Source organism: Delphinus delphis, chromosome 17 (assembly GCF_949987515.2).
Source record: "Delphinus delphis chromosome 17, mDelDel1.2, whole genome shotgun sequence".
Taxonomy (NCBI): Eukaryota; Metazoa; Chordata; class Mammalia; order Artiodactyla; family Delphinidae; genus Delphinus; species Delphinus delphis.
In genome coordinates this window covers 78,201,810-78,272,115 of record NC_082699.1, presented here as the reverse complement: position 1 = coordinate 78,272,115, position 70,306 = coordinate 78,201,810, and the positions used below count along the sequence as shown (strand labels likewise).

General features: G+C 56.0%; 1 protein-coding gene and 1 pseudogene across 1 annotated transcript; one reads left to right on the top strand and one right to left on the bottom strand.

Annotated features, from left to right (window-relative positions):
- Nucleotides 1-15,123: 15,123 nt before the first annotated feature.
- Nucleotides 15,124-20,004, bottom strand: C17H8orf90 (chromosome 17 C8orf90 homolog). Its single transcript, XM_060035322.1, has 2 exons — nucleotides 19,803-20,004; nucleotides 15,124-15,605 (listed from the first exon to the last, which is right to left on the bottom strand). Exons 1-2 carry the CDS (start codon nucleotides 19,897-19,899, stop codon nucleotides 15,124-15,126), a joined length of 579 nt encoding a protein of 192 aa, XP_059891305.1. The 5' UTR covers nucleotides 19,900-20,004.
- Nucleotides 20,005-28,376: 8,372 nt separating this feature from the next.
- LOC132440354 (maestro heat-like repeat family member 5) lies at nucleotides 28,377-68,072 on the top strand (annotated as a pseudogene).
- The last annotated feature ends 2,234 nt before the right edge of the window (nucleotides 68,073-70,306 follow it).

Sequence of the window (70,306 nt, the reverse complement as noted above, 5' to 3'; positions counted from 1 at the left end):
GTGAGCTGGGTCCAGGGGGGCAGGAAGAGGAGCCCACCTTCCAATGAGTCTGGGGTTAGGTGGGCTCCCCAAGCCCCCTGGTTTGGCGAAAGGTGCCTGGGACTCAGGTGGCTCCTGAGGGGTTGGGAAGGACCGCCCACGGGACAGCATGTGGGATCCAAGACTTCCCCTAGGGGTGCGGGTGTGTTTCCCACCTGCTGCCCCACCGAGCCAGCTGCGGTGTCCACCCTGAGGCCCACCCCTCTTCTCCCAGCACGGCCCCCCATTCAACTGTCTGCCTGTCCACAGATCCTGACACCTTGGGTCCCTGTCCTGAATCCATCCTGCCTCTTGTGCGTCCATCCCAATGACCCCCACCTAGGCCCAGGCCACCATCAGGGTTACGGGGAGAGGGGTGAGGCCTCCGTGAAAAAAGATGCCTGGAGAGCCCCAGCTTGAGGCTAGAACTCCTTGCATGGCACTGCTCCATGCCTACCTCAAGAGCCCCCAACCGCTGCTATCTGTCCCTGCAACCCCCGTGCCCTTCCACGGAGGCCCGGCCGCCTCCCCCCCTCAGTGGAGTCCTGTCCAAGGCTTGAGCCACCTTGTCCCCACTCCTACCCTCACCCTGGTCTGTGACCCACAAGAAGCCAGACCCTCTAAGAATATCTATCCAAAGCCTCCATGGTCCCATCTCACTCACGGGAAAACGCAAATCCCCAGCCGTGGCCAAGACCCCTGAGGAATGTCCCCCAGGTCCTCAGCGTCTCAGCTCCAGCCCCAAGACCCCTTGCTCTCCCCTGAACATGTCAACTCATTCCCACCCCAGGACCTTTGCACAGGCTGCTCCCTGATGGAACACTGCCCCACACACTCCCTCCATCCCACAGCTTCCATCCCAATTCTCCCAGGCTCCCTGACCCGCGCAGGTCAGCCGCTTTACAACGTGGGCTCACGTTCCAGCCTCCTGCCCCCACTTGGCCTTGACTAGAACCCTGCCCAGGCCACAGGGTACTCGGGCAGCTGTCAACAAGTGGCCCTTCATTCCTCACCCTGCTTTCCTCCTCGTGTCCAGCTTACCTGATGCCATGCCAGGTGCAGGGGTTGGGGAGGGGACCGGTAATTGCCAGGAGCGTTGGGCATTCCTGGGCCCCTGGCTGAAATCAAAGAGCGCCCCGAGAACCCCTAAGCCCCATGCTGATTCCTCGTGCCTGCCAGTCCCCCGAGGCCAGCTCTGCAGCCCCTCATCGTGCTCCCCCACTCTAGCCTGGCACAGGAAAGACGCACAGCCACCTATGGGACGGAGGTGCTCAGCCAGCCAGGCCCACCCGGAAGCCATCACCCCATCGGCCCCTCGCCCCTGCTCATTCAGTGCCAGCCTTTCCTCTGTCCACCTGACCTGGCCTCGCAGTCAGCAGCACGTGGTAATGAGAGGGCAGTTCCCACGACAATGGCCGCGGAGCCAGCCCTGGATGGGAGAGCCACCCTAAGAAATGGGTCTGCAAGGCCTGAGCTACAAACCAGGCTGGGGTACCAGCCTGGGAGGACCCCATGGGGTCTGAGAGAGCAGGCAGGGAAGGGGCACCGTGTGGCCCCAAGGAGGGGGGTGGCGAGCCTGGGCAGCGACCCCCGCCCGCTCGCTCTGGAACCCCAGACAGGTCAGCTCCCCGCTCTGAGCCTCGGTTCCCTCCTTTTGAAAACAGACTATTGGGGCCCATTTCATAAGGTTTGTGAGAAGGTTCTTATTCCCAGCGATGACTGGGCCACTTTTAGAAACTCTACAAATGCCAGCACTTTACAAACAGTCTGGACTTCAGAGAAGACCTCAAGGAGGGTGTAACTACCCCGTGTTCCCAATGAGAGCACAGGTCCCAGGAGGTGACGACCCCCCCAGGGACACTGGGCTGTGTGGGCGGCTCTCTCTCATTCTCCGCTGGCCTGTCCTCTGTGGCCCCCAGGACCCAGGCCCAGGAGGGCCCTTGCAGGGTTGCAGAGCCAGCGCTGACATCCTGGTACTGAGGCCGCACTTGGGGACGAGCACCAGGACCGCATTCTCCCAGGAAAATGTGGCTAGTTGAGCTTGTAACTCAGAACAGAGGCCCCGGGGCTCTTCTCCAACACAGTGGTGGTGGACACAGCAGAGGTGCTCGGCAGGCACCTCCCACCCCTCAGAACGTTTGCACAGACAGGTACTTACAACTGTGAAAGGATTGCCTTGCAGTCTTTTTTTTTTTTTTTTTGCGGTACGCGGGCCTCTCACTGTTGCGGCCTCTCCCATTGCAGAGCACAGGCTCCGGACGCGCAGGCTCAGCGGCCATGGCTCACGGGCCAGCTGTTCCGCGGCATGTGGGATCTTCCCGGACCGGGGCACGAACCCGTGTCCCCTGCATCGGCAGGCAGACTCTCAACCACTGCGCCACCAGGGAAGCCCGCCCTGCAGAGTCTTAAGTGAAGCTGACTTCAGCTGAGTTTGTGGGGCCCGTTTTGCACGTGTGCGGCCTTGAAGACTCCCGTGACTGGGAACAGGGCCGGGTGCCTCCACTCTGATCTGTGCCCAAGCATCAGCCACTTCACCTGTCACTGCTTTTGCGCCATCTGTGCAAATGCCAACACAAAAGAGACAAACATCTGAGTGTTATTGTGAAAGTGGCTGTGACCTTGTGGGTCCCCTGAGAGCATCGTGGGACCCCCCCTTTGAGAACCGATGAACTAAGGTGTAAGCTCCAGGAGGGCAGGATCCTCGTTTGCTGGGTCTCCTCCTGGAACGGTGCCCGGCACGCAGATGGGGTTTGCTGAGTGAATAATCATCCCACCATACGCATGTGGAAACGAAACCTGGAGACCAATGTGCTGGGCCTAACACTACACACTGGCCTGGACGCAGGCCTTCTGGCTCCCTTGGGCACTCACCCTGCTTGTCCCTGTGCCCAAATGCCACGTCCCCAGCACCTCTCTTCCCCATTCAGGCTCAGCTGTAATGTCACATCACTGGGTCTTCAAAGAGTGTGAGCTGCCCCACCGACCCTAACAGCCTCCATCCCACCTCCCAACCACCACTTCTCACTATCCAGGACCGCCTGCCCATGTGTCTCCCCACACTGGGACCCAGGCTCCCGGAGGGCAGGGACGGCATCTTATCCACGGCATGTCGCCGGGATCTAGAACGGGCCGGCTCACAGCAGGTGCTCCGTGAACGCCCACAGAAGGCCTGAGTCCACCACCGTGCACTAGAGTAGACTCTGGCACGCCTGGACGCGAACCTCAGCTTGACCCTGGGCCAGCCTCCCCAGTGCTCTCAGGCACAGTTCTTCACGGGCCTGGCTGACCTGGACGTGGACCCAGCCATGCTCCTTTGCAGCCCCTTGAGATCCCAGGCCAGCTCGCTCGTGCATTCAGCAAACCTGTGATAAAAGTCTCCTGCCTCCCAGGCTCAGTGCCAGCGTCAGGGATACAACTAGACGTAAGCTGCTGCCCCTCCTTCAGGGGCTCGGGGACCCGTGAGGACAGAAGGCAGCACGTAGCCGGGGCCTGGATTCCCACCCCGGCCAGAGGGGTGGCCCAGGAGGAGAGAGGTTTGGGGCAGGCGTAGGTGAGGAGATGATGGGCTCAGGTTGGGATTCATGGACCCCAGGAGGCGAGATCTTTGAAAAGGGAACGAGAACCCCCGTTTCGCAGCACTGACGACACAGTGGGGGAGGGAGAAGGAGAATGAGGGGACTTCCTGAAGCCTTAAGGGACTTCCTGTTTCCACCAGCAAAGGGAGTGAGGTCGTTGGTACATGTCTAAGGGCTCAGTCTGTGGACAGGCTCAGTGTTCCGTCCATGGCTGGATCGAGGCTCAATTAGTGCCCAGGATCAGGGCTCAGGTCATGGTCAGAGTTCAATGTCTGACTGCGATCAGGGCTCAGCCTGTGGTCAGGGATCAGGGCTCGGTATACGGCCAGGATTCAGCTTCAGTGTTTAGCCAGGGATCAGCATTCACTCTCTGACCAGGATCAGGGCTCAGCCTGAGCCTGAGAAGTGAAGGTCAGCAAGGGCAGAGCCGTCCCGGAACTCCTGGCAGACTCCGGTGTCCGTACCGTCAGTGCCATGTCTGCAAAGCGGAGAGCCAGGGAGCCTGGCTGTCGCTTCTGACGGCAAACCATGCTTGTTTTGCCTGATTTGTTTCTCCCTTCCCCTTCACTCAGCCCACCCAGGCAGCAGGGGACGGTGTAATTAAAAATCAGGTTTGTTAACATGAACACAACGTACATAATATTTAAAACATCCAAGCGCCTTTAACTCGCTACTGACATGCATTTGCTCATTAAGCAGGAATTTTTTTATGGCGACAACACTGCAAATAGCTCTTATTAAAATGCTCAAAACACCATCTGGTCCTTCACTGAGACTCTGAAGTGCTAAGAAGGTGGCCCCGCATGCCTGGAGACCTGGAGACTCCCAGCAGGGCGGCAGGATCTGTTTTCCCACCCAGCTCCCCGACTGCTCTGGGGTCCCAGTCTGCAATCTCACACTCCTCGCCTCGCTTGGTCCCAGAGCACCCCCATCTTACAGGGACTCAGAGGCCGGGAGACCGTCACCCAGATGGCACAGCTAATAAGGGACACGCCTGAGTGTGAGCCTGAGTCTTTCTGACTCGGAGGCCCAGGCTGTCTCCAGGAGGCAGGCGGTGAGGAAGGAGCTGGGCCGCCTCACCAGCCCATGGACAAGGGGGTGTGGGGAGGACGGAGGTGGGAGAAGCTGGGCTGTCGTTGTCGGGCTGCTGGGCATTCAGAAAGGGGCACCGTTGTCTGGGGCCTGAGTCCACTCCCTCATGGGCTGTCCCACACCAGGAGCCCCAGGATGGGGAGAGGCTGTCGGGCCTCCCGAATGGCCCTCAGGGTCTGGGCTCTGGGGTCTGGGCCGAGCCTGGCGGGGCTCTGCTGCGCGCGTGGGACAGGAGGTTTTGTGCCGCCACCCTATCGGCTGACTCTCTGGCTCCAGAATGCCTGGGGCTGGGGCACCGTTGCCAGGAAAGCTGAGAGTGCAGGGCCCACGCAGTGCTGCCCCTGCCCCAGTGCCTCAGCGTGAGGAGCGGGGACCCAGGCTAAACCCAGCCCCGGGCGGGATCGCGTGCGCTTCTCCCGCCCTCCTCACCCTTGGGGCTCTGCCTCAGCTGGTCCTCCTCTGTCCTCTCCCACCCCACTCCTCTGGCCTCCTTCAGCCACTGGGCAAGATCCCTGTGCCAGGACAGACTTACAGACACAAGAGAGCCCAAACCCTGGCCTCAGGACCCTGCCCTCAGGTGGTTTGCAGTAGGAGGGAAGGTCAAGAGCTGGCTGGCCTCGGCAGGATGCAGGCGGCCACCTCCCCGCCCACACCCGCGGCAGACATCACCAATCAATCAGGGCGCATGTCTGGCTGGGCTGAGAACTCGCTTCAGGATCTTCTCAACACCGAATCAGAGGAAGCCCGGACCCACGGTGCGGCATCAGCCACAGCGCAGGACCTGCCTGCCATCCCCCCAGTGACACGCGGCAGGAATCAGCATTGAGGGCTGGAGGTGGGGCTCTAGTCCACGGGTCACCGCACCAACGTAGGAGACCACAGAGCCTTTGCTTTGGCCCCATGCACGCAGACACGCGAGACTCAGCCCTGCCAGGAGAAGATGGCACACAGCAGAGAGGACCACTCAGAGTGACAACTGTCCCGGGGGAGAAGCCCGGGGGATCCCAACCCGGGGTGTGGAAGCATCCACGAAGGCTTCCTGGAGGAGGTGTGCAAAGTAGGTGGGCGCGACCAGGAGACTACCTGTGCCAGAGAGGTGGACAGCGGAGAGCGGGGAGGTACCCGGGGGCCCGGTGGTGGCATGGGGGTGAGGGAAGAGTCACTGACTCCCTGGGGCCACGGGCACACGGGGCCCAGGGGACAGCACCTGCACCTCACCTTTGAGCTTTTGTGGGCTTAGAGGTGCTCGCCCGGGAGCACAGACCCGGAGGTGGGAAGACCGACGCGGTGCTGGCACAGGGGGCGGAGGTGCGGGAGTGGTGCAGTAGCCACGAGGCGGCTTAAAGGGAGGACAAGGCCGGGCCCCACTGGGCAGGGTGGGGCTGGTGAGAGGGCAGAGACCAGCCAGGAGGGAAGGGAGAGGCGGAAGGAGGCAGGAGGGGCTGCAGAACGCTGTCCTGCCCCCCCACCCTCCAGCCCCTCCGAGCAGCGACTTCTGCGCCTTTGAGGGGGCCTTGTGGACACATGTCCCAGCTGGGCTGGTTCTCAGCTTGGGGGCCTCAGGAGAGTCCCTAAGCCCTCTCAGACTCAGTGCCCTCATCAGTAAAATGGGCCTAAAATCACAGAGCTCAGAGAGTTGGGGGGACGGAGCGGGGCGAGGGGGGCGGGGCTTCAGGAACTGTGAAGGCCTCTGTGTTATTTGTGAGCACAGACACACACACACATGCACACGCCTGCACACATACACAGATGCATGTGCACACGCATACACACGAGCACGCACACGGGCTCACATCTGCACACCCACCCACGTGCACAGACCCTCATGCACACTCGCGCTCGGGGCTCTGCACACCTGTTCTCACGCCCCAGTCTTCACAGGTGTGGCCTCAGGCAGGATGAACACATCAGACATATTCCAGTTAATAAACTGATTTCAGACCCGATAAAAAGGAAAACACAGAAACAACGTTCAACACTTGAAACGTGCAGAAAGCCCTCTGAGCGGCCTCTGGGTCCTGGGAGGTGAGCCCACCCCTTCCCTCCGACATCCCGCCCAGCTTGACCTCCCAGCAGCGAACCTGGGACAGACCCGTCCTGGTGTGCAAGGTTGGGGCTGGCCTGGGGGCTCGGCGAGCGGGGGCCCCCCTTGCTCCCTTCCCAAGCAAGAAGCGGCAGTTTTTAGAAAGTGTCAACTTATTCCCAGCTGTTGTTGCCAAAAAAGGAAGAAGAGAAAAAACTCTCCTCGGTTTCAAGGAAACCCACAACAACTTCAGAGAACCGCGTGAGCATGATGGAGGTGTTCATTTCCCTGAATATTCAGCAGAGGCCAGAGGCCCCACGTTTGTCACACGCAGTTTGGAGCCGTGGGGAGTGGGCCGGGCAGGCCAGGCCGGGGACCCTTTCAGGGTCTGGCATGGTTCCTCCCCTGGCAACAGGCAACGCCAGGCTTCCTGAAAGGCAGCCTCTTTTCTCTTTACTCCCAGGAATAATGGCTCTTGACATAAACGACTCCCGCTAGCAATTAGCTGTGATTAATGTAGAACCGGGCTGCAGAAGGGCAAGAAGTTTGCCTGGAGGGGGTGGGCGAAGATGGCATATTCACGCATTTGGAACAAACACGAATTGAACAAGAGGGAGGGAGCTCCTGGGGAATTTTTCCAGCACTCTCGGTCTGGGAACCGGCTGAGGCCAGTGTGGCCAGTGACTGATGGCAAGGTGGGGGTCAGAGGACTAAGGCCCACCCCAGGGACACTCGCCCGTCACAGACACAGGTGCCTGAGGCTCCAGGCCCAAGACCTCGATGGCTAGGGGAGATGCCGGCAGTCCTGCAGCTGGGGCCAGGCTGAGCGCGGACACCTCCCTCCTCTCCTCCAATTAGCACGACAGTTAACCCCGCAACGTGCACCCCTCGCTCTGTCCGGCAGATGAGGAGGTCAGGGATCGGAGAGGTCAGGGAGCTTGGCCAGGGCTCAGGGCCATCACAGGAAGCATGGACTTTGGAACCAGAAACCTGCCGGTCACCCTGCCCGGCCATGGTTGCATACCTTAATCTCCCCCACTGGGAAAGTGGGGAACGATGGGACCAGCCTGGTCTGGGGCTGGGATGCTCTGGGGCCCACAGGAGCCCAGCAGATCCTTGAATGTCAGGATACCCTGTAAACCTCCAGCCCGCACCCTCCTGGGTGAAACCTGCCGTACCACACCCCCTCTCTGCCCCCCAGACCCCCCCCACCCCCGTCCCCAGGATTCCCATTAACCCTGTGGTGGTGGGAGAGAAGGGATGCCGGGCGTCAGCTCCTCTTCCTAATTTAATTTCAGGGCTCGTTAGCATTCAGTAATTAAAGGCCATGGGAACACTCATCGCCCCGGCAACAGCCCAGAACTGGGGCCTCAAATGGGCCTCAGCAGCTCCTGCTGGTGACAGTCCCCACCCCACAGAAAACAACCAGCCTCGGGGGCGAGTGTCAGCGCTCCCATTTCACAGATGAGAAGCCTGAGGGCCTGCCAAGCCGAGGGGCTCCAAGCGCACCGCTCCCAGGCTGTTCGCGCGTCTCTGCCAGCGCCGGACAGGTCCTCCTTCCGTGCTGAGCCTGTGTCCCACGCGCCTATCTGCCTGCAGGCCTCCACCGTGCTGAGCCTGCCGCCTCCTCGGGGTCCCCCAGGCTCCCCAGATGGCCTCCTCCGCAGCCTCCCCATCCCAGGGGACGGAAACTCCATCCTTCCTCCTGCTCCAGCCCAAACCTTGGGCCTACCTGACTTCTCTCCCTCTCTCTGTGCACATTAACCTTCAGGAAACCCCACTGGCGCTACCCCCATTCCGCTCGGGAGATGCCTGGCTCCGCTGGAGTATTGCAACAGACCCTAGCTCTCCCCTCCTCCAGGGAGCCTGCCCCCGAACCTATTTCAACCCATGGCAGCAAAGCGATCCTTCTAGACTGGTGTTTCTCAGCCTTCCTTTTGTTATCTCCCCCTAACACCTAAGGAGTCTTTTTAGACGTTTCCCTGATTTGCCCCCCATGAAATTTTCAGGCCACAGATGAACTGTGCACCTCTGCATGTACCGTATGCGTATGCGTGCTCCAAGCATAGAGTAAAATTTCTTCACTCCCCGCTCCACCACGTCAAGAACCAGGTTTTCCCCTTGGGGGCAAAATCACCAACCCCCCTTATGAGCGCATGTTTTAAAGTATTAATGAGATGGTGTCATTTCTCTGCTCCAAACCCACCATGGGACAAGCCAAAGTCCCGTTCATCAGCTCCTGACCCCACAGGAGAAGCCAGCACCCTCCACTTCCGCCCACCTGGGCTCCCCTCCCCCAGTCTGCCTCCCCCCTCGCCTTCCCTGGGGGCTCTGATCAAATCTCCCTTCTCTGATGGCCTGCCCGTCGATGCCCCTCGAGCCTCTCAGCACCCCTGGACGGCAGCATTCCCGTGGGCCTGCGCCGCCCACCCCGCAGGGCAGGGGCTCCTGGCCTCACTCCCTGCCAGGTCCCGGAGCAGAGAGCCCGTCAAGTGCTCCGTGACGCCATGGAAAGAGGTAGAAGGTGCCTCGGGGCAGGATGAGCCTGGTTTAACGCTCTGCTGTCGCCCTCCTGCAATTTAACCAATTTTGAACAAGGGCACCCCCGCCCCCGACCCCGTCTCATTTTGCGCTGAGCCTACACGCTCTGCAGCTGCTCCTGCCTGGGTCAGTGGGAGAGGCTAGCTTACGCTGCCGGAGGAAACAGCCCCCCAGATCTCAGGGGCTGGGGCAACAATGGGTTATTTCTCACCCACGCTGCAGGTGCTTCCGGGACTCAGGGTGGTGGAGGAGGCACTGTCCCCAGCGCCACCGGTCACGTGGCAGAGGGAAAAAGGACTCCAGGGGGTCTCGCCCTGGCAGGAAGCGCTCTGGCCCAGAAGGGACAGATGGCATGGTTACCGCGACTCGCTGGCCAGCACTGGTCAGCGACCCCACCCAACCGCGGGGGCCTGGCAGAGCAGCCGCCACCCGGGGAAGCGCCAGAGGCAGGACAGGAGGCATTTGGTGAAGTGCACTAGTGGCCGCAGGGAGCCGCTCTGGCCCTGGCCCCACAGCCCTACTCCTGAGCCAGAGCCGAGGGGGAGGGACACAGAGTGGTCCTCGCAGCAACTCAATTAATCCTCCATCAGAAATTCTAACACTATCAATTTGGGGAGCCGGCCGACATCATAACACAGTAAAATTAGGAACAACTTTCAACTCCCGGCTTCCTTTGAAGATTGTAATTGCAATTAATTAAACATCCTCACTGCTTCTCAGAGTCTGTTCCCAGGAAACTGGAGCAGAGGCGAGGCGGGGGGGGCAGGGGGGCGGCGGTGCCTGACCCCTGTTCCCAGCAGCCCAGGGATCAAAGGGAGCCGCCTCCTTTGGATAGGAAGGCCGTGAAGCCTCCTGCCTCCCTGGGAACACCACGGTGGCTGGGAGGTAGAGGGAACCTACCCTCTACCCTGACTCCTGCCCTCCTCCTGGGGACCCCCAAGATGCCCAGCCCCTCTGCTCAGCAAGGTTATAGCCCCGGGTCACATTCGCACACTCAGAGCTCCCACTGCTGCCAAGCAGGTTCTAGGAGCAGAGGCCCCAAGTGAATGCTTACAGGTCACATCCCTGCCCCACGTGATGCTGCACCAGCGGTGATGCGAATGACCTGGCGAGGCTGCCAGTGCCCTGAGCAGGCGGGGTGGAGAGGAGGTGTGTTCTGGGCTCCAGGGTGGAGAAACAGGACCCTGGACAGAGGAGGGGCAGCCACCCTGGGTGAAGACAAGGGAACAAGTGCTAGCCGCTGGCAGAGTGGACGATCCCGGTGGAATCATCTGCCTCTCTGTGGGCTCTCACCGTGTGCCAGGCCGACCCAGGGGCCAGACCAACGGGATCGCCCGCCTCCACCCCCAGCAACCCACCCGGAGCCACCGTATGCTCCTACCTACTGCTGAAGCCCCAGGCTGGTGGGTGGAGGACCCAGTATCCTAGCAGAGGTCCGTCGTACCCCCGAGCCTGGACTGCAGCCGCTGCCCACCCCAGGGAGTAGCAGGGCCCAACATCACAGCCGTCGGCCCCTGACACAGCAGCCACAATACTCAGTGCAGACCACCAGGCGTGGTTCCGAGAAGACAGCAGAACCTTCTGGCAAGTCAATGGGAGGACGGTGGGGATGAAAGGTTGCCACCCAGATCCGGGGTCTGCAACTTTCAAAAGAAAGTGTTTCCCTCCAAATCCGGGGTCTGCAACTTTCAAAAGAAAGTGTTTCCCTCCAATTTCCAAAAATAATTGGAAGCATCATTCTTAAAATTCTAACTCCTCAGCCTAAGACTTGAAAGCCAGCCCAGGATAAGACAGTGAAGCCAGAGGGAGAGGCACACTGCCTGGGAGATCATGCCTGAGGAAGGTTAGAGCTGCGGGGCACAGATGTGCTTTGAGCATCCCAACAGCCAGAGCAAAAAGGGCAAGGTGAGGGCTCCATGGCTCTCCCTGTGGTGGAGGGCAGCAAGAGACCCTGTGTCCCAGAAGGCACTGCCCAGACACGCGTCTAAGGGGCAACGAGCAGATGTCCTGATGTCTCCCAACCCCCAGCCCAGGGGCTTCTTGATGCAGGAAGTCTTCCCTCTCCAAATGCTCTGCCCTAGCACTGGACCCAGCACTGAGTGGGTGGTCAGCAGACAAATTATATGATCAACCCTGGTTCACATGAAACAGCAGAGGACCTGCTGTGGCCATTTGTGACCAAGCTTCTCCCTGGGAACAGCATATTTAATTGGAAGAGGAAATGTGTGATTTGGCAGAAAAAGTCAGGCCTGGGGCCAGATCCCAGTGCTCACATCTCCTGGCTATGATGGACACAGCGGTCATCTCCCCACCATCCCTTCCGTCCACCTCAAGCCGGTCCACCATAGTGTTCCTGGCCTTGTTCTTAGAATCCATTCAAGGTAATCCCACCCTCTGGTCACAGGGATTGGTTCAGGAAGCACATGCCTAGGCCAATCAATACAGGGTACTCTCTGGTTCAGAAGTGGGCACGTGACCTTACTGGACCAACAGGCCATTCAGGGAGGCTTCTTGGGGCTTGAGGCAGGTTCATTCTTCCATGAGAGCTCTGGGAAACCGGTGGCCTCTCTCCTTCTCAGCAGCCAGGGAGACTGAAAAGGCAGGAGGTGCATCAGCCATGCTGCCACCATTGAGGCAGCTACTCTGAGGGCTAGATCAAACCTTGAGCCCCTGGATCCAACCTTACCTGAAGCTCAATTTATTTCTGGACCTTCCAGTTACATGAACCATTTTTGAATTTTTCGTGGTCTAAGCCTGTTGAAGCCAGACCTTCTGTGGCTATCACGTGGAGTTCTAATAACAGCTGGCATACAGTCTTGGGCACGTCCCTTCCCCTCTCTAGGCCCCAGGGTCCTCTTCCATCCACTGACCTCACGGAACTACAGGGAGGATGAAATGATGCAGTGAATGTGAAAGGGCTTTGGGATTCGAGAACCTTGTGCCCCCGTAAGGGGGAGGCCGTTCACCGAATAGTGAGTCTCCCTCTTGCTCAGCGAGCTCTGGCCTCACAGCCCCGTCCAGTCCTGTGACCCTTGAAGCTTTTTTTAATTTCTTTTTTATTTATTTTTTTTTTTGCAGTACGCGGGCCTCTCACTGTTGTGGCCTCTCCCGTTGCGGAGCACAGGCTCCGGATGCGCAGGCTCAGCGGCCATGGTTCACGGGTCCAGCCGCTCCGTGGCATGTGGGATCTTCCCGGACCGGGGCACGAGCCCGTGTCCCCTGCATCGGCAGGCGGACTCTCAACCACTGCGCCACCAGGGAAGCCCTGAAGCTTATTTTATTGCCCAGCCTTTGCCCAGGCTGTCCCCTCTGCCTGGAGTGCCCTCCCCCAAAGTTCACATGACTGGCTCCTCACTCTTCCAACCTCAAGCGCCACCTCCTCCGAGAGGCCCTCATGACCAGCCTGTTTGAAATGGGGTTGTGTCCTTATTCATTTTCTTCATAGTACTTACGGCTGTTTTGCTTTTGTTTTAAAATCACATTTGTTCCTTTACTAGGTTACTTACGTGGGGTCTTTCTCCCCTAGGTCAGTGCTTCTCAAACTAGTGGTGATAAAGGACCGTCCAATCTGTCACAGACCAATACTTTCATAAACTACATTTCTAGAAAAATTTCTACTTAAAGAATATACTAGGGCTTCCCTGGTGGCACAGTGGTTGAGAGTCCGCCTGCCGATGCAGGGGACACGGGTTCGTGCCCCGGTCCAGGAAGATCCCACATGCCGCGGAGCGGCTGGGCCCGTGAGCCATGGCCGCTGAGCCTGCGCGTCTGGAGCCTGTGCTCCGCAACGGGAGAGGCCACAGCAGTGAGAGGCCCGCGTACCGCAACAAAAAATAAAAGAATATACTAAATATAAACCCCAAATTCTTATTCTTACACTTTACAGTCATAAAACTACTCTGACAACTTGTTGTAAAAGTTTCTAAATGGTTACTCCCCATTTCTGCTGCTTTCAGGCGAGGTGCGTGCTTGGTCCCCACAGGACAAGGGAGGTAGTGATTAAACACTGGCTTCCCGGGGCTTCCCTGGTGGCACCGTGGTTACGAATCCGCCTGCCAATGCAAGGGACACGGGTTCGAGCCCTGGTCCAGGAAGATCCCACATGCCGCGGAGCAACTAAGCCCGTGCGCCACAACTACTGAGCCTGGGCACCGTAATTACTGAAGCCCACGCCTAGAGCCTGTGCTCTGCAACGAGAAGCCACCGCAATGAGAAGCCCACGCACCACGACAAAGAGTAGCCCCCACTCGTCACAATTAGAAAAAGCCCACGCACAGCAACAAAGACCCAACGCAGCCAAAAATAAATTAAAAAAACAAACAAAAAAAAAAACCACTAGCTTCCCTGTCCCCGGGGTGGGATGGCAGTGAGGCATGCCCCATGCCGTCTCCCAGGGTCTCCAGAGGGACCTCCAGTCGCCCACAGGCCTAACCAGTTGTACGTCACGCCCTTTATTGGCTTCTTTCCTTTCTCTGTCTCACTTCCTCCGTCCCCTACCTGTGTTTCCAGGTGTCACCTCCCAGATAAACCACTGCACTCAAATCTACGTTTCGGGACTGCTTCTGGGGCAACCCAAACAATTAATACACACCGTAGGATACATGATCCCTACTGTTGCTATTGCCGCTACCCCATCAGGATTCGCACGCGTAAGGATTACAGCGTAACCATCGCGTGTCTCTATAAAATTGGAGAGACGAGTCCACAGGAGGAAAGGAATCTGCAGCAGGGCTGGGGTTCTTATGGGGCCACCGGCAGAGGAGAGGGAAGCTGAGGACCCTCTTGGAGAGCCTGAGCCCCTCTCCTCCAGAGCTACACATTCCCTGTCACCGGTTCTCCTGCAAACCAAGCAAGACTTTGGAGAAACCATCTCTGCCCACCACCAGAAAGCTATAAATAACTCCTGGATTAGAAGAAAGGAAGAAAAGCTCTGATTCCATCCGCACTCCAGTGAGAATGCGTCCTCCCAGCCCGCCCCACCTCACCTGCACACCTGGAATCCAAACCCCCAACAAGAGGAAGTCCGGGCCTTTGGTCTACAGGTCAGAGGAGGAAGCCACTGGGGTCCCCCATGCGGCGGCTCTGCCTGGCCGCTGGCCTCCCGCAGCAGACAGGACCCTGCCCGGGCTTGTCACCTACAGAGGGAGATGCACCCAGGAGGGAAGCCAGGTCACTGAAGGCCGTTCTGGCCCAGCCAATTCTCTCAGCCCCACAAGGGGAGGCGGGGCAGGAGGCATGCCCTTCTCCACAGAGCCGGCATGGATGGCCAGCAGGAAAGCAGCAGTCTGGGGACTGTGCCTGTGGTGTTCCCACCCCGGCATCCCTTTCCCTGTCACATCCCCTCCCCCACCCACCCTGTGCGCCAACTCCTGGTGTCCCTTCCCCTCTGCTCTGCTACCCGTTGCCCTTCCCTCTGCCTCTCCACCTATCCCCCACCCCAGATCCCGATGCCCCTCTGTCATGGAAACAGGAAGCCTGCTGAACGTGGAATCAGACACACGGGAACGAAATCCCAGCTGCATCCCGGAGGAGCCGGGACCTGCGGTCCTGACCTGCAGGATGGGAGCGCTAATGCCCACCACAGGGTAGTGGCCGGGCCCCAGAGGGCCACCACCCCCGCTATCCCGGGTCCTTTCCCTCCCACTCCACTCCTGGCCTGGCCAACCCGCCCCCGCGGCCTTTCCCACTTACCCCCCTTCACTCATTATCCCCTTAGGACAAAGTGGACCTCCCGCACCACCGCTGATACGTCTGGCCCCCCCGGGCGGCCCCGGGGGTCTAGCTGGCACCAGATGCCCGTCCAGGTGTGGCCGGCAAAGAGCCTTGGGGCGGGAGAAGCAGAGGCACTCTTTATTCATTTTCTCGGGGACCGTGCTAACCCAGCCTGGGGGCACCCCCGCCGGGGGAGGCGGCCTTAGGCCCCACGGGCCCCGGCAAGGCGCTGCCGGCGGTGGGCGCGGGCAGGAGCGGCGCGAGGCCCGGCCGGGGTCCGCCACCCGTGCGCGCATAGCTCAGCGCCAGCTGCTCCAGGCGCCGCTTGCGCACCGCCGCCTGCGCCGTGTTGTGCAGGGGCCGCAGCAGCGCCGGGGGCGGCGCGTCGGGGCCCCCCAGCAGGAAGTCGAAGCCCGTGCGGTCGTGCGGGTCGTAGAAGAGCGGCCCGCGGGCCGGGTCGGGCCCCGGTGGCCAGGCGAAAGGAAAAGGCAGCGTGAAGTCCTCCGTGAGCACGCGGATGGCGAAGTCGTCCTCCTTGCCCAGCGCACAGTAGGCGCGCCCGATGCCGCGGAAGTGTGCCTCCCAGAGCTGTGCATCCCCGCAGTAGATGTCCGGGAACGGGGGCTCCGGGGTCGCGGCGGGACCTGCGGGAAGGGGTCACGGAGCGGCTGGGATACGCGACCACCTGAAACTGTCGGGGTGGCGAGGAAAGAGAAGAAGGGAGAACCCGCCACCTGGCTGAAACGTGAAGACCAAGAGAGGCCACGTGGAGGCTGAGAGGGGCGGGGGAGGCGCATCCCCAGGGACAGCACCAAGGAGCTAGGAGGGGCAGAAAGGCCCTAGGGGTGTAGAGTATGGCTACTAAATACTATTTGGGTGGAAAGTTCCAGAAGGAGAGGAGTCCGGATAGTTTGGCGGGACCACACAGGGCCTGCTGTGGACATGGGTTCATCCCCAGACAGTGGACTGGGGCAGGGGTGACCTGGTGGCTCTTGGTTGAAAGTCGATCCTGGGCCCCTGCAGAGGATGGACCATGGCGGCCCAGCTGGAGGTCGGGGCAGATCCAGGATGAACTAGGACAAGGACAGGATGAGCACTCAGCAGGGCGGACACTGCGGGGCCAATGCAGGGCCTTGTGCATGGAGGTGGGGAGGAGCCCTGCCTGGGTGCAGCGACCCTGGGACGCAGCGGGCAGAGCACCTTCACCCGGGAGAGGGGTCAGGTTGGAAGCTGGGCTGGTCTGTGCCTGCTGGACAGCACCCACCCCCACCCCAGGAGCACGTCCCAAGAGAAATGGGGACATCTCTGGTCTCTGTGACCCACACGAGGATTCCCAGGCTGCGGGGGTCTGGTGAAATCTCGGGGTCCGCTGTCAGAGAATCACGTGTGTATAGACACAGCACTGTGCCCTGGTTTGGGGTCCGTGCACCCCTGAAGCCCATCCATGGCCCCAGGGAGCAGCCCAGGCTGCTGTCCCACACCCACACCTTGTCTGGGCTGCTGGGCCCCTCGTCCAGGAGACCTTTCCTTCCTTCCTTCCTCCCTTCAGCAAAGCCTTAGCTCTGGGTGTACTGAACTGAACGAAGCAGCCATGGGCCCTCTCTGGGTATAGACAAGCCTCAGGGGACACAGGACAGACCGGGCAGCTCCCCGGGGACAGGCAGGACTGGGGGGCCTTGGAGGAGGTGATGAAAGAACCTCTGGCCATGAATTCTCAGGTCCTCCTCCCAGCACCCCAGCGAGGGGGTGACAGTACTCAGGCCGTTTTACTGGTGAGGATGCAGACCCAGAGAAGACACACACTGAACGGACTCGCAGCCCCGGAGCGTGACGTGACCACCCACCTGGCTCAGCAGCCTCTGGACAGCCTCCATTCACACAAGTACCCTGGGACACCTACTGTGTGCCAGGCGCCACCACAGCTGCGAACAACACACACTCAGCTTCTCCCGCGCCAGGGCCAGGAGCCGGCAGACCTGGGTCAGAGGTCCTACCTTCCACCTGGGAGAGCCTGGACTAGGTTTTTACTTCCTTGAGCCTCAGTTTCCCCATCTGAAAAATGGAAACAACAAGCCTGATCTGCCGCCCTCGCAGGTGAGGCCATGACGAACCTCCTTGTCACTGGAAAGTGCTTTCGTGGCTCAGTCCCACAGGCAACACCAAAGCAGCTGCTCCCAGAGCCGCAGACACAGGTGGGAGAGGCGGTGGACTGGCTCTGAGCAGGGTGTGAGGCCAGAGGGGCCGGCTTGGGCCCCGTAGCACTCAGCACCTTGGACAGATCCAGGGCAGCCTTGCAGGAGCCTCAGATTCTGATGGGCAGAATGGCGCTGCCCCCATCCCAGGCAGCCTGCCCTGTGCACCAGGACACCTCCTCCCTGAAGACCTCCAGGGTGAGCAACTGGAGGCACAGCACTGCCCTGGTGCCCAAAGCGCTGGCCTGGCCGCACACTCAGTACCAGCAGGTGGGTGGACTGTCGGGAGGGGCTCTGGGGTGCTGCTGTGGGCTGGAGGTGAGAAAAGCTGTGAAGAAGAGGGGAACTGTGGGTGGGCCTCCAGGAGAGGAGAGGAGTGGGTCCCGGGCCACAGGAGAGGAGTGGCACCCTCTGACTTGCACTTAGCCAGGTGAGTCTGGTGGCTGTGGTGCAGACAGGTGAGGGGTAAGGGCAGCAGCACAGAGACCGTGAGGCAGCCAGGACAGTGATGCAGGGCAGAGGGGCTGGGGGCCCAGCCAGGGTGGCGGAGAGAAGTGATCAGATTCCGACCGTGTCTTGAAGGTGGAACCCACAGGATCTGCTGATGGAGGGGCTGGTGCTGGGCGGGGAGTGGAGGAAAGGGAAGACACCGAGGTTTCTGGCCTGAGCAACTGGAGGAGGGAAGCTCCATTTACTGAGAGGGGAGCAGCCTGGGGACGGGGGTCAACAGGTGATACCTGCAGACAGGCTGGGGAAGAGGTGCAGAGGACAGTTAGCTAGAGTCTGGAGCTGAGGCAGGGTGGGGCTCCAGGCTGGAGATAGACAGACCCCGGGGAGATGGTATTGAAAGGCACAGGGAATTCCCTGGCGGTCCAGTGGTTAGGACTCTGCGCTCTCACTGCCGAGGGCCCGGGTTCAGTCCCTGGTCAGGGAACTAAGATCCCACAAGTCGCGCAAAAAAAAAAAAAAAAAAAAAGCCACAGAATTGGATGAGATCGTGAGAAGAAAGAGAAGAGGCCTGAGAAGTCAGCCTGGGCCCTACCCTCACCAGGTCAGGGAGAAGAGGTAGAGCCGGCAGTGATGCTGGGAGCGCGAGGGGTTCTGGGAGCCAAGCGAGGAGGAGGGAAGGTCCTAAGCCATGCGCCGCCCATGCGTCACGTCCAGCGGAACCAGAGAACTGACCTCGGGTTCAGCAGTGTGGAGGTCATCCCTGACCCCAACCAGAGCTGCTGTAGCAAAGTGCTGGAGCTGAGGGACTGGGTCCAGTGGGTTCCAGAGCAAATGGGAGGGAAAGACTGGGAGACAGCGAGTATAAATAATCTTTTCCAGGAGTTTTGCTAAAAATGGGGAGCAGGGAATAGGGCGGTAGCTAAAAGGGAAGTGGGGTCAGGAGACAGGATATATAACCGCATGATTTTATGTCGATGGGAAAGACCTCATGAAGAGAGAAAATGTCAGGATGCAGAAGAGGAGGGTGGAGAGTTGCCGGGGTCATGGCCGTGGACAGGAGGCAAGGCTGGGACGGGCGGAAAGCTGGCCTTGGCTGGGAGAGGGGTGGGTGGTGCAGGAAGCAGCCGAGGGCACAGGTGCGGTTGGGTGCGCCCGAGGTGCCGGGAACCTGTGGGAGTCTTCTTTCTCTGTGAAAGAGTGAGAGCAAGGCCAGCAACTGAACGTGAGGAGGGAGAGAGGGATGGGGGCTGTGGAGGGAGGTGCAAGGTGGTTGCTAGGAGAGAGGAGGGATGGATGGGAGGAGGGAAGCAGTGGGACCCGCAGCTCTTCACGGAGGTCCCCCTGCAGCTTGCAGTCAGGAATTTAAAGCGAGCGTTAGCGTGGCTGGGTTCATCCGCAGCTCGGCGGCTCAGCTGTACGGGTGCAGGCGAGGAGTAGGCGGAGAGCTGGGGGGCGGGGGGTGGGGCTGGGACCATCAAACGAGAGAGGGCCCGGGGAGGAGGGTGTGTGTGAGGGTGTGATGATCACGGCAGAGCTGGGGGAGCAGGGGGGGGAGCAGGACAGGCGGGAGGAGGCGGGAAACAGGCTAGAAACAGTGGACTGCGGTTCCGCCCACAGAGCGCTGAGGTCCTGGTCCTGAGATCGGGGTCAGGACCCGGCTGCAGTCTGGATGCTGACAAGGCCAAGGACATGACTGGGGTGTAGGTGGCTGGGTGGGGGGACTGAAGGGCCAGGAGAAGGAGGAGACCACCAATGTGATGACAGCAGAGATGGAGAGAGGGTCAGTGGCCAGAGTCCAAGCTTCAAGGGGGGGAGGAGGATGACCCTCGGTGGGCGTGGATGGCTGCCCTCCCCAGCGCGTAGTGGGTGTGCGCCTCTGAGCACCTGGGACCATCACGGGGATTTTAGGGAGGGGGTGGAGGAGGGGGGCCAGAGAATGAACAGGAAGGGACCCTGAGGAGTGAGGAGGACCCTGGCCCACCTCCAGGCTCGGGGTCCAAGGGCTGCAGGACAGCAGGAAGAACCATCAGGGGATGAGGTCTCTGCCCCCACCCTGGCCCTGCCCTGGTCAGCGACCCTGGAGGAGCCGCCCCCCAGGAAGAGGGGGCGGAGCCACTGCCGCCTCTCCCACCTTCTCAGAGCCCCGGCTGCCGTTGGCACCCCCTTCTCCTCCATCCCTCCCCCCACCACGCGTCTCACCTGGAGTGGCTACAGGACGAGGGGGCAGACCTGCCAGGCTGGGGTCCCCGGAACCGGGGGAAGCCATGTCAGCAGCCTGGGCACCGGGGGAAGCCATGTCGGCAGCCTGGGGTCGGGCTTGTTTACCCGTGGCTGCCCGGGAGACTGGGGGCGGGCCGTCTGGGGAGGCAGAGAACCCCGCATTTAAAGGAGCCCCACCTGGAAGTGGGCTGGGTCTGGGAGGGGGAGGGTCAGCAGGCACAGGGCCCCCTCCCCCACACTCCCACAGCTTAGCCGACCCTGCTCAGGAGTCGGGACCCCACCCCGGCAGTCAGAGACCTCCGGCCCCACCCCACCGACCCGCCAAGGTTAATCGGCCCCAGGAATCCCTCCCTGCTTGTTCTGAACCTCAGAGCCCCAGAGGGACCGGACGATCTCCAGCTCTCCTCCGAAAGCCCTTGTGAGTACGTTCTACGTTCACTAACAAACCGACAGAGGCAGCACAGGGAATGAAGAGAATGCCCCTGTATGCCCCAAGCTGGCAAGAGAGGACGGCACAGTGCCCACCCGTTCACCCTCCTGTGTGGGCCCGCGGCACGATGGCCAGGGTGCTCCCCGGCATGAGCACGAGCCCCGAGGACCGGTTCTGGGTCCCACGTCCACCAGGGAGGCCCGGGTCCTGAGTGCCATTGGGGGTCCTGAGAAGCAACGACCCGGAGCCCCATCAGCCCCCATACAGGGCTGATACCCTGCCCGGCACTCGCTGCCGCCCACCCACCAGCACCTCCGGAGCCCCTGCCCAGCCAGGCCCTAGGCTGGGACTCAGAGCAGGCCCAGGAGGCTGAGGACCCGGCCCTCAAGGCGCTGGCGGGCGGGAGCACAGCCAGCCCTCGGGCCTCAAAGGCAGCCGTGGGCCAGTGATGCCTGTGTTTCACAGCACCGGCCGTGCTGTCCACGGTTCCGTGCTCCAGTGACGTGGGCCACCAAGCACCGGCCCTGGGGGCAAGCATCGTACCAGCTCAGCTCAGCCTGGTGAGCCCCGGGTGGTGGCTCGCTATCCATTCGGTGGGGCCGATGCAGGAGAAAAACCCGATACTGACATTCTCATCCTACACGTGGTCACTGAGCACCGTAGACAGGGCAGGCCTGTTAGTGCCGCTCGACCCCAGTGTAGCAGGGTGATCGCTCAGCTGTGCCAACAAACGGCCCCCAGTACAGCAGCTTCAATGAGGTGGCGCCTTGGTCTCCCTCCTGCCCCTGTCCAGCCGCCCAGGTGTCCAGGCGTCCAGTCCGAGGCAGCCCTGCTCCCCAGGGCATCCAGGGCCCAGGCCCCTTCCAGCTGTGGCTCCGCCCCTCAAGGGTGTGGTCTTATCCACTGATGCCCCCATCGCATTCTCACCGGGGTGGGGTTGGGGGGCGGTGGGGGGCAGTCACAGGCCAGCAGTTTCCTTTAAGAATGTGAGGGGGGGCTTCCCTGGTGGCGCAGTGGTTGAGAGTCCGCCTGCCGATGCAGGGGACGCGGGTTCGTGCCCCGGTCCGGGAGGATCCCACATGCCGCGGAGCGGCTGGGCCCGTGAGCCATGGCCGCTGAGCCTGCGCGTCCAGCGCCTGTGCTCCACAAGGGGAGAGGCCACAGCAGTGAGAGGCCCGCGTACCGCAAAAAAAAAAAAAAAACTGTGCCCTTCACTTCTCAAATCAAATGCCAGGGTGAGAATTAAGTCACGTGGTCGCTCTTGGCTGTAGGGAGGCTGGGGGATGTAGTCCACACCTAGGCGGCCAGGTGCTCAGCATACGGAGGGACAACTGCCAGCCTGTCACCATAATTAAGACAGACCCAGTGCGCGTTAGTCTGGGCTCCCCCGAAGCACATGGTATTGTCTCCCAGGGCTGCTGTGACAATCACCGCGCCCCTGGTGGTTCAGAACAGTATCGCTGGGATGCAGGCAAGGGCCGTGCTCCCCCCAAGGCTCCCAGGAGAATCTGCTCTTCCCTCTCCTGGCTTCTGGTGGCTGCCAGCATCCCTCGGCATCCCCGCCTCTGTGGTCACACGGCCCCCTCCTCTTCTGTCTGTGTCAAAACTCCCCCTTCCTCCCTCCATAAGGATGCATGTGATTGCTTTAAGGGGCCACCCGGATAATCCAGATAATCTCCCCATCTGAAGATTCTTAACTTAATCACAGCCACAAAGCCCTTTTTTGCCATATAAGGTAACAATTACAGGTTCCAGGGATTGGAACATAGATCTCTTTGGGAGGTCATTATTCAGCCTAGCTCCAGGCCCTAAGGAATGATTTGAGGACAGGAGGTCATGTGGGAAGTGATCCCAGCGCACGTGGTAGGGACAGAAGGAGGCCAGTGATCAAGGGTGTTATCAACTAAGTGGTTACCTCTGGGAGCCACTGGGGCTCAGTCTCATTGGGCCGTCCTGTCTGAGGGGTGAGGGGCTTGTCACCCATCCACCCCATCAGTCATGAGTTAAGTGCTGCTCCCAGGAGAGTTGGTTCTCTGGCATCTTCCCCCAGTAGCCAGAGAGCACTTCAGACAAAGAAACACAGGGGCTGGCCCTGAACTACAGAAATAGGAAGAGCCCAGGTGATGGGGGTGGGAGAGACCTATATCATTTGCTCCTCAGCCCCCACCCCAAGGGGCTCACAGCGGGAGAGAGAAGTAAGAGTCAAGTCAATAAATAATCCCCAATGATGATGAGGATGTGGGAGGAGACTGTCAGGGAACCGTGAGGTCAGCAGTGACAGGGGGAACACGCATAGACCATCCTGTAGTCAAGGTCAGCCTCTCGGGAAAATGACATTGAAGCTGAGGGTAAAGATGGGATGTCGCATGAAGGGAGGGAAAGAGAGTTTGAGGACGTGCACGTGCAATGGCCCTGTGGCAGCAAGGAGCACAGTGCCCCAAGGAACGAGAAACAGCCCAGGAGGCCAGGTGGCTGCTGAGCAGTGCGCCAAGGGAGAGTGGGGGGGCCAGTGGGGACCTGGGGTCCCAGCCCAAGCATTCCTTCCTCCTCCACCTCGGTCACCTCCCTTCTCAGCAGCTCCCCCGCTGCGGTCTTCCCTCCCACCTCCCCCATCAGGAGAGGGAGGGGCAGAGTGGGAGGTCCAGGCTGAGGCGCACCCAGGAGGAGGGGCAGGCAGGCCCGCGCCATCCCCGCTCCCCACATAATCCCCTCCTGGCAATGCCACCGCCTCCTGGTTATTTTTAAAATCTCATTTTCAGAAAGTGGAGGAGAAAACCTCTTACTTTGGCCTTTTTCCCCCTCTTACTTTGGCGTGGAGGGAGGAGGGAGCCTGGAAGCTGAGCAGGCGCCCCCCGGCAGTGCGCCTGCATGGGGGCCCAGGGGCCCTGCTGACTCTGTCCCCCCATTCCACGGGCCCCAGAGACACGAGGCAGGACCCCTCCCTGGGCAGCCTCTTCAAAGGGGCGCGGCTGCTGCTTTCACCCAGCAGGCATTCTGTGCGTGCCTACTACATGCTAGAGCACGGCAGGGAGGGGCCTCCGGGTCTCCACCTTCGTGGGGCACAGGGTCTAGTGGGGAGAAAGGGACAACGGGAGATCCCCAAGGCTGGGAGACTGGGGGAGGGGCAAAGGCTGCCTAGAGCAGGGCCAGGCAGGGTCAGGGAGGGTTCTGGCAGGTGAGGACGGCATGCATGGGCAGAACCAAGTGGGCCTGGGTGGACTGGCAGGACACGGACTGCCCCCGCGCCCCAGGGACCACGTGGGCCTGTGAGGTGGGGGGCCTGACCACCACCCCACAGGAGACGCAGCGGGGCAGGACCTCCCTGAGCCAGGAAGTCCTAGAGCCCAGGATTGGAATCCCAGCTCTGCTCCTTGAGGCTGGGCTGAGCGCGCTCAGTGGCCTTAAACATCGCGGGAGGATGCCAGGTGGTCTGATGGAGCCTTTGTGCTCCCGGGAACCATCCAGGAGGGAGCGTCTGTCTGCCTGGCCCCTCCTGTAGGTGCCCCAGCCTCCACCACCCTGTGTCCCAGAGCTCAGAGTTCACGTTGAACCAACCTCCGCAGCGACAGTAAACGCTATGGGAGCCCAGAGAAATCAGGGGTGGCGTCACAGAGGAGGTGACCTGAGCTGGGGTTCTCCAAGGGTGAATAGGAAAGGGCGAGGAGTTTCTTTAGGAAAGCAGGGGTGTGGGGGAGCGGGGCTGACACTGGTTGAAGATGGTATGGCAGACTTATTCAAGGGTGGTTATCACTACAGGTGCAGGGACCACAGTGATGGGGGTGTATGGGGGAGAGACCGGGCTCAGCTCTCAATAGGGCAGGGGCAGTGGGGATTTACGGCCAAGGAGCAGGATGGGGTGTGGGCGGGGCGGGGGTGGGGCGGTCAATAGATGGAAAATTACTAAGAGGAAATATCAGGAGAAGGGGGATTCTAGCTAAATCGATGCACCAGGATTCTCCCTGAAGGCAGGCCAGGTGCTCACACCTCACCTGGGGGAGGGTGGAGGATGAGGAACCTGATCAGATGCAGGGGGGAGGGCAGGGGACGGGGGGGGGGGGCGGGGGGTTCTTGCTGGAACAGTATTTTATGAGGAAGTGCACAGATGGGCCCAGGAGAAGGTTCTGGAACCCAAGAATCTTTGTCAAGGGCATTCCAGGAGGAAGGCACTGCACAAGCCTCAGAGGGCCGACCTGGCTGCAGCTGGGAACTGAGTTGCGGTGGAGGGGAGGGGGGCAGAGAGTCAGGGGCTGGGTAGCCGGGCAGGGTCTGGTCTGCTGGACCCTGGGTCAGGCCCCCTCCTCTCTGGGGTTAGTAACTGCAGCCTCCCGTCAGGTTCCCGGCAGGAGCCGGAGCTGGAGAGAGCCCAGGAGGGGGAGGGGCCTGTGCAAAGGCTCGGAGGTGGGAGTGAGCCGACACTCTACCCATAGCTGCCGTCTCCCAGGGGGTAGCGGGGTCACACCCCCAGGTGTGCCAAGTGCCTGGGCGGTGGGATGCCAGGGTCCCCTCCCCACGACCTGCTGTCTGGGCTCGGGAGGGCTGCGGGGAGGGGGAGAGCCCATCACTGCAGGAACGTCTCTTCCGCCTCCCCTCGTGTCCCTCCGCCTCGGGTCCTGCCTGGGCCCGCAGCGCCATCTGCCGGCGGAACAGGGAGGCGCGGGCGAGAGCAGCCTCGAGGCCCCTGTGAGCTCTGCTCTGGGGAGGGCCTGGTACCCTGGGGAGGTGGGTGTGACATGGTCTGTGGGCACCATGCTCACCCTGAACTGAGGTTTGAGGGCCTGAATTTGAACCTGGCTCTACCACCGACCGCTGTGTGACCTCCAGTCAGTTCCCGACCCTCTCTTAGCATCATCCCAATCCCGGGGTGGTGAGCAATCTGGCCCCCAGGTTGCTGTGAAAAGTGGCCACCAGGCTGGGAGCCCACACCCAGCAGAGGTGGTTCCCCCAGTGCTGAAGGTGCTCCCCAATTCCTGAGAGGTTCGTGGGGGAAGCAGGCATGCGGCATGACCCAGCCAGGGACCTGCAACCCTGACAACTACCATTTTCAAACGTGGTGAGGGGTAGTGGGAGATGGACACGGGTCAGATCCCAGGTCTCAACAGGTGTCCCTCCCCGTGTCCCCTGGGGCTGATGTCTGTCCACAGAGGAGACTTATCCACTCCCGCTCCCACCCGCACCCCCTATGTGATGCTCAAATCCCCCCACCCCCCAACATCCAGCGTCCCTGGAACCCTGCAGGGATACGAGTATACTCCCTCTAAGGCAGCTCATTCATTACCCATCCAGGGCTTGCTGGAAAGTTCTCCTGTGGAAACGAGATTGCAGAAAACCTGCCTCACCGTAATCCAGGTACATTCCGAGAGCCCAGAAGGCCCAAGGGGAAGGTCTGGGGCCAGGACCCACGAAATCCCCTGAGCTCGTCCCTCGAGCTCATCCCCCTCGGGGCCCAGCCTCTCTCTGTACTCCACTTTCTCCTCCCTTCTGCCTGGAACCCTGAGGGGGGGGGCAGCCATAGAGGACCCCAACCTCAACGCCTCACTCTTGGCCCCAATTCCAAATTCCTAAGGGGGGGAACTGGTTGGCCCACCTTGCCCAGTCAGCCTTGTCGATGTCCAATAATGACTCGCCAAAAAGAAGAAAGAAAGAAAGAAAGAAAGAAATCAAAGGCCCTGACTGGCAGTGCTGCCCATGGCCCTGGTGTAAATGCTCCCACCACGGCTGATCTCCCTCTGCCAATGTGATGGCACAGCACGTGGAGTCTGGCAGAGATGCACGGAACCTCACCATATATAGGCACAGACACAGTTAGAAGTTATCTCTAGGACATAGGTGACAGTGAAATATAGTCCAATAAGCAGGAAGTGATGAGTTTGGGGTACTTGCTACCTCTGTTTCTAACAGAGTCCATTGAATTGTAAGCTTCTACAGCAGTATTTAACAACCAGCTCTCAAAATCGCTGAGAATTTAAGCCCCAGTCACGCAAGCCTGTTGGCCACCAGGCAGAGAGGCTGCGGGCGGCACACCCTGGAGGCGTGAGGGCACAGCTCTCCGAGAAGGGGCACCACCAAATGCCTGTTCTGGGCCCTGCAAGGGATCGGGCCTCCCAGGGACCCTCCTTCATGGGTGGATTTGTGGACTCAGTTTTCCACAGTCCCCTGCATGGTGCCGGATGGATGGGAGAGCGCAAACTGGGCTACGTGCAGGGACCACCCCACCCCCAGTTAGAGTGACCTGAGCAAACAGCTTGGAGAAAGTCCCAGCTCCCAGCTCCCGGGTGCGCGGTGAGGTGAAGACTCCAGGGGCCTTGGCGAGGCCTCCAGAAACCTGCCCTCCTGCTTACTTTGCCCTCGCCCCTCCCAGCCTCGGTCTCCTCCCCACCACGGTGCGAATCCACGATGCGCATCTCACGGAAGGTCGTGAAGTTCAGTCGCATTTAGACCTGGTGAGGCCGCCCACTCCGGCAGCTCTGCTGCACCGGGCATCCGTCTCGTGCCAAGCACCTCTCAGGGAAAAGTGATTTAAGTCTCAGAACAAGCTGCGGAGGGAGCATTGCCAGCCCTGTTTCTTTCTTTTTTTTCTTTTTTTTTTTTTTTTTTGCGGTACGCGGGCCTCTCACTGTTGTGGCCTCTCCCATTGCGGAGCACAGGCTCCGGACGCGCAGGCTCAGCGGTCGTGGCTCACGGGCCCAGCTGCTCCGCGGCATGTGGGATCTTCCCAGACTGGGGCACGAACCCGTGTCCCCTGCATTGGCAGGCGGACTCTCAACCACTGCGCCACCAGGGAAGCCCTCTTTTTTTTTTTTTAATAAATTTATTTATTTATTTTTGGCCGCGTTCGGTCTTCGTTGCTGCGCAAGGGCTGTCTCTAGTTGCGGCGAGCGGGCCCCACTCTTCATCGTGGTGCGCGGACCTCTCACTGTCACGGCCTTTCTTTTGTGGAGCACAGGCTCCAGACACGCAGGCTCAGCAGTTGTGGCTCACGGGCCTAGCTGCTCCGCGGCATGTGGGATCTTCCCAGACCAGGGCTCAAACCTGTGTCCCCTGCAGTGGCAGGTGGATTCTCAACCACTGAGCCACCAGGGAAGCCCCAACCCCTGTTTCTAAAGGGGTCATGGCCTCCGAAAGGTCATCTGGCCAGCAGAACCACAACTGGGGTCTGAACCCTGGGCCAGCTCTGGAGCCCCCAAGGCCTCGGCGGTGGGCGGTGGCCACCCGTTTTCTCTGTGGTTTCCCCCATGGTGGCCCGGGTCCCCTCATGACTATCTCCAGGATGCTGGGGCTGCGGGCACAGCGTGGCTACAAGGACTCCTCGAGATCGGGGTTGGCTGGGCAGAGGGAGATGCCCATGGCCCCGGAGCAAGCTGGCCCAGCAGCAGGTCCAGGCACCAGCAGCCCACGGGCCCTGGGGCCTCCTCAATGGTAGGGCCTCCAATAGCCAAGTGTGGCGACAGGGGTCCATGCTGGGAGTCCCGGTCTGCCTCCTGGACCCAGCTTCCCCTGCAGCCATGGAGCTGGACCAGGGGCCACAAGCGGGAACTCCGCTCCAGAACCGCCCAGAGACAGCTTCTGCTGGGAGGCCACACAGAGTCCCAGCTCTGCCGCTTCTTCCCTGGCATGGGGCACGCATTACCTATGTATCGCTATGGAACAAATGACCCCAAACTTAGGGACTTCAGGCCACACACATCTACTGCCTCACAATTGCTTGGGCTGGGAATCCAGGCAGGGATCAGCCGGGCTTCTGCCTTGGGGCGTCTCAAAGGTGCACCAAGGTGTCAGCTGGGGCCAGATCCACGGGTGTCCAGAAGGAGATAACTGAGAACCAGAGGTGGAGAGGCCGGGCCCGAGGCCACACTGGGGACATAGGTGTACACACACATGCACACACACACGCGCACATGCTGTGCCCAGAACACGGTGTTCGATTCCACAGCACTGTTCCTGCAAAGGTGTGCTGGGTGCTGGAACATTTGTGACCTCAGGGGTGAGGTCAGGGCTGGCTGGGGTGGCGGAGGGCGTGCCCAGAGATAGGACTGCTCCGCCGGGCACGAGGACAGAGCTGGCAGCACCTCCAACCGCACCCCAACAGGGACGGGCCGCATTCAGAAAAGCCACACAGCCACACCATGGCCGACAGGACCTCTTTAGCCAGGTTCCAGAGCCCCAGGTCAGCCCAGCGCCAGGCAGGGGCACGTGGGAGCCCAGGAGGGGACCCCCATGTGGTCTTCCAGGAGAGCACCCCCTGCAGGGCAGCAGGGAGCTGACCCCCAGGCCCTGAGCCGAGAGAGGGGCCCGGCAGCTGAGGTCCCCTTGACTTGGTGGAGAGGAGGCTGGGGGGTGATGTGGAAAGGGGTACTCGAATCCCAACACAGCCTTTGCCATCGTGCCACCTGTGGCTGCTGACTGCTTGTGGGAACCAGAGGTATGAGAACGAGTGGACGGATGGATAGACGACAGACAGACTGTCCACTGCTTCCCTGAACCTCGACTTCATCGAGAGGATACAGCAGCCCATGACCTAACAGACTCAAGGAACGTACACCAAGGAAGGCTCCTCTGGGGACTTTGGTCTCGTGTCCCCAGCGCCCCAGGCAGGCACGAGGGCAGTTCCACCTCCCGTGTCCAGTCGCAGGTCGGAGTCTGGCCTGAAGGCTCCCTCCCCGGCCTCCTCGGCCCCCAGCCCAGGGTGCGCTCTGTGGGGACTCAGGCATGGCTCTCCAGGCCGTCCCTCGGGGTGGGGGTGGGGGATTCCAGGGCGGGATTCCCGCCTGTGTTCCCATCCCTGTGGCTGTCCCCAGGGCAGCAGCCTGTACCCACCTCTGAACGCAGCTCCTCTGTTCTGCACTGTTGCTTCTGCCTGCGTTGTCAGGCCTGTCTCCCCCCTCACCCCAGCGCATCCTGCATCACGTCTATGGCGAGAAAACGCTCCCCCTGCAGCTGTTTGCTAACTGCGTTCCTACTGCTTTTCTGTCTTTAAAAATACATCCAGTCCTGGTCGCCGTGGGGCTGGGATGCGTGTTTGTGGTGAGACAGGGGTCTCGCTTGTGGCTGTGGCCATCACTGACCCGCCCGAGGCCCCTCCTGGGCGCAGAGGGAGACCAGGCTCTGTGTGAATGGCTCAGCCCACCAGGAGCGGTAGGGGAGTGAGTGGTTTTCTGAGAGGCCGTAGGAAGAAGGGCCTTCCAGTAGGGCTCGTGTACTGCGCCCCGGTGGCCACGTCCCCGGGATGCAGGCTTTAGAGCTGGGCAGATCTGAACGTGCACTGTCCTGCAGAGGCTGTGTGTCCTCGGACGGGTCACTGAACCTCTATGTGTCTCAGCACCTCGCAGGGTTGGTGTGAGGACAGTGTGGACATGATCAAGTCCCCAACACATGGCCATCCTCGTTGGTGGCGGTGGAGGCGCTGGTGAGGTGGGTGGCGGGGCAGAGGTGACGGGAAGGGACGCGCCCATCCTTCCCGGGCAGGGGCGAGCTGCCCTGTTCCCAGAATGCCTTCATTCATTCACCACTGAATTATTCAGTCATCCAGCACCCACTCTGGGTGCCTACTTTACCAGCCAAGCCTCCCTGACCTGCTTAAAATAACCTCCACAGCTTACCCACTCCCTGGCCTGCTTGACCTTCGTCCTTCTCACTGTCCCCGGGACATAAGTGCCACGAGGGAAGGAGTTTCTGGGTGTTTCTGTCCCCTGAAGAACCCCCAGGTCCTGGAGTGGTGCCCGGCACACTGTAAGCATTTGCTAAATACTCGCTGAGTGAGTGGAGGCGGCAGGAAGGATGCCACTCAGGGCATTGTGCAGGCTCGGGGACTACAGAGCCCGTCAGCCACCCCCAAGCCAAGTGCCCCCCCGACCCAGTCTCTGTTCCCTGCACTTTATAAACGCTTTCATCCCAGCAAGTCCCCTGGTCAGGGCTGAGTCCTCTGTGTCACCAGCTCAGACATGCAGGAAAGCAACATCTCGGGCAACCCCGGGAGTGTCCCCTGCCTGGCCACACGGTCACTGGTCCCCAAAGAGGCAGATGGCGGGGGGGGAGGGTCCTCAGGCTGGGCATGGCCAAGGGATGGGGAAGGGGCCCCCACTCCAAGCAGGGACACCGCGTGCGAAGGGAGCTGAAGGAGGCAGGGCTGCTGATAGCAGCTCCAGGTGGACGGGAGGAGGACAGTCCCGCTGTTCAAGGAAGGCCCTCCCAGGAGCACGCTCTCAGCAGTATCCACTCATTCACTCGCTCAGTCGACCTTTACTCAGGGCCTGCCCTGGGACACGTTGGGGACCCAGAGACAGCCAGCACATCCCCAGGGAAACTTGGGAAGGCAAAGGACCAGGGGTTAGTCAGTGGTGCCACCAGGGTTCCAAGGAGCTCAGGGAGAGCCAAGGAGGGCCATCAGTCAGCCAGGGAGCCAGGAGACACACCTTAGGATGCTCTTACCGAGTCAGGAAGGCTGAAGGTTGACTTCACATCAGCCTCACAGAGGGACAAGGAGGAAGGACACATGCTCTGGGCAGAGGGGAGAGCAAAGTCCCATGGTCAGCTGGAGAGGGCTCAGGCAGCTAATCCTGGTGTGGAGGCTGCAGGGCACAGACCACCAGGAAACGAGCGAGCTGGGAGGGCTGTCCCAGGGCTGTCCCCAGAAGATCCAGGCAGGGCTGATGGCTGCTTTGGACACATCGCTCTACCATGCGTTCCACAAACATTTGCTGAGCCCCTGCTAAGCATAGCAGGCACTATTCCAGGCATTGGGGACACAGCTGGAAACAAGACATGAAGAGCCCTGCCTCCTGGTTTACAGTCCAGTGGGGGAGACAGCCAATAAACCAGACATAGTACAGTGAGTTATATGATGTTACAAGGTGAAAAGGGATATGGAAAGAAATTGACAAGTTTAGGGGGTAGAGAGTGCAGGGTGAGGGTCAGATTTTAAAGAAGTTCATCAAGAAAGAAACAATCGAGCAAAGTCTTGAAGGAGGTGTTAGACTGAACCGAGCAGCTCTCTGAAGGAAGGACGTTCCCCAGACCAAAGGAACAGCCAGTGCAAAGGTCCTGAGACAGAAGTGTGCCTGGTGGGTTGCGGAGCCTCAGGAGCTCACTGTACCTGGGGTGGACGGGGTTAGCAAGAAAGAGCGGAAGGAAGTGAGGTGGAGGGGATCCTTTTTGTTCTTATTTCTTTGGTTCTTGTTTGTTTTTTTTTTTACTTACAGTATTTCTTTTTTATTTACATACATTCATTTCTTGTTATTGCTAAGTAGTATTTCTGTGAATGTAACACAGTTTGTTTATGCATTCACCAGTCGAAGGACACTTGGATTTTTTTCTGTTTGGGGTTATTATAAAGCCACTCTAAACATTCGTGTACAGATTTTTGTGTGAAGTCGTCATTTCACTTGAGTAAATGCCTAGGAGTGGAATAGCTGATTTGGATGGTAAATGTAGGTATCACTTTCTAAGAAAGTACCAAACTACTTTCCACACTGGCCGTACCATTTTGGATTTTCACTGGCAATGATGGAGACCCCAGTTACTCTGCATCCTCACCAGCACTTGGTATTTTCTGATTTTTCTTATTTTATCCATTCTAGTAGATGTGTATTGATATCCCACTGTGGTTTTAATTGGTTTCCCTCATGGGGAATGATGTTGAGCTGTTTTACGGGCTTATTTGCCATTTGCTTTTTTCCTTTAGTGGAATGTCTATTTGAATTTTTTGCCTGTATTTTCTAGGTTGTTTGTGTTTTGTTTTGTTTTGTTTTGTTTTGTGAGTTATTTGTATATATCAGATATAGTCTTTTATCAGATATGTGACGTGCAAATACTTCCTCCAAGTCTGAAGCTTGTCATTTCATTTTTTTATAGCTGCCTTTTGAAAAGCAGACATTCTTAATTTTGATGAATTTATTTACCAATTTTTTATTTCATGGATAGTGCTTTTGGTGTCATATACAACATATCTTTGTCCAACTCAAGGTCACAAAGTTTTCCTCCTATATTTTCTTCTAGAAGTTTTAGAATTGTAGGTTTTACTTTAAGGTCTATGATCCATTTTGAGTTAATTTATGTATGTGGTGAAGTATAAATTGGGATTTTTTTTTTACATGTGTATATCCAATTATTGCAACACCATTTGTTGTATAGACTATCCTTTCTTAATAGAATTGCTTTTGTGCCTTTATCAAAATACGTGTGGCCTGCATACCAGAAAAAGAAAATGTTTTCATCATTTCAAAGAATCAGCTTTTGGTTTCGTTGATTTTCTCTATTGTTTTCCTGTTTTCTACTTCATTAATTTCTGTTCTACTTTTTATTTTCTTGTGTTAGCTTTAATATGCCCTTCTATTCCTAGTTTTTAAGATGGAAGCTTAGGTCATTGGTTTCAAACCTTTATTCCTTTCTAGTACTATAAATTTTAATGTTATAAATTTCCCTCTAAGCACCGCTTTAGCTGCACCCCATGCATTTTGATATGTTGTGTTTTTATTTTCCTTCAGTTCAAAATCCTTTTTACTTTCTCTTTTGATTTCTTCTTGGCCTGTGCCTTATTTTAAAATATGTTATTTAGTTTCCAAATGCTTGGGGATTTCCCACCTCTCTTTCTATTGTTGGTTTCTATTTTACCAACTTGCAATTTGTTTTCTCTTTGTCCCATCTCTTCTTTGTTCTGTTTTTCTTTTCTATTTTAAAATATTGCTCCACTGTCACTTGGTTTGCGCTGTTTCTGACAAGAACTAATTCTTAATCTTATGGCTCTCATTCTTTATACCTTTGTATAAAATGTATCTTTTTTTCCTCTGGCTGTTTTTAAGATTTCCTCTTTATTTCAATGTAACTTAGTGTAGTTTTCTTCATGTTTCTTTTCCTTGTGGTTCATTGAGTTTCCTGGATCTGTGGGTTTATGGTTTTCATTAACTTGAAAACTTCAGATATTATTTCTTCAAATATTTCTCTGTCCTCTTTTCTTCCCCTGTGAGGACTCAAATAGGCCCTTTGTAGTTGTCCCACAACTCACTGATGCTCTGTTCCTTCTTTTTTTTTTTCCAATCTTTTTTCTATTAGTGTTACATTTTTGTATAGTTTCTGTTGTGTCTTCAAGTTCACTAATTTTTGCATCTATGGTGTCTAATCTGCTGCTAAACTCATTCTGTGTATTCTTAATCTTAAGCGTTGTGTTTTTCAGCTTTTTTATATTTTCCATGTCTTTCCTTAGTGTGCTTATGTTTTAATCTACCATGTTGAAAATATGGAATATAATTATAATAATATTTCAAGTCCTTGCCTACTAATTCTCTCATTTGTGTCATTTATGTGTTGTTTTTGATCTGCTGATTTTTCTCCTCATAATGGGTCATATTTTCTTGCTGCTTCTGCATGCCTGGTAATGTTCCATTCAATGCTAGGCATTGTGAATTTTACCTTTTCGGGTACTGGATATTCCTGTACTTTATAAATATTCTTGAGCTTTGTTCTGGCATATAACTAAATTATTGAAAAACAATTTGGTCCTTTCGAGGCATTCCTTTAAGCTTTATAAGGGCAGGCCAAAGCATTCTTGTCTAGGGCTGAAATTTTTCCCCACTATTGAGATAATACCATTCATAGTACTCTGACCAATGCCCTATGAATTACAAGGTTTTCCACTCTGGCTGATGAAAACAGGAACTACTCTCAGACTATGTAAACTCCAAGGATTGTTTCCTCTGCTCCTTCGGGTGCTTTCTTTTCACACGTGTACTGATCAGCATGCAGAGAAAGACTTGGGGGGCAGGGGGTGCTCTGAAAATGTCCAGAGCTCACAGTCCCTCCCTAGGCAGCTCTCTGCTATTATTCTTCCCTGCAAACTCTGGCCACTTTGGCCTCCCCAAACTTCCACCTCTATTTCCTCAACTCAAGTAGACCACTAGGTTTTCTTGGGCTCCGCCCCCTGCACTGCAAATTAGAAGTTTTTCAGGCAGCAAAAGCTGCAGCAGTTTGGAGCCAGCCTCGCTGGTTTTCCATCCATCAGGAATCATTGTCCTGCCCTGCTTTCTGCCTAATATCTGTTATTCATGGTTTCGTATATTTTTTCCAGTTTTCCAGTTATGTAAGGCAGGAGGGTGAATTTTGTCCTTGTGACTCCATTTGGATGGAAGCACCAGTGTCATCTTCATCATTTTTAGGACTTTGGGTTTTTCTCTGAGTGCAGTGGGAAACCATGGGAGGATTCTGAGTGACTTTATCTGACACACATTTCATAGTTCAATATTAAGAGGGCTTGGCCCTCTTAATATTAGTATTAAGAGGGGTTGCCATATCCTGAGTCCTCTAATTCCTGCCAGCCATGTCTGTCCCACCAACACTTGCTGGGAAACAAGGCCCCCCCAGGCCCACTCAACCGTGTCCCTTGGGCCTCCAGACCCCTGCCCTCCTCCCAGGATTCAGTCAGTCTATTAAACAGAAGGGTGGATGCATAGAAAACTGCTGCCAAGCCTGATCCAGACCAAGGTGGCTCTCAGCATCTACTGCACCTGCATCCATGAACACACACAAGGGCACCCAGGCACACACACCCAGGAGCCCCTTTTCCATTTCAGAATCTCCTCCCACATCTCTGAATCCACGAAGAACCAGTCTTACGTAAACGTGCCTCAGGATTCTGCCCCCAGGGACAGATGGATGCCCCCCACCACCATCCTGCTCTGCAAGTCACAGAGCAGCCAGGCCGCCCTGGTGCCCAAGGAACACAAGACATTCATGGAGGAAGCCTACAGCGCAGGTGACCACTGGCCCCGGGGCTCAGGCAGGGCAGTCAGGTTCCAGCAGACCCCCTCAGTCCCTCCACCCAAAGAAGTCCTGGGGACGAGGGCCAGAGGAAGTCCACTCTCTGGGACCTTGGGGTGTCAAGAGGTGTGGACATAGTGCAGCTTTCAGCAGAGCCTCCTGCCCATCCTCCTCGGCCTTTTCATGTCTCCTGAGGCACCATCCAAAATGCCTTCTCTCACCTACCACCCTCCACTCTCCTTCAGCACCTTTCACACCTTAGAACCTCAGCTTACCCCTGGCCCTCTCACTGGAATGCTTTTCCCCTCATTCAAAGGATGACTTGCCCTCATCCTTCTAGGCCAACTTAAAGTGCCTCCTCCTCTGAGAAGACAGTCCCGACTCTCCACCTTAGTCAGGATTTATCACCCCTTCCCCTCTGTGTGCCCAGGGCCTTTTATACAACTCCCCAGTAATAACTCCCTAAAGTCCACCAATACTGGGTAGGGCTCCCTTGGACTGGAGGCTCCTTCAGAACAGAGCTGGGCCTTGACTCCCCTTTAAGCCGCACACACAGCCCTATGACCACACAGTGAATGAACATCATTGAATGTTGGGTGACTGGATGGAGGATGAAAGGATGAAGGAATGAATAGATGGAGGGACAGAGGGATGGGTGGATGGATGGATAAATGGATGGATGGGTAGATGAATTTTTAAATGGATGAAGAGTGGGTAGATGGATGAATAGATGAATTTATGAGTGGATGGGTAGGTAGATGGATACGTTTATTAATGGATGGATTGATGGATAGGTGGGTGATAGATGAATGGGTAAATGGATGCATGAAAAGGAGGATGAATCAGTGAATGGATGGAAATACGCATGGGTGAACAAGGATGCATTCCCTGCTTGCTTTCTTGCTTCTCATCTTACCTTGAACCCCGGAAGGACTGACAGAACAGTCAGGAGGCCCAGGATTTCCCAGTGTGTTCAGTTCCCAGCCCTCCCTTTCAGATCACTGTTTCCCATTCCCAGCCCTACCCCTTCGCTGCCCACCCAGCCCTGTTAGCACAATGTGACATTCCTACAGCACACCGATCTTCACACTTTCTTGCCATCTGCTTTAACCATCTGCTTCAAGACGCTCCGGGACCTGAATAGTTCAGACCCCCTCCACCTGAAGTACGTCATCGAAAAATCAAGAACGTGGCTCACGGGGACCCCAATCTGGTTCTGGAAACCATCATGACTACTTTGTAGACAACCTGGATGTGGGAACTGCTCGGGCCACTCAGGGCAGGCGTGGGGAGCAGAGGGAAGGCCTGGACCCCAAAGGGGGATCAAACCTTGGTTCCTCCAGACAGCAGCGCCATGATTTGGGGCAAGTCAATCTCATGTGTCCAATGAGCCAAGGGGGAAGGGAGGAAAGTGGACGGACACGTGTGCACCATCCTCTGAACAGTCTCTCGATGAGATTATTATGATCCCCAGAGATGAGGAAACTGAGGCTTAGGGAAGGGAAATGATTTGCCTAAAGTCACAGGGGATGGATGGTTGGGTAGATGATTGGGGGAAAGCTCTGTCTGGCTTTTTAATGAATGAGTGAATAAAAGAATGAATGGAGGGGCTTCCCTGGTGGCTCAGTGGTTAAGAATCCGCCTGCCATGCAGGAGACACGGGTTCAAGCCCTGGTCCGGGAAGATCCCACATGCCGCGGAGCAACTAAGCCCGTGAGCCATGGCCGCTGAGCCTGCGCATCCAGCGCCTGTGCTCCGCAACGGGAGAGGCCACAACAGTGAGAAGCCCGCGTACCGCAAAAAAAAAAAGAATCCACCTGCCAATGCAGGGGACACAGGTTTGAGCCCTGGTCCGGGAAGATATTGCCGTGGAGCAACTGAGCCCTTGCTCCACAAGTACTGAGCCTGCGCTCTAGAGCCCGCGAGCCACAACTACTGCGCCCACGTGGCACAACTACTGAAGCCCGCATACCCTAGAGCCCGTGCTCCACAACAAGAGAAGTCACCGCAATGAGAAGCCCGCGCACCACAACGAAGAGTAGCCCCCGCTCACCTCAACTAGAGAAAGCCCACGCGCAGCAACAAACACCCAACGCAGGCAAAAATAAATAAATAAAACAAATAAATAAATTTTAAAAAATTTATAAATGATATAACAATTTCATGGGATGATCAAACAGCATCACAGGGACCAGCATCACGTGGGGAGAGACCAGAGACCCCCTCACTTTCAGATGCCACCAAATGCAGGGCTAGGGTTTGCATAGACAGGGCAAGTGGGAACCGTAAGGCAGGCAGGAGGTACAGCACGAGCAAAGGCTCAGAAGCAAGAAGAATGATGACGGGTCTTGGACCAGTCAGCGGGCCGGGGATGCTGACAGGCACGTGCAGCTCTGAGCCTGAGATTGGACCCGATCTTCACCTGCCAGCTATGCATGTCGGCCTTCCTCGGTCTCAGTTTTCTATCGAAAAACCGGGTGGATGGTAGCCGTCCTGCCCACCAAACCAGACCACTCTTCCTTTCTGCCCGCACCCGGGAGCTGGAGGAGGGCTACCGGGACGCGGCCAGCAACGTGCTGGTGGCCACCTGCAGGCACTGCTGGCGGCTGGTGGCCCAGCACCTGGAGACCGAGGTCCTGTCAGGCGTCCTCCCGCACCGCAGCCTCCTCTACGTGATGGGCGTCCTGACCTCTAACGGTATGTCCCGTGCTCAGGGCCTGGGCTGGGCCACCCTCTGTCCCCAGGCCAGCAGGGGGAGGGGGAGGTCATGAGGAGAGAGCAGGAGGGGGCGTGCAGGGCTGCTGATCCGCGGGACACACACAGGCTGTGCAACAGTGAAGCATCCCCGTGCCAGAGGGCCATGGGCTATGGCCCGAGCACTCCCGCAGCCCATCTCCCCTCGGCCAGCCTGGGCCACTTCGGGACTCCCAGGGTAGGGCACCAGCGGCTAGCCGAGCTGCCCATCCCCACTAGCCCGTGCTCCCGCTGTCAGCATTTCGACAACAGGCCTGGACAGAATCGGGACGGAGCGAGGAAGCCCAGGAGGCAGGCCTGCCCTGCCACGTGGTCCTCTCCCCGGATCACTGGCAGGCGGGGAGGCCAAGCTCACAGAGGCTGTGCGACGGGCCTAGGTCACCCAGCCTCACGTCCTGGGCCTGTGGGGTCCAGGTCTCTGTGTTTCCTCAGCAGCCGCTGCCTCTGAGCCACTGGAAGGACCGCCTGGATAGTGGGGGTCTCTGAGAACCCCCAGAGAGGACTTACAGGGAAGGGTCTTGCCAGCATGAGGCTCAGCTAATGCAGGACAGCAAACACTGAGCGCCTGTCACGTGCCCGGCTCTGCCCTCAGGAGCTCACAGCCTCCCAGGCAGGCACGCGCCAGCTCTCATCCCTCGCTCATTCATCCGTTCACAAGCATGAGCTGAGCTCCCTTCTGCCCAGCGGGGGAGGTACCGGGCGGCCCTGGTGGCCACAAGGGAGGGCTTCCCGGAGCAGGCAGCCAAGTCTGAGCCATGCCTTGAGGGATGAGTAGGAGTTTGAGGAGGGAATGGTGTGAGTACACCTCAGGGCCTTGGGGAGGAGCTGGTCAGCAGCCTCGGCGAGGGGCTGAGGTCAGGGGGAGGAAAGGGGCGTGGCAGGCCCTGCTCTCTACAAGGAAGCCTGGCGGGGAGGCCTCAGAGGCCGTGCTTGGGAGTGTGGACTCTTAGCTCAGCTTTGCACCCCGTGCCTGGGGCTGGCAGGCTGGGTGGAGGTCCCTCTTTGCCTTGGGTGACCTCCGAAACCCCCAGGGCCATCCCTGAAGCAGCCGCTCCCCCTGAGGTTGGGTTTCCAAAGTTCCGTAAAAGCTTGCAGCCTCCCAGTGTGCCCCTCTCTGAGCCTTGTTTCCCCACCCTTGAGGGGACCCAAGTACATCCCAAGCAACCATGCCCAGAGGGAACCCTCCATTTACCATTGGTGAGCCTGAGGTCCAGAGAGGGAACGTGACCTACCTGAGGTCACACAGCAAGTGTGGCAGGGCCACAACTCCAGACCAGCTTTCTGGACCCTGAGCCCAATTCTGGCTCGCCATCCTCTGAGCTCACCTCCCCAATGGAGCCAGAATAGGCAGAGGCAGGACATCAGTCGTCTCCAAGGGATGGGGGAGATGGAGCCCAAGACCCGGTCCTGGCCATGGACATCAGGTCTGGCCTCCAGGGACCCGTCCTCCGCCCCACAGAGGAGATCTTCAAGGAGAGAGAGAAGGCTTGCTGGGAAGAGCAGCTGGCCCAAGTAGGGAGGGAGCTCTGCCACAAGCCCTTCTGCCGGGATGATGGGGGATGGGAGGCACCCGCTCAGCCCTGGGAGGAGGGAGGAGATCAGGGAGGGAGGGGAGGGAGGGGACAGAGGGGGAGGCAGGGCGAGGCTGTTACAGATGAGTAACAGGTTTGGAGGGGAGGGGACTTGACCACAGTCATGGGACTGGTCTCTGTGGAGTTGGGATTTGAACCTTGGTCTCTAGGCACCTGGCACAGGGTAAGTGTCCTTCCCACCCACCCTGGGGGCTGGATCTGTGACTGAGGGGCCCAGAGAGGATGCAGAGGCCAGATCTGAGACCAAGGGAGGAAAGAAGAGGTCGGCGTGGACTGAAGTTGCCACAGCCGAGGATGGTGTCGTGCTGGTCCATCTCCGGCCACACACCACGTGAAGGTTTTGTGTGGTCGGGAAAAGGGACATGGCGCCCTGGCAGACCTGGGTTTAAGTCCAGATTCAACCAATCACAGCTGCGTGTCGGATGACCTACTTTGCCTCTCCGTACCTTAGTTTCCTCCTCTGTCAAATGGGGGTAAAAGTACCAACCTCAAATGTTCGTTGTGAGATGACAGGAAATAATCCACGTAGTGTTTGGCACTGTGCCTGACAGACAGGAAGCCCTCACTCCCTACATTAGTTATTATTATCATATAGTAGCAGCAGAATAGTAGTAATTAAATGGCATTTAGTGGAAATAACACCAGCAGCAGCAGCAATACAAGTAATTAATAGAAAAATGAGACAGAAAATCACAAGGACACAGAAGACTTGAACAACGTAATTAACCAAATTGATCTAATTGACGTTCCTTTCAAATGTAAATAGAACATTCACCAAGATAGATCATTTGCTGGGCCATATATCAAGTTCCAATAAATTTAAAAGGACTGAAATCAAACAGAGTACATTCTCTGCCCAGAACATCAATTACAGAACGATAGCAAACATACATCTGGAAAAATTCCAAATATTTGGAAGTTAGACAACACTCTTTTAAATACTCCATAGGTCAAAGAAGAAATCACAAAGGAAATTAGAAAATACTTTGAACTGAATGATAAGTAAAACACAATATGAAATTTTGAAAATCTGTGGGGTTCAACAAAAAACAATGCTTAGAAGAAATTTATATTTTTAATGCCTATATTAGAAAAGAAAAAAGTGTATAAAATCTATTTCCTAAACCTCCATTTTAAGAAACTATCCCCGAAAGTGCAAATTAAGTCCAAAGTAAGTAGAGGGAAGAAAATAATAAAAAGTAGAGTAAAAATCAAAGAAACTTTTTAAACGGACAAGCAGTAGAGAGTGAATAAAACCAAAAGCAGGTTATTCAAAAAGATTGATACAATGATAAGCTCCTTGATAGGCTGATCAAGAAAATAAAAAATATTCAGTAACAGCAAAGAAAGAATATCACTGCACATCCTTTAATATGGAATGGTAATAAAATATGATTCCAATAAATTAGGCAATTTCGATTGAATAGACTAACTCCTTAGAAAACACAAACTACCAAACTGACGCGAGAAGAAACAGAAAGTCTGAGAAGTCCTGTATTAAAGAAACTGGAGTCATATTTTATAAACCTTCCCACAAAGAAAACTCCAGGCCCAGATACTTTGCTGGTTAATTTTCTATCACAAGTTAAGGCAGAAGTAATACCAATTCTATCCAAATTCTCTCAGAAAATAGAGGAAGAAGAAACACTTCCAAAACGTTTTCATAAGACCAGCACAACTCTGACACCAAAGCCAGACAAAGACATTACAACAAAACTACAGACCAATATCCTTCATGAAGATGGACTCAAAAGTCTTTAACAAAATATTAGCAAAATAAATCCGGCAATATACAAAAAAGTCCACACACGTTCAGCAGCATGGAATTTCTCAGATCCCAGTCCTTTGGGGCTTTTAACGGAGGCTTTGTTAATAGACACGATTAATGAAATCACTGGCCACTGTGATTAAAGTCAATCTCTAGCCCCTCTCCCCTCTCTGAAAGTTGAGGAGCGAATGAAAGTTCCAACCCTTTAACCATGACTGGTTTCCCTGACAACTTGCCCCCATCCTGTGGTTACCTAAGAGCTTTCCAAAAGCGGAACCGGGCTTGTTATGAACAACAAAAGACACCTTTACTGCTCCAATCACTTAGGAAAGGGTTTTAGAAGTTCTGTGCCAGATGAAAATAGAGATGAAGACCAAATATATATTTTTATTATAAATCACAACATCACAAAGAGAAAGGCTCTCAACAAAGTAGGAATAGGAGGAAACTGACATCTATGAAAACCCTACAACTAACATACCTAGTCACAAATAAATGAACACCTTCCCGCTAAGATCAGAATAAGGCAAAGATGTCCACCCTCTCCACTTCTGGTCAACGTTGCACTGAAGTCCTAACCAGCGCAGTAAGGTAAGAGGAACGGGAACTCAGACACAGATTGCAATGGAAAATGTAAAGCCAGCCTCCTTTGCAGACAACATAATTGCATACACAGAAAATCTCACAAAAGTTTGTTTTTTAATGCTAGAACTATTAATTACTAATAATTGAATTTAGCTAGATCTCAGGATACAAAATCAACATGCAAATGTCAATTGAATTTCTATATACTAACAACAAACAATTGGAAAGTAAGGTTTAAAAACACAATGACACAGCCACATGAAAAACATAAGAGACTCAGATAAATTTAACAAAATATGTTCAAGATCTTTACCAACATTGCAAAGAGAAATTAAAGAAAACCTAAATAAATGGAGCTATATGATCATGGATAACAGGAGTCAATAATGTTTAGATGTCAGTTCTCCCAAAGTTGATTTATAGATTCAGTGCAATGCCAATCAAAATCCCAACTAACTTTATTATAGAATTAAACATAATCTATAAGTTAAAAGTTTATATGGATATCTCAAAGGACCTAGAATAGCCAAAACAATCTTGAAAAAGAGCAAAGTTAGAAGAATTACACTACCTGATTTCAAGATTTCCTATATAGTTATAGTCCACAAGACAGTGAGAACTGACAGAGATTAAACAAATAAATCGATGGAACAGAATAGAAACTCCAATATAAAACCACACTCATATGGTCGATTAATTTCTTTTACAGTGGTACCAAAGCAATTCAATGGGGAGTCTTTTGAACAAATGGTTCTACAACAATTGCGTATCTAGGGGGAAAAAAGAACTTTAATGCCTGTCTTTAACCTTTCATGAATATTAATTTTGAGATGGACCCAAGACCTAAATATAAAAAAACGAAAACACTTCTAGAAGAAAACACAGGAGACAATCTCGCCAACCTTGGGGTAGGTAAATATTTCTTAGGACCCAGAAAGCACTTATCATAAAAAGAAAAAAAGAAATAGATTAATTAGATTTCATCTAAATTAAAGCTTCTGCTCATCAGACAATACTGTGAGGAAAGTGAAAAAAGGGAAACCACAGACATGGAGAAAATATTCACAAGACATATATCTGACAAGGGACTGTATTCAGAATAAATGAAGAACTCTTACAAAATCAGGGAGAAAAAGACAAACAGACCAATTGCAAAAGTGAATCAAAGATTTAAATAGGTATGTCACAAAGGAAGGCATATGAATGACCAAAAGCCAAAGAAACAACAGTCAACATCTTGAATCCTCAGTGAAATGTCAATTAAAACCCGGGGAGCTGCCACTACCCACCCAGGACAGAGCTCAAAGGAAAGAGAAAGACTCGACCAAATGCTGGCGGGGAAACTCACACTGCTGGTGGGATGGTGAAACCTCCTTGGAAAATCGACATTGTCTTATACAGTTATGACTCACCAGTTCCACTTTTAGGTATTAACCCCAGAGGCATGAAACATTCGTACACAAAATTACACATACAGGCATGTTCCCGGCAGCCTTACTCATAAGAGCCTCAAACTGGAAACAACCTGTACTAGGCAGACTCATTCCCTCCCAAAGATCCACCTGAGGAAACTAGAGAAAGAAGAGCGAGTTAAACTGAAACCAAGAGTGAGTTAAACTGAATTGGGAGGTTGGGATTGACATATATACACATATGTATAAAATAGCTAACTAATAAGCACGTGCTGTATAAAAAAATAATTAATTAAACTAAATTTTTAAAAAAACTGAAACTAAGCAGCAGAAATGAAATAATAAAATTCAGAGCAGAAATAGAGAAGTGAACTTGAGAATGCATGCAAAAATGTGGACGAGGACTTCCCTGGCGGCACAGTGGTTAAGAATCCGCCTGCTGTTCTGTGTCCAGAACTCGGAGGACATGCGGTGGAGGTGGGCGAGCATCATCTCCTGGCCTGTGGCCAGAGGGCGGACAAGGCCAAGACCCGCATCCTCCCATGGGTGGACAAGGTCTTGTCACGGATGATTTTCTTCTTCCACTACAACTTCTGGGTGTGACCCCCCGTGGCCCCCTGAGCCCACCAGAACCGGGGTCTGAGAATTCCAGACCTTCCAGGGCCTTGAAGCCCACCTCCCCACTCCCCCACCACCCTGGGCTCCTACTCCATCGTTCCCACCTAAGGCTTCATGGGCTTCCATGAGGACCCCCTCCCTCCACCGCCCCCCTTAAAGAAAACCCTGGGCTCTCACTCGGGGGAATTGGAAGTCCGGGTGACTGCCCGTCACAGCCTGTGATGACGGTCCCCTGACTCTACACCCCGCACCAGGGGCTTCCACCCTGGTAACTCTGAGGGGCTATGCAGCCTGTGAGACCACCGCACACTTGAGGCCTTTGGGCCTGGGGTGGCCACACATCACGAGAAGCTGAACACTGAGCTTCCTACAGGCACCTCCTGATGCTTAAGCCTCATCGACGTATTCGCATTGCTAAACAAAATCACCGGTTCCCGCGTCAAAAAAACACCCAGCTACGTGGCCCCAGAGCTGGAGGCCTCTGCTGAGCCCCCTTGAGCGGCGGCCCTGCTGCCACATGTGACTGCGGCTCTCCTGCCCCTCTGGTGTTCCCACTCCCTGACCCCGCCCCCTTGCCCCACCACCTGACCCCTTGCCAGGACGAAACCCTGAAGCAGAGCTTCCTCATGGCCATCCTCATGCTGGTGGGGGCTGTCAGCCACAACGAGGGCGCCCAAAGCTACGCGCTCTCCCAGGTCTCTGAGCTCTTCGAGTGTCTGATGGTGAGTGCAAGGTCCTGGGGCAGAGGAAGGGCTTCCCGGGACAGAGGGGGCACCTCCCTCAGAGCAGCAACATTCATGAGAGGCACCCACTGGAAAAGGTTGGGCTGATTGGATTTCTAGAGCGTGTACAAGCCCCTCAGGCTTTCACACCTGGAAGCACATCCATGGCCCCCACATGACTTGGTTCCTACAGGGACCCTGAGCTGGCCAGTTACATCCGCTGCACAGCTGATGTGGCTGAGACCCAGAAAGGCCAGCGCCGTCCATTCTGCTAATACTGACCTAGCTCACACCACTAGTTACTAGAGATTCTGGCCTCACAGAACCCCTGGGGTAGTGGAGGAAACACACAAGTGATGGACGATTATATAGTGATAATAAAAATAATAACGGTTCTCATTTACTGAGACCCTGCTGGGACTCAGACACTCTGCTTCTCATGCTTTGCCTCATGTGTAACACAAGGGCAAGAACATCATGTTTTCTGTGAATAAAAGAAGCTCAGAGCAGTTTGGAGACTTGCCCAAGGTCATGCAACTCGTATGGGGGTAGCCAGGATTCAGACGTGACTTGTCTATTCTAAAGTCTATGCTCTAGTTGTCTAAGTGGGGGCCAGGCCACAGAGACCCACCTGGGTAGGTGAGGGTCTAGAGCATAATCCTGGGGGTTACAGGGGTGCGGGGCACCAAGGTCTTTAGGCAGGGTTGAGACTTGGTGGTGGAAGTGACATAGGCCCAGGTGTGAGTGACTCAGCCTTCACCTGGGATTTCCAGCTTCTGATGGAGAAGGAGCCCCAGGACACGCTGTGCGCGTCGACTCGCCACCAGGCCATCCACATCACCTCCAGCCTCTGGTAGGCTCCCCAACCCCACACGGGACCTTGCTCAGCATCAAACAGCAGCCTCACAGCTCAGGCTTGGTACCAGCAGGACAGTGAGCAGGGAGAGATCAGACAGCAACACCCTACTGGGCAGGGCTAGGGACCTGAGCCAGTGCAGGCCACAGGAGGTGGGAGGTGGGCAGCTTATGGAGGCCAGAGCCACTGGGGCACAGCCACTCCCCAGAGTGAGCGGACCCACCCAGACACTCAAGGTCAGAGCAGTCATTCATGGTGAGACCCCAGATTCTATGGGCACTTGAAAAGGTGTTTTTTCCTGTTATCAGGTGTAGGACTTGCTATGTACCTGTAAGGTTTACTTTACTGATTGTGGTGTTTAGGTCTTCTACCTCCTCGCTTAATTTGTGTCCATTTGATCTGCCTTGTCCTGAGAATGATGTGTTAAAGTCTCCTATTGTTAATGTGTTTCTATCTATGTATCCTTCCATCTCCTGTAGTTTTTACTTCATAAGATTTTTACTTCATAAGGTTCATAATGTTATTTGGTGCCCATATTCGTAAGTGTTATATCTTCTTTATGAATTGTGACTTTCAGCGTTAAAAAGTGCCCTGCCTTGTCACAGTTGATGCTTTGAGGGCTTGAGTTTTCTTAGCAGCATCACTGCCTCTGCTCCCCTGTTTTTTCCCATTTGCCCAGTACGGATGTGCCCGTGCTTTTATTTTAACCTTTCAGAATCCATTTGCTTTAGGTATCATCCTATATATAGCATAAAGTTTGGTCTTGATCTGTAATCCAAATTGAAACTCTTTTTATTTTAATAGGTGAGTTAAGTCCATTCACATTTATTGATATGGCGGCTATGCTGAATCTCAACTCTGTCATCATATTTTGTAATTGCACGTGTTTTATTTGCTGTTTTTTATTTTCTATGAGATGTGTATTCTTTGAGCTTTAGTAGTCTTTTTAATTTAGGAAGGGTTGTATTTTTGTTCTAGTTGCTATGTTTGTACTCCTAACCTATTTTAATGCCCTTAGTCCCTTGTTTTCTTATTTAACCTTTTAATATCTGGTTTACCCATTTTTATTGACATCCTTAAACTCCCATCCACTGCCCATATAACAACCAGTGAGATTATTCGTCCCTTCTCCTTCTGTTTTCATTTGCACACTTCAAAATTCGCAGTGTAGTCATCCACCTTCCTCCTTACATTTGTTTTTAGTGAGTACACACACTCACCCTAGGTCCCTTTGCCAAAGATTTCTAGTCATCTCTTAGCTTGACAAAGCTTGTCCTCTGAGATTCCTCAAGAAGGTTCATGGATTCAGAACACCCTAGGTTCTTTTATGAAGGGCAGCTAGGCTGGATATAAAGTCCTTGGTTCACACTTTCTTTTATTAAGTTTTTTTATTGTTTGTCTTTTGTTTTGTTTTTGGCCATGCCATGCTCCGTGTGGGATCCTACTTCCCAGACCAGGGATTAAACCCGTGTCCCCTGCATTGGGAGCACAGAGTGTTAACCACTGGACTGCCAGGGAAGCCGCTAAGTATTTTTTTAATGCTGCTCAATTGTTGCCTTGCTTTGTTTTTGAAAAGTCTGATGAGAAAAAAAAAATTTTTTTTTTTTGCCTTTGTAAGTTATTTGATCTTTTTGTCTGGAGACCTTGGAAATTTTTTCTTTATCTTTGAAATATAACAATTTTACTAAGAAATGTCTCAGACTTGATCATTCTGTGTTAATTTTCCCAGGTACCCACTGAGTCTTTTGAATATGTAGATTTAAGTCTTTTGTTGTTATTGTTTCTGGAAAGTTCTCTAGGTTGTAATTTTTTTCTTCCAGTTTTATTGAGACATAATTGGACATACAACACTGGATAAGTCTAAGGTGTACAGCATAATGATTTGACTTACATAGATCATGAAATGATGACCACAGTAAGTTCAGTGAGCATTCACCATGGCATTAGATACAAAAGAAAAGAAAAAGAAATTTTTTTCCTTGTGATGAGAACTCAGGATTCACTCTCTTAACAAGTTTCATATATAACACGCAGCAGTGTTCATTCTATTAATCATGGTGTACATTACATCCCTAGTACTTCTTTATCTTATGACTGAAAGTTTATACCTTTTGACCACCTCCATCTAATTCCCCCTCCCCCAACCCCTACCTCTGGTAGCCACAAATCTGGTCTCTCTTTCTATGAGTTTGTTTGTTTTGAAGTATAATTGACCTGCAACACTGTGTTAGTTCCTGGTGCACAACATAATGATTCTATATTTCTATACATTTCAAAATGATCACCATGATAAGTCTAGTTACCATCTGTCGCCACACAAAAATATTACATTATTATTGACTATATTCCCAACACTGTATGTTTCATCCCTGTGATTTATTTATCTTGTAACTGGACGTTTGTATCTCTTTATCTCCCTCACCTATTTCTCTCTTGGTTATAGTTTTAAATAGTAGTTCTACTACTATAGTTTTAAATAGTAGTTTGTTGTTTTTCTTCTTCAGAGACTCCAGTAATTCAAATGCTAGTCTTTCCTTGCCTGTCTTCCATTTCTCCTACTTTCTCTGTGACCCTTTTTACGTCTCTTAAATTCATCTTTATTCTCTTGGTGGTCTTTCTACTTTTCCTCAATGCCCCTTTCTAGTTTTCATTTGAGTCTTCTCTCTCTTGAGCACCTTGAATTCTTTTTTTCACTTCTGAATTCAATCAACTCTCTTTTCCTTTCTTATTAGAGGCTTTTTTTTTTTGGTCCTTTTTGCATTTATAATTCAAGGTGGTTTTTCATATCTTTAAAGGCTTGCTTGAGTATATTGGCCTGCATGTGGGGTGCTGTCTTACACTTTTATCTGAATCATGGTTGTTTTTCAGGGGAGGAATTTTCTCATTGGATGTGTGCTTTTTTTTTTTTTTGCGGTACGCGGGCCTCTCACTGTTATGGCCTCTCCCGTTGGGGAGCACAGGCTCCGGACGCGCAGGCTCAGCGGCCCTGGCTCACGGGCCCAGCAGCTCCACGGCATGTGGGATCTTCCCAGACTGGGGCACGAACCCATGTCCACTGCATCAGCAGGCGGACTCTCAACCACTGAGCCACCAGGGAAGCCCTGGATGTGTGCTTTTGTTTTCCAGGGGTTTTTGCAGTAACTCTATGGGTCTATTAATTTTTCTCCTGTTTATATGCAACACTATTAGACTGTTTTGTAGAATTTCAAGTTCAATGGCACCCTCTTCTGTCAGTATACCAAAGTCCAGGTAACTTAGCAGATTTTTAGTTTTGGTGGTAGGTGAAAGGATTATGTATCCTCCAGTATGGGGTGTCCTTTTTCTCTTGTAGGACCTTAAATTTTTCCTTTTTGTGCCATTACCTTTCACCAACCAATTTCAAAGGGTACTTCTTTCTTTTTTGCCCTTTTTTTCTCCCCAAAGCTGTGTGTGTTGAATGCCGCCCTTCAAATGAACATTCTTTTCAGTCCCTTTCTTGTGGTCAGTGCTCTGGTTTAGCTGGTGTCTTTCTTCTTTATTGTTTCATATTTTCAGACTTAAGATGGACTTTGTCTTCCTGAAGGTGATTTAGATCAATTCTGAGCCCTGTTGCCAGGTCCTGTCTCCTCCCCTCTCCATAGTTTCTCTCATCCTCCTTTTATCTGCCACAGAGCCTCATGGTGGAACAGGGGTGGGGTGGGAGTGTGAGAGACTGCAGGCCGGGGCTGGCAGAGCTCTCTTCTGCTTATACTGTGTTGAAGTCTGGGTGTTCTCTGAGGTCGCATTGTGTGGTTTAATTTTCTCTTCTTCCTGCTGTGTTGTTTTTCAAGGAAATTCTGAGAGGTGGGGGGGGGGGGGTACCCAGGCAGCCACCGTTGTCCTCAGCTGCCCAGGTCTATAGTTCAGTTTTATCTGTATTGGAATTTATACCTTATTTCCTCAGTTCTAAGAAGCACATTTTTCACACATCAAGTGGGAGCACATTTTACATTGATGGTGCCTTACACCTGGAATGATGTAGGGTTCTCAGTCCCCCGGGGGCACTCTCATCCTGAGACCGCTTCAAGTTTAAAAGTCTCTGTTGGAGGGTGTTTGGTGGGGGGCACAAGGGTGGTGCGATTCAGACCCCAAAGTGGGTTTTGTGGTTTGGATTCTCAGGAGCGCCATCCTCCTTCCCCACAGTGTGCTCAGTGAGCACCGGTTTTCTCGCTGTTCTTTCTGCAAGCCAGGGGTTTTATTTCCTTTTGTTTTGCTTTATCACATTGACACTGTACACACAGCCCTTGGGGTCCAACCTTTTTGGTGGGGCCCCTATTAGACTCCCATCTTGGATACCTTTTCTTTCTTAGTAGTGCGTGAGATAATGGTGGTGTGTCCTAAAATATAAACAGAATGGTGTGATATGAGCCCTTCCAGTATTCTTTCGTTATCTGGCTTTTTCCCTCAACATCTTGTGCTTAAGCCTCCTCCCGATATGTTCCATATAGCTGGAGTTCATTCATTTTGGTGGCTGTGTAGGATCCCATCCTATGAACACCAGGTACCCTTCTTACTATGGATGGACATTTGGGTTTAGGTCTGTGGCTAACGCTGCTGTGAGTTTGGTCATACATGTGCTCTGAGGCACATCTGCATTCAATTTCCATAGTGTAGGCGTGGCACCAACACTAACATATGATGCAAAATGTTTCTAAAGTACTTAAACCACCTGAAGAGTTCCTGTTGCTCTACCTCTTCACGAACACTTAACATCAACTTTCTAGTCAACCATCAAAATTTTAGCCAATCTTGTGGGTAGTATTAATCATATTTCCATGTTAATTTTCACTTTGCTGATTAAATAAGGAGGTTGTACATCTTTTCATGCCCTTTTTGGCCATTGGAACGGCGTCTTTGGTGATGCCTGTTCAGGTATCCTGCACATTTTTCTGTTGGGTCGTCCCTCTTTTTCTTATCGATTTCTAGGAATTCTTTATGTACAGTAATCTGGATACAAGGTCTCAGCTGATTCTATGTTAAATATCTTCTTCCACTTTGCAGCTTTCCTTTCGCTCCCTTACTAGGTCCTTTGATGAAAAGGAGTTCCAAGTTCCATCATTCATTCTCAGACATTACCTTATAAATATCCTAGAGTTTGCCTATCTCATTCAGCCCTCCAACCACCCACATCATGGAGGTGCTAATCGGGCTCCAGTTTCTTCTAAACGTCCAGCATCCTTTCTCGAGTTCCCCACCCTGTTCCTGCAGCTCTGGGTGCTTGCTCCCTGCAGTCAAGTGTTGTGTGCTGAGGGACTTCCCTGGTGGCGCAGTGGTTAAGAAGTCGCCTGCCAATGCAGGAGACATGGGTTCGAGCCCTGGTCCGGGAAGATCCCACATGCTGCAGAGCAACTAAGCCCACATGCCACAACTACTGAGCCCACGAGCCACAACTAGAGAAAGACCGCACGCAGCAACAAAGACCCAATGCAACCAGAGATAAATATAAAATGATAAATACATTTTTTTTAAAAAAAGAGCTGTGTGCTGGGGAGCTGCCTTTGGGCTCTCCCTGCTCGGCACTGCTCTGCTTGTCTGTGCCTAGGCCAACAGCCAAGGTTCTCATTCCTACAACTTATATATTAATTCACCTCCCTTGATCCAGAAAGGCCTCCCCCTCCTCCTTCCGCAAGACTGTCTTGGCCATTCTTGGCCCTTTGCATTTCTACATAACTTTTAGAATCGTTGCCCAGCTTCCTCGTTTTCTCTTTTTCCTCTTTCACCCTCGGGCAACTGCTTTTACTGCCCTGGCCCTCAAAGCTGGACTAGGAATAATCCTGGCTTTGTCACACTCGTCCATCACGGCTCTATGCATGGCCTGCTTTAATTTAGTTCTTTACTTAGAGCAAGGATTCTCCTCAGTAATCGAATGCACACTTGTGAAGCTGTCACCCGTACAAAAGCCAGGGCCCTAGTTATGAACTACATCTAAGGACAGGGCTGCCCACCGTCACTGCTTCCATCCCCCTGGCTCATCCACCCTCATTTTTTTGCTTTCTTTTTATATAGTGAGATTGCATCTAAACATATTCTTAAAAACATTTTATTTGTAGTTTCAATAATTTTATATAAAGAGTATCATGCTGCCTGTAGTCTTTGGAGACCTTTTTCCACCACCCTGATATTAATGTAGATTCTTCAATCTTGATTGTCTATTCTAATCCAAATCTAGTAACACCCGTTTTCCTTCCTTTAGTATTGCATTGTATGTCTCTTTCCATTTTTTTAAATAGGCTTTTCTTTTTTTGGAGCTGTTTTAGGTTTGCAGAAAAATTAAGCAGAAAGTGCAAAGTTCCATGTACTTCCCTCCCCTGCCAGGCTCCTTTCTTGGTAACATCTTGCCTTAGTGTGGTATGTTTGCTACAATTGATGAGCCAATATTGATATATTATTATTAACTAAAGTCTATAGTTTACATTACAGTTTGCTCTTGGGGGTGTACATGCTAGGGATTTGGACACATGTACAGTGAGTGACAAGCATTCACTATTACAGCATCATACAGGTTAGTTTCACTGCCCCCCAACCCCCTGTGCGCTGCCTATTCATCCCTCCCTCCCACTAAACCCCTGGCAACCACTGACCTTTTGACTGTCTACATGGTTTTCCCTTTTTCAGAATGTCACAGAGCTGGAATCATACCATACGTAGCCTTTTCAGGTTGGCTTCTGTCACTTTCTGACATGCTTTCAGGTTCCTCTGTGTCTTCATGGCAACCACTCTCACTCCTAGGAACTCTTTCTCTGTCTTATTTCTTTTTGGGGGGAGGGGTGGTGGGGTGAAATGATCACCACAGTAAGTTTAGTTAACAGTCATCATCATTCACAGTTACAGATATTTTGTCCTTGTGCTGAGCTATTCTCTTAGCAAGTTGCAAATATACCACACAGCGTTAACAGCTACGGTCGCGGTGCGCACGTTACGTCCCCGGGACTTAACTTATTTTATACCTGGAAGTCTGTATCTTTTGACCCTCTTCAGCATTTCGCTTACCTCTGCCTGCTCACCTCTAGCAACCACCAGCATGTTCTCCGTAGATATGAGCTGAGTCTTTGTTTGTTTGCTTTGGGTTTTGTTTTCATTTTGGATTCCACATGTAAGCAAGATCATGTGGTATTTATCTTCCTCTGTCTGACCTATTCCACTAAACCTAATGCCCTCAAGGTCCATCGATGTTGTCTCAAACGGCACGATTTCCTTCTTTCTTATGGCTGGATAATATTTCATTATATATATATGCTACATCTTCTTTATGCATTCGTGTGCTGATGGGCAATGAGGTTGTTTCCATATCGTGGCAATTGTAAATAATGCTGCTATGAATGTGGGGGTGCATGCATCTTTTCAAGTTAGTGTTTTCGCATTTTTCAGATAAATTCCCAGAAGAGGGATTGCTGGATCACGTGGTGGTTCACTTTTTAGTATTTTGATGAATCTTCATACCGTTCTCCATGCTGGCTGCACCAATTTACATTCCCGCCAACAGTGTACAAGGGTTCCCTTTTCTCCACATCCTTCTCAACACTTGTTAGTTCTTGTCGTTTTGACAATAGGTGTGAGATGATGCCTCATTGTGGTTTTGACTTGCACTTTCCTCATGGTGAGTGATGTTGAGCATCTTTTCACATACCTGTTGGCCACCTGTGTGTCTTCCTTAGAAGAATGTCTATTCAGATCCTCTGCCCATTTCTGAATCGGATTGTGTGGGGAGTTTTTGTTTGTTTGTTTTTGCTATTGAGTTGTGTGTGCTTCAAGTATTTTGAATATTAACCCCTTTTCATAAATATGATGTGCAAATCTTCTCTCCTATTCACTCGGTCGCCTTTTCATTTTGTAGATGGTTTCCTTTGCTGTGCAGAAGCGTTTTAGTTTGATGTTGTCTCGCTTTGTTGATTTTTGCTTTTGCTGCCTTTGCTTTCGGCGTCAGATCCAAAAGAATGATTGCCAAGACTGACGTCAAGGAGCTACCGCCTAGGTTTTCTTCTAGGAGTTTTATGGTTTCAGGTCTTATATTCAAGTCTTGAATCCATTTCGAGTTAATTTTTGTGTGTGCTGTAAGATAGAGGTCCAGTTGCATTCTTTCGTACGTGGCTGCCCGGTTTTCCCAGCACCATTTGTTGAAGAGACTGTCCTTTCCCCATTGCATGTTCTTGGCTCCTTTGTTGTAAATCAATTGACCAGGTCTGCGTGGGCTTATTCCTGGGCTGGGAACACTTTCCTGACTTGGCTCCCGGAGCCCACCCTCACCTGGCTCCTCCGCCACAAGCCCAGCCGCTCCTGCACAGCCTCCTGGCTGCTTCCTCCTGTGCCCCTGGCTTCTTAACGCAGGGGCCACAGGGCTGAGCCTCAGGCCCCATCTTCACTTACACTCCCTGCCCTGGTGGCCACTTCCGGCCCCCTGGTTTAAATATCACCTAAGCCCAGGCGCCTCCCGAATGTTCGCCCTGGCCGGATGCACGGGGATGTCTAACGGGCATCCACTTGCCACGTCCAGGCCACCCCCTGACCCTGCCCTGCACCTGTTCGTCTTGCCAGCTCCTGTGTCAGACGTGGCGATTCATCCTCCAGCTTCAGGCCAAAGCTCTCGGTGTCGCCTTGGCTCTCTTCTCCACCCCTCAGCCCATCCCCTGGGAAGCCCTGCGGTCCACCTGCCTCCATCTCCCCCAGCCGCCGACACCACCACCCTAGTTAAGACATAACGAGCTCTCACTGCGCGTCCTGGCCCGTTTCCGGCCCCTCCGTCCCAGCAGCCAGAGTGGCCCTTTAAAACTAGGTCGGATCATGTCTCTTCTCCACTCCAAACATTCCAGTGGCCCCCATGTCAAAACCTTTACGGCACCCAACAAGTCGTGACGCTGCCCCACGACCTCACTGTCCTCCTGCCCTCCGCTGCTCAGGCCACGCCGCCCACACTGGCCCTGAACACACCACGCAGGCCACCATCTCAGAGCTGCAGCCTCTCCCATTGCTCTCAGGTCTCCGCAGGCACCCCCCTTCTTAGCGGAGGCCTCCCGACTGCCCTGCTTACAGTCGAGGACACCCAGATGCGTCCTCCTGCCGTGCCCCCTCCTGCCGTGCCCCCTCCCGCCCTGCTTTACGCACGTGGGGCAGTGTCTGACGCACCATTGTTTGCTGCCCAAGTCAAACCCTAGGGGGGTCACGCCCAGGATTCTTACTGGTTCTGTCTCTGCCCAGTACCCTGGGACGTTGCCTGACCATGACGGTGCCCAGTACAGAGGTGCCAACTGAATGATAGACACCCACAGGGAGTAGAATAGAAGCCTTGGCCCTCTGTGCACCCTCGCTCCTGGGGAGCCGTCTCACCTAAGCCCCTCGAGGCAGCTTTGCCCTCGAGAGGTGAAGTGACTTGGCCAAGGTCACCCAGCCAGCACGGGGCAGAGCAGGGATTTGAGTCCAGGCCCTTCTCACTGCAAAGATGCCACTTCTAGGTGGGTGGTGACCTCACTCTGGAATCTCCCAGAGTCCTCTGAGCCCACTCAGCCAGGGTCAGATGGGACTGGTGTGGCCTCCCCAGTGCTCAAGGGCAGCCCCCCTGGGGTGTCTCTGAAAGCTGGGGGTTGCAGCTCATCAAACCCCCCAACTATGCCCTCCCCGCCCACACCCCATCATTCCAGGGTCTCTCCTGCCCCTCCAGCCCCTTCCACCCAGCACTCAGGCCCAAAGACACCTAGCAAAGAAAACAAGAGGGCCGTCATGGTCACTGACACTGGAGAGCCCCGGTGCCCCCTGCCTCCCCCAGTCTTGCAGGGCCATGCTTCCCCCCAACCAGGCAGAAAGGCCATGGGACTAGGCAGGCCTGACCTGCACCATCTCCCCGTTACGAGGCAGGGCCCTGATCAGAGCACATCCTGTCTCCAGTCCTCAGTTTCCTCACGTGCAAAATGGGCACAAGGACACTGAAAAGCTCTGCACACACCAGTGATGGCCCCTAAGTTGACCCAGGTTGGTGCCAGGGGAGCTGGACCCCAGGAAACCCAGGCTTAGGAGGAAGCAGCCACGGCAGGCTTCCAGGAGGAAGTGACTGTAGGGCGAGCCCTAAAGGCTGAGCGGGAATAGGCCAGGTGAGGAGGCCAGAGGCAGGAGAGGAGGCTTCCTCTGAGCCACACAGAATGTCTGTGCATTGCTGAGCTAGAGCCCATAGGACGGCAGGGATGCCTGCCCAGCCACCATTCGGCCCCGCAGGCAGACGCCCTCCGGGTTCCCTTGCACAGGGCGCCGGACCCTGGCACGTTTTCGCTCTGATGCGCTGGACCGTTGTCAGCCTCCCCCCACCCCCTCCTGACCAGTGTGGACTGGCCCCTGTGGGAGGGTCGTGGCCCGGGCCGGCGGACTTGCCTTCCTCTGCACTGCGGCGTATCTGGAGAAATCCATTAAGCGAGCCTTTAAACGCCACGGGGCGACCTCTTTTCATTTGTTGGTATTATGATGAGCTTCACACAAGCTGTCAGCTTTAACAGCTCTCCTCAAGACACTCACTGAAAAAAACTGTCACTTCTCTCATATTGCTTCTGAATTCGAATGTGCACCAAGTTCCTTTTTTATTCAAATCAACCATGCAAAATGCATGCATCTTCCCTAATAAGCTGTTAAAGAGTTCTCCTTCCAGAAACAGGAGGGTTAGGAGAAAGCTATGATGAACTGCCTGGTCCATCAGCTTCCCTCCGCCGCCCCATGAGGTCCAGCCTCCCCTTCTCCCCCTTACCACCCCCCCACTGCCCTCCACCCCTAAGTCAGGTCAGACCCCGCCTGTGCTCAGAACCCTCCCTGCTTCCTCCCCCTTTAACTCTGAGAAGGGCCCAACCCTTCCAGTGGCCCACTGGTCCTTCCTCATCTGGGTGCCTGTCTCCTCCAGGACCTCAGTTCCTGCCACAAGCCCCTACCATCCATGCACCCTCTGCTCCAGCCTCAGCATCTTCCTGCCGTTTCTCAAACCCAGCACACTCCTGCCTCAGGACCTTTGCAGCTGCTGCGCCCTCTTCCTGGGGTGCTCTTCCCCCAGTAGCCTCACCTCCTGTGGTCTCTCAACCATCTTCTCTAAAACAGCAGCCCTCCTCCCTCCCTGCTGTGTTCTCCCCCAGCCCATCCCAGCTACAGCTGTCATCTGTGCCCCATATAATGGGGGCTCCGGGGAGCAGGGACATATGTCTGTCTCACACAGGGCTCCCCCAGAGAACAGGATGGCTGTCACCTCGCGGGGAGCACCAGGGGGCCTTCTGCTCAGGCTCAGCTGTGTCAAGATGCTCCAGCAGCCTCAGCCCTCCCCCCTCCCACCTCGCAGGTCCTGGCTTTTCTCTGGGCGGGTCCTCCCGGAAGAGAAGGGCGAGGCCCCAGCAACCACAGGACAGACTCCCATCCTGGGCATGTCTATTGGCTCTAATTGGCCCAGCTTAGTTCACAGGCCCACCCCTGAAACAACTGCCTTGGCCAGGGGCATGTGGGGCTCTGACTGACCAGGTCTATCTCCCACACCTTCCCTGGAGCTGGGATGGGACTGGGCCCCTTGCCCAGAGGACAACGGCAATGTGGATGCCACCCCAAGGGGCCCGAGAGCACAGCAGGCCAATTGGCAGTGATGTCCGCCAGCCATCAAGGACAGCGACGAGGTCAGCAGCCGCTCCCGGGCCTCAGAGGGCAGCACCGCCCAGGCGCGTCACTGTGGCCCCAGGTCTGACGCTAGGTGGATGTGGTGGTACCGACAAGGGGGACGGGGGCCGAAGAGGAATCTGGGCACTCACTACCAAGAGGCCCACTGTCTTGTGGGTGCCCCCGGCAGCATGAGGGTGGCACGGGACACCTGTGGCAGCCACGCAAGTCTCAAGGCAGAGTCAGACCAGTCCCGGGCCTCTGAGGTTCCTGACGTCCTGCTAAGCTGTGCCGGCCCCTGGAAGCAACAGGTGAGGGTCTGGCAGGGCTTCCTGCCAGGCAAGGAGCAAGCGTGGACGGCTCTGCCTTGGGACTCTCCCTTTCCTTTGCATCTCTGATGAACAAAACCCCTTCTTTTAGAGACGTTTCCTGCTTTGGTTGGTTCTCAGCAAGGTCCTGCTCCAGGCAATGTCCACCCTGCCCCACAAAGGACTTCTCATTCCTCTTGTTTCATCCATTATGGGCTGAATCTCTTTAACTCTAATGGGACATCTCATTTCTCTTCATTTCAAAGATACTCCCTTCATCCACTTATAGGTATAATCCAACATATTTTCCTTCTTGCCCTGGCTGCCAGGAAGCTCACATAAAATTAATGTTCAGTCATCTCTCACTGTGGCACGGGGGTGCTTCTTTTTGTTTCTCACTTCCTGATTAGTCCTCTTTTCGACTTAAAGCTTTAAGTTTAATTTAAAGCTCTTTTATTTAAAACACTGTTCGTAGTCCTGGGTTTTGGCAGTCGACAAGGAACAAATAAGCAGTTAATAATGATACGCTGTTTGGGGCCTGGATCTGAGATCTAAGATCTCCTCCTAACCCCACTGTGAGCACTCTGAGCTGGTCTCTCCATCTCATGGTCTTGGTTTCTTCTTCTGTGCGATGGGGTTGGTCCCTCCCCAGGTGTTGTGCGGGTCAGGCGCCGCAGAGGACTGGGTAGCCTCTATGCTAGGGTGACCCTATGCAAGTGACCAACACTTGGGGCCTCAGTTAAGGGTTAGATCATGACCCCAGCCCAAACGTCTTCTGTTCGATTTGCCCAGTTGGGGTGCCGTGGTCTCAGGCCCAAGGACCTCCTGATTCCTCGGACCCATGGGGGTTGTGACTTCCCAGGGGTTGAGCAGGGATTCCTGAGCAGGAAGGGACAGACGGGAAGGTTGGTGCTCTGCCCCGGTCTGGAGTCCCCACGGCCCTGCTCGGACCTGCCTCCTTCCCTGGCCCCTGGCCTCAGCCTCGGTCCCCCTCCCACTCTGTGCTCCCCACAGCTCTTGGTCGAAAAGAGGAGAGAAAGGACTAACGGCTTATGTATTATTTGGCCCACACTTGCTAAGCGTCCTGTGTGTCCTGCTCTCGTTATTTAATGAATACGGATGGCGTTTGCCATGTCACAGACCGTGCTCAGTCACCAGAGAGCCATGCCTGCACTCAGGAGCTCAGCCCCATGGAAATGCAGGTGGGGTCAAGTGACAGCCCGGTGATGCATGACACACCCTGGAGTGTGCCCTGAAGGAGAGGCACAGCCTCTGCAAAGGATGACCTTGGGGGGCGCCCCCTGCATGTGGCTCCCTGAGGACCCGGCCTCTGAGGACAGACCTGAATGATGGTTAGAGCTCGCTGGGTGGGGAAAGGAGGGCAGAGAGCCTTCCAGGCAGGGGTACCCCAAAGAGGAAGGGACAGGAAGGAGGTGACCCCACGGCTCAGCCCCAGAGCAGTGGGGAGCCACAGGGGGCTCCGTGCCGCGGAAATGACAGTATCCGGTCGGCACTGGGGCGACGTACAAAGATGAGAAGACAGAGCCGCCTCCTGCAGCTCACGTCAGATGGGGGGACACCAGGAGGGAAGGAAAGGGCCACGCTCCATCTCCTCATCCCCCCGGGACAACAGCGGTCCGTGTCCCGTGGCACTGGTGCACAGGAAGTCCTAGCCCTGTGTGAACCCCGCAGGCTCCCTGCACCCCTGCAGCCCGCCCTCCCTCACCTTCAGAGTCGCTCTGCGCCAGGCATCCCTGGGGCGAGGCTGAAGGAGAGCACGACTTCACCCCAGGAGGAAGGGAGGGGCGTCCTGCATGGCCAGGCTCGGACCCGAGCGCCTCCGTCTTCTGTCGGTCAAGGAGCTGCATGGATTTCAGGCAACAAGAGTCCCTGTGCATTGCCCGGGGTCCTGGGCTGGGGATGGCCTTAGGCTTTAGGGCCCCACAAGTGATGCTATTCACCCCGAGAGTCAGCAAGGGAGTCCCAAGAATGCCCAAATCAGCCAAACGCCATCTTTCCAGAAGCCCTGCTGTGGTGCAGGGACACAGCGACCGTGAGAGGAGATGCCCAACGTGCCCCAGGACCAGAAGCTTCCGAGAGTCATCACAGAGCAGACGAAATGCCAGTGTGCCCGGAGTCGCCTTCTCCTGCAACCGGCATCACTCTGGATGAGACCAATGACCCGGAAAACGCAGCCTCTTTTTAGCGGCATGGCTTGGGGGCAAGATGACAGGCCAGCTGACATTTGAGTCGGCCCCACTGGGGACTTTCACAGAGGGCATTTCATCCCTTCACATCTGGATTTGCGAATCTGATCAGAGCTGTGCCTGGTCCAAGCTGACAGCCTCGCTCTGGGGGCACTTACACGTCCAGGTGACACCACCAGGCACGGGGTGGCTAGGCAGGGAGACGGGCCACCGAGCTATTCCCGGGCCCTCCGCCCGTGCACTGCCTGCAGGGCCCGGGGCAGCCCAGAGCCCATGGCTCGACACCACTGTGCAGGTCTGGAGCCCGCGGCCTAGCCGCACTTTGCTTCTGCGGCCCCTGGCCAGGCTGTGTGACCCGGACGGGGCACGGGCAGCACGGTCCCTGACCCGCACCCCGTCCCGCCGTGCTCCGGGTCCAGCTCTTTCTTGAGTCCACGCAACCATGCGGCCGGTGGACCTGGTTTCCCCGCATCCTCGGGAGCTGCAGGTGGACCCTCCTCCGGGCCCCCGTGACACACACCCCCACTGTCCTCCTCCCGTGCCGGGACCCCTCTGCATTCTCAGCTCCACTTTTAAACGGCAGTGTCCATCGAGGCTCTGCTGGGGCCCCCTCCACCCTGCAACTGGGGAAACCACCTGTCCCCGGTGTCCCCTAGCTCTCTCTCTGCAGCCCTGTCCCCTCAGCCCCAGCCCTGGAAAGCCAGCTGTGGGCACCTCACACTGACCATGTGCCAAAGCTGTCTCGAGCTTCCCCCTGGACCCGCCCCTCCCAGGAGGCCCCCTCCAGTCTCCGGCTCCGCCACCGGGCGCACACCATCCCACGCCCCGACATCTCTGTTGAAGGAGGCCGGGAACGAGCTGCCCCCGGGAGGCCCCAGTGCTGCCGGGCCCTGAGTGCAGACGGGAACCACAAGGCACCTTTCCACCTGCGACGGCTGGGCACCCTCCCCAAGGGCGAGGCTGGCTGGGGACCCCTCTGCGCTGCCGCAGCACGTCGCTGGAGGCGCTGAAGAGCCTGCTGCCCGCCACCGGGCACTGGCAGGACTTCGCCCACCTGGAGCTGCAGGGAGCCTGGGACTCTTCGCCACCACCCACACCGACCCGCAGGGCATGGGCCTCCTCGCCAGGTAGGGGCGGGGTGGGGCCAGGGGAAGGGGACTGCCCGGGTCACCCCTGCCCAGAAGGCTAGGCTGTGGACTTCCGTACCTCCAGGGCCTGCCTGCGAGCACAGCCCCACGGACTCACGCGTGCGCACGCAGGGCACGGAAAGCACGGGCGCCCCGCCCCCGTCTCACGCGCACACGCTGGAAGCCTAGGATGCAGGCGTCTTCCCCCGGCCCCTTCCGCGGCCTGAGGCCTCCTAGGGGACAAGGGCCAAATCTGCTCCCCTGTCCATCCCATGCTCAGCCCGGGCCTGGCAGCCAGTGGGCGGCCAGTGGGTGCAAAGGGAGCAGGAAACGGTCGAAGAGAGATGTGCCCACCCACGCTCAGCAACACCTCTGGCCGCCTGGCCCCTGGGTTGGGGTGTGTGGGGAGGGGGACACGGGGCTGTGTCCGCAAGCCCAAGCCCTGCCCCTGCCCTTCGCCTGTGCCCAGGGCCATGGTGCAGAGCCGCTGCAAGCAAGTCGCGGCGCTGATCACCCAGCTGCTACCCAGCCTGCAGAGCCAGGAGCAGCGGGGGAGGAAGGCAGCCATCGTCCTCCTCACGGGGACCTGCGTGCGGCGAGGGGAGCCCCTCAGAGACAGCCTGAGCCCCTCGTCCGGCTGCCTCAGCCGCCGCCAGAACCACACCAGGACCTCACCTACCCGACAAACCCCTCACACCCCTCCTTCCCGCTTCCAGCTCCTTGGGGCCCGCGGTCGGGGGCTTCTGGCTGGGTCCGCACCTCCCAGCGCCCCCTCAGCCTGCAGCCTGGGGGGACTGTCTTTCCACGCACCCTGCTCCCTGACGACTCGAGGTCCCACCCCTGGGACCGTGAAGCCAAAAGGGCAGTGAAAGAGTAGAAGGAGACCCCAATCAAAGCCTGTGCTTCTCCCACCCCACCCCGCTCGAGGAAGGTCTGGGCCTCCCTCCACGGGGCTTTGTCCCCAAGGGCCCCACGAGCCAGGCTGCTGATGTACGCTGCTCCCAGCCTCATTGTGTGACCTCAGACAAGGACCTTTCCCCCTCTGGGCCTCAGTCTCCCCAGCTATACATTGAAGAATCGAACCAGCTTGGAGGTGGGTTTCAAATACCCATTAACCAAGATACCCGGAAGGAGCAGGTCAGCGCCCCTCTCCAAACCGCCTGCCAGGCCCTGGTCCTACAGCCCTGCTCCCAGACACAGATGAAGGCCCCTAGGAGAGGATGCCAGGACTGACCCGCCTGCCCCGGGGGCCACCCAGTTCCTCTACAGCCCTGCCCTGCTGGAGGTGCTCCCCAAACAGGCCGCCCTGACCATGCTGGCCCAAAGCCTCAGGGACCCCAGCCCTGAGGTCTGCGTGCGGAGCCTGTAGGTCCTGGGAAACATCCTCTTCCACCCAGAGAAGGTAAGAGGGTGAGGGGAGCCGTGGCTGGAGCAACCCCCAGAGCGGCCAGGTGTGCGGGGTGCAGACAAGGTCCCCTGGGTTGGAATCCCGGCTCTAGGGACACAAAATCACCTTTCTGGGGCTCGGTTTCCTCACTTGCAGAATGGCGCTGGTGACGGCCTCTTGGCGGGGCCGCGGGAGGGGTGCAGCGTCTACTCCCGAAGGACGCTGCCTCCACCACACCCGGGAATAGGCGGACGCTCCTGCAGACCTCCAAGCACCTAGGAGGAGCCCCCCAGGTGGCACCCCAAGGCTGGCCCGCAGACAGGAGCCTCCCCTGAGAATCGTATGGGCGGGTACCCCCGGTCATTGCAGACTCAGCCTCACTCCCTCCCGATTGCCCCCATCACCGTGCAACCCACATCCCATAATGAATGAACAGCTGGAACATCACCAAAGAAGCAGAAGGAAAGGCCCGCAATGCTGCCTTAGGGGGTCTGGCCGTTCCACCTACAGCCCCCCAGCTCATCCACCTACCTGCCCACTCATCCATTCATAAAGTCAGCCATTCATCCCTCCATCCCTCCATCCATCCATCCATCCACCCACTCATCCATCCACTCATCCACTTGTTCCTTGGGTCCTTCGTTTATGAGTCATTCTTTTATTATTTCTTTCATTCATTCATTTCACTCAATCAGTTATTCACGTTTGCTTTGTCACTCATTCATTCATTCTGTCAGTGGTCAGCCATCCAGACACCTGTCCCCAGGTGTTCTCCCAGACAGGCAATCAGTAGGAAGTGTCCATGTGCTTCCTCTCTACCCCGCACTGAGTGTGGACCTGCAGGAACAGAGAAGACAGAGCAGAGGGGGCTACCAGACCAGGACGGCCAGGGCTAGGGAGGGCGGATGGTTCCAGAGGGGGCGTGCAGCCACAGCAGGGCTGGGGGAGACAACACACCCTGAGCCCCTCGGCCAAGGAGACCTGCTTCTGTGGGGACACGTTGAACGGGGCAGGGATGGAGTGGGCCCCAGGGCTGAGGGAGGGGCTGCAGTCGCTGCCCTGGACGCCAGAGAGGCCCCCTCCGCTGGGGCCCATGAGAACAAATGGCCCCGCAGGACTGTCCACTTCTGTCTACCGTCAAACACAAATCGCACTAACTGGGTGCCGGTGTGTGCACTGGGAGACCGGAGAGTAGCTACACGCAAAAGACACAAACCGGCCGCTTACACACGGTAGAAGTGCATTTCTCTCCCGCCGCTGTGGCTGTCCTGCTCTGCACTCCCCAGGGGAGCAGGCTCCTCGTTTGCTGTGCTCCATTCTGGGTGCTGCCCTCCTCTGCAGGGCCTGGGCGGCCACCACCACGCCCACTCCAGCCAGCAGGCACACCCTGCCCCTTGAGGCGTGACCTGCAAGTTGATCACTCACTCCTGCTCCAGTGGTCACGCGAGGAGGCCAGGGAAGTCCACCCCTGCCACAAAGGGGTCCTCTTACCAGGGAACAAGGGGCCAGCTCGGCAGGCGGAAGGAGGGCCCCCTCCACCAATCCCACTGCTCCCCTCGGGGGAGGGGATCCAGACAACTAGGTTAAAAGCTACTCGACAGTCACGGGACAATCACATGGAAAATCTGCGTGCTGCTTTCAGGACCGGCCCCCAGCCATGTTCGTCCTTGTTAGAAATTCTATTTTGCTTTTAGAAGATGCTACCAATGTCATGCCTACATATTAATGAAATAATTCAACTGAAAACGCTGCAAATGTGGCCATCGAAGGAAGGCAGACACGCTCCAGTTAGCATGCCTCCCACCCACAGCCGACCTGAAACCATTCCCGTTCAGGTCACCTGTGACCTCCCCACAGTGGACCCGTCAGCACACGTGACTGGGTGACCTTCCGTCCGCTTGGCCCCAGGACCCCTCCCTCACTTGGTTTTCCTCCCACGTCGAAGGTGGTGTCTTGTCATCTTCACCGGTTCTTCCTCCTGTTCTTGGACCCCTTCCCGCCGTTCTCCTTGGTCTACACTTGCTCCCTTGGTGGTATCCTCCAATCTTTATGTACCGCCTATAGGCCAATTGCTCCCAAACCTGTATCCCAAACGCGGACCTGAACTCCAGCCTCGACCCTCAAACTGCTTGGATTCTAGCAGCATCTCAAACTCAACCTGTGCACAACGGACCCCTCACGCTAAACAGGCTCCTCCTGCAGCCCCCATCTCAGGTGATGGGGGCTCCACCCGTCCAGTTGCTCCAGCCCCAAACAGTAAGGTCGTTCAGCCAATCAACAAACCCCACAAACACCCAGGCGTGCTCCTGCCTCAGGGCCTTTGCACTTGCTGCTCCTTCTGCTGGAAAGCTCTTCCAGCACCTCTTTGTAAGAATTTGCTCAGCTGTCACCTTCTCAGTAACAAATGCTCTGATCCTACTTAAAATTAAAACTTTAGGGACTTCCCTGGTGGTCCACTGGTTAAGAATCCGCTTTTCAATACGATCTCTGGTCGGGGATCTAAGATCCCACATGCTGTGCAGCACAGCCAAAAAATAAATAAACAAACAAACAAATACATAATTAATTAAATAATTTTTTAAAAATCTTCGTAACCACCACCTCTGCTGGTACCTCCACCCCAGTCGGTCCCACCCCTGCCCTACTGTATCATACCACTCGTCATTGACTGACACACGCCATGTTGTGTGTTTAACTTTGGGTCCTTCCCGTTAGAATCCATTCTGCCCGTCCAGTCCACTGCCAGACCTGGGTCCCAGCACCCTGGCTGCACCCAGTTGGTGCTCAGAAAGTGTTTGTCACTGAAATGAATTTAATACTGTAAAACTGAACACAGCTGAGGAAGCCAATGAAGTTGCCTAAAACTTGCTTAAAGGTGGTAAAATCAGCCTAGTTTGCACAAGTCATCGATAAGGGGCTTGATGGCGGGAAACATCCATTTGCTGACATGTCCCTTTCTGACATGTCCATCCAGACAATTCATGAGCACCCTGCACACAAGAGGAGCAGAAAGAATTGGCTGAAAATGAACTTAGCTTTTTCTTTTGAAGTAACGTAAACATGGGAAATGGTCATTGCAACATAGAAGCCACCACTGGTGCACCCAGCTCCCCAGGATGTGAGTCGCCAGCGACCTCAGTGTGTGCCCACCTGACCAAATTTGTCTCCTCCAGCCCCCCAGGCCCTCTCTGACCCATGGGGAGGCCAGGAATGGGGGTAAAGGCAGGGTGGGACGGAGGAAGGGAAGGGTGGTCTCCAGGACTTGGTGGGGGCCCTCTGGCCAGCACGGAGCCGGACAGGAAGGACCTGGGAGCCAACTAGCCCGGGGCTAATGCTCCCCTAACCCCAGGAGGACCCCCAGTGGCTCAGAGAGGAGAAGCCTGTCCGCAGTCTGTCCACAGCTCCCAGAGGACAGACCAGGGCTCGGAGCTCATTTCCCTCATGGGCAGAGCCAGGGCGGGATCCAGCAGGGTGCAGGGAACTGCAGGTGCCCAGGCCTGGATGGGGGTCTGGGAAGGGCAGAGTCTGTGTTGGCTCTGGGTCTACCCGGCAGGGCTGGGGTGCGGGGTGTGTGCAGAGGCAGGGGTCCCACTGCCCACTGTCCCCACCTCCCCGAGGGACGCCTGCTCCGTGGACTGCTGCCGCCCATCCTCGACGGGCTTCTTCCACAGCAGCGAGCCGGTGGTGGTGCGCGTCATGGGCACCGTGACGGACGTGCTGCACCGCCTGGGCGCACACAGCACAAAGGCCCAGAGCCTTGGCATCGCCATCAACGCCCACTCCTTCTCCAACGACGTGAGTGTGCCCAGGGAGGGGCGAGTGCCCCCATCTCGTGCCCTTCCTGTGCCTCCCCCGCTCCCTTCCTCGAAGGCGGGGAGGACCCCAGGCCACGGTCCAGCTGGGGCAGGGAGGTGGAGGTCCAGGGCAGCTCCCTGGGTGTGCACCGGCGCAGGTGGACCAGCCGGGAGGCCACCAGGTGGCGCTCGCCCCTCTCCATGGGGCTGAACTAGCGCCGACCTCCAGTCTCTCCAACCCCACCTGTCTTCACCTTCCTGACCTGTCAGCACGTTTGCAATGGCAGATTTTCCTTCACTGGGAAATTAGAGGGATAAGCCCCGCCCCCCCAGCTGCATTCATGACACTCGGGTTGTCAGGATGTGATTGTGAGCATGAGAGAGAAACGATTTCAGGTCCCTGAGGATGGCCTGTGACCCTCCCCAGGAGCCCTGTCCCTGAGAGCCCTGAGTCCAGGTGAAAGGGTCCCGCTGAGGGGACTGAGCCCCGTCCCCACCACGGAGCGGAGGGTCAGGAGCCCCAGGCAGGTCTGGCTCTGGCCCTGAGCCTCTGCCTTGCAGGAGCGGGATGGAGTCCAGGCAGCGGCCATGGCACTGTTCGGGGAGCTGGTGGCGTCAATGACAGGCAGAAAGCTAAGTGGCCTGAGAACCCAGGTGCACCAGAGCATGGTGGCCCTGCTCCTGCACCTGAAGGACAGCTGCCGGGCTGTCGTCACAGTCAGTGCCTCCCGATGGGCCTTCGCCTTGGCGGGGCTGGGGACCCACGGGTAGCAGGGGGCAGGGGACTGGGGGTCTGTAGATGGCAGGGGGTGCTCCCTGGGGCAACAGGTTTGGCCCCCTCCTTGGTTTCCCTGCCCCTCCCCATGTGCACACACGTGCACTCACACACACGTGCAAACACGTGGCCGTGCCGTCTGTGGTCAGGATGCTGTCTGTCCTGCTCACTGCTGTGTCCCCAGCGCCTGGCCTGCAGTCGGGGCTCAGGTTGTTCGTTGAACTTGCTGAGATATGGGCTGAGCCCTACTGTGTGCCAGCCCGTGCCCCACGCCAGGCCACTAAGACGCAGCTTGGCCTTCCTGGAGCTCCCAGAGGCCAGGGAGATGGACAATAGCGGCCAGTGTCCCAGCCAATAGGGGCTGAGCGGGGCCTGGTGCCACGGCCAGGGAGGTGGGCGGGCTGAGCGCAGCCTCACAGGCAGCGGGAAGGAGCCCAGGAGGGGCCGCGCCCACGCTGCGGCTTCCTCAGACCCTACCCCAGCCCGGGCCCTCCCCTGCGGTCCCCCCAGCAGGCCAAGCTCGCCTTCCACCGCGGTGCGGCTGCGGCACGCCCTCTCCTGCATGCTGGCCTGGGGGGCGAGCCTCGGCGCCAGCCACTTCCTCTGGAGCTGCCTGGTTCAGGGCCGCAGCGGGGGATGGGAGGGGAGGGGGGCCAGGAGCCGGGCTCCCCGGGGCTGGGGCTCCGGTCCATGCTCTGCGGGCCCAGCCCTCTGGCCCCAGCGAGTGACAGGCGTGCTACCCAGATGAGCCGCAGCCAGGAGGGGCTCAGCACCCCCTTGGCACAGGCCCTCGGCTGCCTGCACAGCCGCCGTCGGCACATCGAGACCTGGGCAGCGCTCTTCGTGGGTGAGCGGGGCCGGGCTCGCGGACCCCCGGGCCTGCCCCGCCTGAGCGCCCTGAGCTCACCCGCCCGCCCGGCGCCTGCCTCGCCACTGCAGCTGGAGCTCGAGGGCCACTGGCAAGAGGAAAGGCGGCGAGGGGGCGAGGCCTCAGAGGGTCAGGAGCGGGTCCGAGCCCCTTCCACCGGCCAGCGTGCTCCTGGCTGTCACACAGGTTATACCATCTGCCACCACCCCCAGGCCGTGTCCCAGATGGTCACGCGGGGCTGAGAGGGGGTGGGGAAGGGGAGCACCCAGGCCCGGAAGGCCCAGGAGGTGGGGTCTGGGTGCCAACCTGCCCCCCGCACCCCAGGTGGGAACGAGGGCGCTGCCCTGTCAGGGCGGGGCTGTGGGCAGACGGACCGCAGGGGGCACCTCTGACTTCTCCCTCCTCTCCTGGAGCTTTTGAGGATCTTAAGAATGACCCAGAGCCCAGCATCCAAGAACCTGCCACCAGGCAGTCCTCCTTCCTTCAGCAGGTGGCAGCCGGAGCGCGCTGACGTCCAGCCGTCCTCCCTCACCTTCCTGCTCACCCACCCCCAGCCCCGGGCCCACCGTGTCAGGCAGCCCTGCTCTGTCCACACAGCGCTTGGCTGCATAACATTTTTCCATTTGAAGGAAAGATCTAGATTCAACAAAGATGTGTCACACCTGTACGCTGCCTGCCCACCATTCCGTGGGTCCCCAGGGGAACCAGGCAAGCCCCAGGGGACACTGACAGGCCTGGGTGAGGCCGGGGAGACCGTGTCCCCCAGAGACAAACTGGGAAGTCTGTGCAGCGCCCTGCAAATGACAACCCCTCCCCTCATGGAGATCAGGTGGGCTCCCCTTGGCCAGAGCCCAAGCCATGGCCTGCCAGTGTCCTGGGCGCTGGGAGGGCACTCCCAGGGCGGCCTTGGGCCTCGGGGCTCACTGCTGAGTGCAGCCATTCACCGAGGCACTCCAACGGCATTCAGCTTGTCTCTGGTTTAGAGCTCCGTAGTCACGGGCAGTGCTGACGGTGGGCAAGAGGCCCCGTGGCTGGTCTCCCTCAGCTCCTGCGACTCAAGGTCTCTCTCCACCCCCATCTCTAGCCTCCTGAATCCAGTCAGGGCTGGCACCCGGGGTTGGCAGCGGAACCAGCCTGGCCCAGAGGCAGACCTTCCTGGTGGGCCTGGCCCATCCTGGATGAGCTGTGTGGCCTTAGGCGAGGGTCTCAGCTCTCTGAGTCTCAGCTGTCCCATCTGTAAAATAGGTAGTAAGACCTTCCTCCAAGACCCCTTGGAGGGCCGAGTCTAGAAAGGGTCCCCCGACTCCCAGGGAGCCCCTGGAGACCCACCTGACCTTCAGGAGGTCCTTCCCCCCCCCCAGTCTTGGTCTTTCCACTTGTGCAATGGGCAGGTGGGCCCTTTCCCTGCCTGTGAGACCCTCCCTCGCCGGAGTCCTCCCTAGGGCCTCCCCCCAGGGTGTCTCTCTCGGGACCCCAGCCGGCCGCCCTCCAACAGGAGGTCCAGCCCAGCCCAGCCTGCCCCCTGCTTTCCCCCACCACCACCCCCCGTGCCCTTCCTGACCCTCCCCACTCCGCCCAGACAGAGCTTCCACCTGGAGCGCCTTGGCCACATCCCCAGCCTCGACACCTCCACAAGCCCCATCCCTCGAGGCCCTGCCAAACAAGGCCCCCTGCCCCTCGTCAGCCCCTCCTGAGGCCGGGCACCCCCCTAGCCGGCTCACCACCCCCCTTAGACTGTGAGCCCCTCGGGGCAGGGATGGGGCTGCACACGGCTGGCACCCAGGAGACCCCAAAACCTGGATGGTGGGTTGAAAAAATACAGCAACTTCATGGACACGCCCCAGATTCACTTGTGTTCTTGGGTGCGTTTGGGGAAAGGAGGAAATAACTCTTGGTAGAGCTGGCGGCCCCTCTCCACCTGGAAGCCCCGTCTCCCCGTCTGTGCATCTCTGAACAGGGCACCTGAGGAGGAGCTCTGGGTGGGTTTGCCTTTTCACGACTCTCCATCTTGTCCACGGACCTCCGCGGGTGCCCCCCCATCTCTCCTCCGCTGCAACCCCCTGCCTGGGGGGGAGGGGTGCACTCCTTCAGGACCAAGAGGCCTGAGGGGGAGGGTCCCCTCGGTCCAGCTGGTGGGTAGGAGTGCCATCTCTCCTGAAACGGGGGGACTTCCCTGGTTTCACCCAGCACTTGCCCCCTGGCCACCTCCGGGCAGTGGGCAGGCAGGCCTCCCGCACATCCCTCCACCCGGCCACAGTTCACCCTCCCTCTGGGAAGTCTGGTTTAGTAAAAGCTTAGAGCTGGGTGGGCCTGGACCCAACAGGTTCCTGGAGCCAATGGTGACCGGGCAAGCCCCCAGGGGAACTGAGACAGGAGAAGTCTGAAGTGGTGGGAGCCCAGTCCTGGCCAGCAGGGCGGGGAGCTCTAGACCCGGGCTCACGGGAGGTGCCCCATTAACCGTACCAGCAGCAACAGTTCACCGCCAGGCCGGCCAAGGCAGACCAGGGGCGGGGAGACAGGGCCTGTGACCTGGTGGGTGGGCCACCCTCCCACCTGGGGAAGGTGCAGCCCACCCGACCCAGGGAGGGGCCGGCCCCCAGCCCTGCGAGAGCTGAGAGCTGCACATGGGGAGGCTGGGAGCAGGGCAACCCATGCCCCCAGGCAGACCCTGCCCCTCCCACACACACTCTGACCTATCACGGCAGGCCCAGTCGGCCACCATCACCCGCTCCCTGCTCTGGGCCTCTAAGGACACCTGGTGGGGGCAGCGCAGCCATCCCACTGGACACAAGCCCTGAGGAATTACCAAATGACCCACCCTGTCCTGCACAGGAGCAATGCCAGTGACCCGGCCTTGAAACAGCACCATGGCAACTGGGCAGAGCCCGCTCAGGCCACAGCCCTTGCTCTGGTCTA

What these genes read in the sequence shown, in the direction of transcription:
- C17H8orf90 (XM_060035322.1), bottom strand. Translation starts at nt 19,899, where the DNA reads ATGGCTTCCCCCGGTGCCCAGGCTGCTGACATGGCTTCCCCCGGTTCC. An exon ending in TCGTCCTGTAGCCACTCCAG is followed by an intron (nt 15,606 to 19,802) that starts GTGAGACGCGTG and finishes CCCTTCCCGCAG; the next exon opens with GTCCCGCCGCGACCCCGGAG.